Source organism: Schistocerca piceifrons, chromosome 3 (assembly GCF_021461385.2).
Source record: "Schistocerca piceifrons isolate TAMUIC-IGC-003096 chromosome 3, iqSchPice1.1, whole genome shotgun sequence".
In the NCBI taxonomy this organism is placed as follows: Eukaryota; Metazoa; Arthropoda; class Insecta; order Orthoptera; family Acrididae; genus Schistocerca; species Schistocerca piceifrons.
Genome location: NC_060140.1, coordinates 81178250 through 81250338, shown reverse-complemented (window position 1 = coordinate 81250338; position 72089 = coordinate 81178250). Strand labels below are relative to the sequence as shown.

Here is a 72089-nt window from a genome sequence, read left to right as displayed (position 1 = left end):
CAATAGATGACATGTTTATAATCATATTGAAAAATAAATAGTTACCTGAAACTTATACCCCACAAGTAGGAGTCCCATAAGGTTCAATAATTTAAACCTTAGTCATGTATGGCAGACATGACTGAACAGGCACAGTTTAATGAAGAGTTAGATGTCTCTCTTTCAAATTCTAAAGGGGGCAGCAGTAAAACACAGGGAGTGAAAGGCTAATTACAATTTGTACAGAAACCAGATGGCTGTTAGAAGAGCTGAGGGGCACAAAAGGGAAGCAGTGGTTGGGAAGGGATTGAGACAGGGTTGTAACCTCTCCCTGATGATGTTATTCAATCTGTATATTGAGCAAGCAGTAAAGGAAACAAAAGAAAGTTTTTATTTCTTCTCCATGGATTTTAATACCTACTCTGAATTTTTGAGGTTCACCGATGACATTGTAATTCTGTCGGACAGCAAAGGACTTGGAAGAGCAGTTGAACAGAATGGACAGTGTCTTGAAAGGAGGATACAAGATGAACATAAAAAAAAGCAAAACGAGGATAATGGAATGTTGTCGAATTAAATCGGGCGATGCTGAGGGAATTAGATTAGGAAATGAGACACTTACAGCAGTAAAGGAGTTTTGCTATTTGGGGAGCAAAATAACTGATGATGGTCGAAGTAGAGAGGATATAAAATGTAGGCTGGCAATGGCAAGGAAAGCATTTCTGAAGAAGAGAAATTTGTTAACATCCAGTATTGATTTAAGTGTCAGGAAGTCATTTCTGAAAGTATTTGTATGGAGTGTAGCTATTTATGGAAGTGAAACATGGATGATAGTTTGGACAAGAAGAGAATAAAAGCTTTTGAAATGTGGTGCTACAGAAGAATGCTGAAGATTAGATGGGTATATCACATAACTGATGAGGAGGTATTGAATAGAATTGGGGAGAAGAGGAGTTTGTGGCACAACTTGACAAGGAGGGACCAGTTGGTAGGACATGTTCTGAGGCATCAAGGGATCACAAATTTAGCATCTCATCTCAGCATTTCTTCACACTAATTACTACTTTCTTCACACTAATTACTACTTTCTTCACTCCGTTTTAGTTTTCTACAGTTTTCTACATTTTCACTTTCTGACCTGTATATTTTCGACTGTCCCCATCCTTGTCCCATCTGTTATCATTATATACAATGGACTCAGTTTTTTGCTCTTATTAACTCATGCACAATGTTTTAGCACTAATCTCTTTCTTGCAGATTACTCTGTCTTCCACCTCAAAGTTCTCAGGGTTTTGAATCTTGTCTGGTACAGTCCCAAACAGTCAGTCTTCCCTTCTCATCCGGTCTGGTAAGTCTTCCCTAACCCAAGGCTATAGGTGACTTTTCCAAACTCTATCCCTTTTTCTAAACTTCTCCAGTTCCTTTCCCTTCATCCCTCTTCCTTCTCTCTCAACCCTTCTCTGAGGACAGAACCAGTGGCTCCAAAAGTGTGTGTTTGTGTGCGTCCCCTCTTGCCCTGCTGAGTAGATTTTTTTTTATCTATCTAATGGAAACATAAAGTGTCAGACTATCCAAACTGCGTTGCAGGCTGCCATACATGCTGTGGTGGGAGGCATACTTAAGATAGTGACAGTAGACACAGGTGACGCAGCAAGTGTTATTTCCCAAGGCCTGTTTGAAACATAGTGTCATCAGATTAACGTGCCTAATTTATGGCAGGATTTTAGTAGCTATAGCATAGCACACAATCTCAGATAATTAAATGGCAGACCTGTGTTCTGCTGGTGATGGGAATGTAGCAATGATAGGCATGTTGCTCATAGTAAAAGCATTAATCACGGACATCCTAATAGATGTTCATTTGTCTTGTGAGAAGAAGGCTATAGTAGATGCCTACATGGAGTAAAGCACAGTCTCATCTCTTTGGGATGAAAATTGCCAGGTGATCAAATTGCAGTTCGTCGACATAGAAAATAACAAATCTTGACACCAGCATACCGAAATACTCACTTGACTGAGTACTGAACAGAAAATTAAATTGAAGTTATGAGAATCTCACTGTTTAACTAAAATTCAGAGAAAAGGTTTAGTTAATATTTCAGGGAAATGAGCTGAGATACTTGAAGAAAAAGCTAGTGTTACCTGAATATTCTAGCACATTAACCATTCTACCTTTCTGCCCATTCCTTGTTTGAAACGGACAGCTGTAGTGAGAGGTACACATGATGGTATATTGGGAAGCAATTGGGCCATAAAACAGCCCAATCTCTAACCTCTTGTTAGCTGCAGCTAAGGCTGGGAGAAGTCTTAGGCTGGTATTGCCCGTGAGGGAAATCAATAAAATGGTAATCCTGTATATCTGACCAGAAAATCTTAAATCAACAACCCAGTGGATCCAAGGATCAAGTACTTCATTTCCATTAATTTGAGTGTGTCATACTCGCATACTTCTAGAAAGACCATGCTTTTATCTTTACAGGTCATACCTACCAGTTTAGAATGTCATTTACTCTCAATCTGAGTGGTGGTTTGATTATAGCACCAATGGATTATTTATTAGGCCTGGAATTACTAAAAAGAATTACTTTATTTGTGGATGATTTGTTGACTGCCACACTAACTTGTGAAGAGCAGGAGGAGATGGTAGAGTGTTTTATATTAATTTCAGCAACATGATGTAATAGGCAATTTCAAAAAATGAAATTTGGTGGTGAGAAAATGAATTTTTTGGGGCACATTATTATGCCTCAGTGTCCTAACTGACAACAAAATACAACCAGTTCATTACTTCCCAGTATCCCAGACAGAGGCAATCAAAAGTACCTTTAGATTTATCCAACTTCCAGAGTAACTTCATTCCAGATCAATTATTTAATGCAGAACTATTACTGAAATTTCTACACAAACAGATATCATAGATTTGGTCAGAAGTATGCGAATCTGCTTTCAGTAAAATAAAAAATGCACTAGCTAATTCACAATTGTTGTACCATCTGGATATGTATCAGGTTGGGAGCTTCTCCCTTCCAAATCAGAGGCATTTACAGTACATGAACTGTCTGTACAATACTCTTTGCTAGTGAGCCTACACGACCATTGAGTTAGTTTTCACTATTATATGCACTTTTAGGAAATTCCGTCACTGTTTTGTTGGTAATCACACCAAAGTATACTCTGATAACCAGCCTTTAAGCTTCCTTCTCAATTGCAAATTACTGCATGCAACACTGGTTCAGTTCTAGAATACGGTTTTGAAACAGTTTACATAATGGGAGAGAATGATGTAGTAACTTGGGATCTGAGGGATAAAGTACTAAATATAAAGTCTTACTGATGCAAGATAACATTTATCATCTGCATTAAATATCTTTAGTTACGTGTCTCATCTCCGTGACAGAGACCCCAGGTGGAGAGAAATCTGAATACAATTTACCCTTAACCCACCTGAGGCACTAGTTAGATACATTATTGTGAAACACACAGTATTACGTTATTGCGGTCTCATGAGGTATGATAACTGGTGCAATTGAATTCCACAGGACAGTCTGGAGAAGCTAATCTTGTGCACCCATAGAGCACTGGGGATCCTGGAGTGGCTAAATGTGCTGAGAAAATCAATGACTATTGCTGTTTTTCTTTCCTCCAAAGCAGTATGTAATGAATTATCCAGAAATTCCTAGTCTGTCAAAATGTTAAACCTTCGAACCATGGCTCCAAAGGTGAGCTACACCTAATCATTACCAAGAAACCCCTGAAAATCCTTGTCATTCACTTAAGCTGGTCCCCTTCCCTGGGGCTGTGCAAGTGTTATACACATTGTTGGAATATGAAAGCTATTTTCCAAATATATCAGCTTACATATATTGAAAAGTGCCACTGGTGCAGTGACAATATGACAGGTGATTAAAAATTACACTCCACATGTTGGCAATCCAGAAGTAATCATTTCTGATAATGCACAAAAATTTACTAGTGTAAAATGTAAAAAGTTCCTGCATGTTTATTGTTGTTGTTGTTGTTGTTGTGGTCTTCAGTCCTGAGACTGGTTTGATGCAGCTCTCCATGCTACTCTATCCTGTGCAAGCTTTTTCATCTCCCAGTACCTACTGCAACCTACATCCTTCTGAATCTGCTTAGTGTATTCATCTCTTGGTCTCCCTCTACGATTTTTACCCTCCACGCTGCCCTCCAATACTAAATTGGTGATACCTTGATGCCTCAGAACATGTCCTACCAACCGATCCCTTCTTCTGGTCAAGTTGTGCCACAAACTTCTCTTCTCCCCAATCCTATTCAATACTTCCTCATTAGTTATGTGATCTACCCATCTAATCTTCAGCATTCTTCTGTAGCACCACATTTCGAAAGCTTCTATTCTCTTCTTGTCCAAACTATTTATCGTCCATGTTTCACTTCCATACATGGCTACACTCCATACGAATACTTTCAGAAATGACTTCCTGACACTTAAATCAATACTGGATGTTAACAAATTTCTCTTCTTCAGAAACGCTTTCCTTGCCATTGCCAGCCTGCATTTTATATCCTCTCTACTTCGACCATCATCAGTTATTTTGCTCCCCAAATAGCAAAACTCCTTTACTACTTTAAGTGCCTCATTTCCTAATCTAATTCCCTCAGCATCACCCGACTTAATTAGACTACATTCCATTATCCTTGTTTTGCTTTTGTTGATGTTCATCTTATATCCTCCTTTCAAGACACTGTCCATTCCATTCAACTGCTCTTCCAAGTCCTTTGCTGTCTCTGACAGAATTACAATGTCATCGGCGAACCTCAAAGTTTTTATTTCTTCTCCATGAATTTTAATACCTACTCCGAATTTTTCTTTTGTTTCCTTTACTGCTTGCTCAATATACAGATTGAACAACATCGGGGAGAGGCTACAACCCTGTCTTACTCCCTTCCCAACCACAGCTTCCCTTTCATGTCCCTCGACTCTTATAACTGCCATTTGGTTTCTGTACAAATTGTAAATAGCCTTTCGCTCCCTATATTTTACCCCTGCCACCTTTAGAATTTGAAAGAGAGTATTCCAGTCAACATTGTCAAAAGCTTTCTCTAAGTCTACAAATGCTAGAAACGTAGGTTTGCCTTTCCTTAATCTTTCTTCTAAGATAAGTCGTAAGGTCAGTATTGCCTCACGTGTTCCAGTGTTTCTACGGAATCCAAACTGATCTTCCCCGAGGTTGGCTTCTACTAGTTTTTCCATTCGTCTGTAAAAAATTCGTGTTAGTATTTTGCAGCTGTGACTTATTAAGCTGATAGTTCGGTAATTTTCACATCTGTCAACACCTGCTTTCTTTGGGATTGGAATTATTATATTCTTCTTGAAGTCTGAGGGTATTTCGCCTGTTTCATACATCTTGCTCACCAGATGGTAGAGTTTTGTCAGGACTGGCTCTCCCACGGCCGTCAGTAGTTCCAATGGAATATTGTCTACTCCGGGGGCCTTGTTTCGACTCAGGTCTTTCAGTGCTCTGTCAAACTCTTCACGCAGTATCATATCTCCCATTTCATCTTCATCTACATCCTCTTCCATTTCCATAATATTGTCCTCAAGTACATCGCCCTTGTATAGACCCTCTATATACTCCTTCCACCTTTCTGCTTTCCCTTCTTTGCTTAGAACTGGGTTTCCATCTGAGCTCTTGATATTTATACAAGTCGTTCTCTTATCTCCAAAGGTCTCTTTAATTTTCCTGTAGGCGGTATCTATCTTACCCCTAGTGAGATAGGCCTCTACATCCTTACATTTGTCCTCTAGCCATCCCTGCTTAGCCATTTTGCACTTCCTGTCGATCTCATTTTTGAGACGTTTGTATTCCTTTTTGCCTGTTTCACTTACTGAATTTTTAGATTTTCTCCTTTCATCAATTAAATTCAATATTTCTTCTGTTACCCAAGGATTTCTACTAGCCCTCGTCTTTTTACCTACTTGATCCTCTGCTGCCTTCACTACTTCATCCCTCAAAGCTACCCATTCTTCTTCTACTGTATTTATTTCCCCCATTCCTGTCAATTGCTCCCTTATGCTCTCCCTGAATCTCTGTACAACCTCTGGTTCTTTTAGTTTATCCAGGTCCCATCTCCTTAAATTCCCACCTTTTTGCAGTTTCTTCAGTTTTAATCTACAGGTCATAACCAATAGATTGTGGTCAGAGTCCACATCTGCCCCTGGAAATGTCTTACAATTTAAAACCTGGTTCCTAAATCTCTGTCTTACCATTATATAATCTATCTGATACCTTTTAGTATCTCCAGGATTCTTCCATGTATACAACCTTCTTTCATGATTCTTAAACCAAGTGTTAGTTATGATTATGTTGTGCTCTGTGCAAAATTCGACCAGGCGGCTTCCTCTTTCATTTCTGTCCCCCAATCCATATTCACCTACTATGTTTCCTTCTCTCCCTTTTCCTACACTCGAATTCCAGTCACCCATGACTATTAAATTTTCGTCTCCCTTCACAATCTGAATAATTTCTTTTATTTCATCATACATTTCTTCAATTTCTTCGTCATCTGCAGAGCTAGTTGGCATATAAACTTGTACTACTGTAGTAGGCGTGGGCTTCGTATCTATCTTGGCCACGATAATGCGTTCACTATGCTGTTTGTAGTAGCTTACCCGCATTCCTATTTTCCTATTCATTATTAAACCTACTCCTGCATTACCCCTATTTGATTTTGTGTTTATAACCCTGTAGTCACCTGACCAGAAGTCTTGTTCCTCCTGCCACCGAACTTCACTAATTCCCACTATATCTAACTTCAACCTATCTATTTCCCTTTTTAAATTTTCTAACCTACCTGCCCGATTAAGGGATCTGACATTCCACGCTCCGATCCGTAGAACGCCAGTTTTCTTTCTCCTGATAACGACATCCTCTTGAGTAGTCCCCGCCCGGAGATCCGAATGGGGGACTATTTTACCTCCGGAATATTTTACCCAAGAGGACGTCATCATCATGTAATCATACAGTAAAGCTGCATGCCCTCGGGAAAAATTACGGCTGTAGTTTCCCCTTGCTTTCAGCCGTTCGCAGTACCAGCACAGCAAGGCCGTTCTGGTTATTGTTACAAGACCAGATCAGTCAATCATCCAGACTGTTGCCCTTGCAACTACTGAAAAGGCTGCTGCCCCTCTTCAGGAACCACACGTTTGTCTGGCCTCTCAACATATACCCCTCCGTTGTGGTTGCACCTACGGTACGGCTATCTGTATCGCTGAGGCACGCAAGCCTCCCCACCAACGGCAAGGTCCATGGTTCATGGGGGGGGGCATGTTTATTATATTGAACATATCCTAAAATCAAGTTACCATCCTGAAAGTAAACCCAGAGAAAGATAGCTTGGAGAGTTGGACAGATTAATGAGAACTTCTGCTTTAAACAACAAATTTTGTGGCCAAATTACTTTTCATTATTTTAAGGATATTTTAATAATCTACTTCATACCTCTGTAGTATGTTCTCTTCCTCTTCTCGTCTTCTCCTCTTCACCCTCTGCTCAATGTATGTGGCACTATCCTCACCTGCACAAAGAACATTATGTATAAGAACAGATGTAGATAGAATAGCTAAAATGTGAACAGAAACAGATGAAAACGTTTCTGAAAGAAATTTATTGGCAGAAATGACTTTTACTTGGGTAGCTCAGTCAGCAGAACACATGCAAGTGAAAGGCAAAGGTTCACAGTGCAAGTTGGAGACCTCCACACAGCTGTAATCTGCCAGCAATTTTCATATCACAGCACACACTACTGGGAGTGAAACATTCACTATGAGGACATTTATCACAGCTTCCGAAGCCACAGGTATTGAACACTTAAAAGTAAAAAAAAATTTAATCTGAGGAGTAATTTTTGTAAAAATTATGACATAATTCTGAGTATCTATCAGTTGTTTACAATCAACAGCGAGGTGTAAATTAGTATAATGTTACTACCTAGCCAGTGTTTCATGCACTGGATCTGCAGACGGCCACATTTGCTTGTTCCAATGCCAGCAGCTTGCAGTGTCACCTGGTCCAAAACACTGCTGCCATTTGCTATAAGACAAAGGCACATTCTGCATAATGGTACTTTTTAGTGGTGTACTGTTACTTAGTTATGGGTTTATTTATGATAAAAATAAAAAATGTAAATTTCAGATGTATAACAATTCTGAAAAATAAAAGTAGTGCACCTGTAACACAGCTGATGGGTAAAAAAAAACCAAATAGGTAACTGAAATGTAATTCAAATGTAATTACATTTTAAATAATAAAACCTTAAAAGTACACTATAGATAAAGAACATGTTATGTGACACTATTTGCTAGTATTCACTGTTTTAATTTTATAAAGTTGCATGTATTAATAATTACTACGACATTCTGTTCTAGTGTGTGCTTGTGTTTGGCTAATGGGGTGGTGAAGGGGATGAGGATGGTATGGAGGTGAGGGGGGGGGGGGGGTGGAAAGGCAACTATCAGGTTTGTCACAACAGACATGCCAACTGAACTTTAAACTGTCATCCCTCCTTAGTTGCTCAAGAAGAGACCAAAAGCACCAGCTTCAAATATTTTCTGATTATGTAGCCTGCAATCAAACAAAACTAAAGAGAGAAAAAAATGCTGAGTAGTCCACTATGCCTCACTAATGAATGTATTAGTGTATATACCATGTAAAATGTGCCCTGCAGGAATTTCACCCCAGAAGAGTGTCTTGTCAATATACAGAAAAGGACAGAGTCATCAGAAAAAAGATATAATTATTTGTTCCCCACTTGGGAACAACATAGAATTAGAAGAGACTTTGCCCAACATGAAACACATGTGATAAAGTGGCAGAGGGGATGCAGGGGGGTTGAAGGATGTCACGGAGTGGGAATCTCATGGAAGTGGAGGAAACCAAGAAGAGATTTAGGTGACAAATCTCATGCTGCAGAGAAAGTTGTTTTACTATTGTGGTTTAGATGTTGTACACATTCAAATCAAACAATAGATGCACCAGACTCTCATTATAATGTGAAGTTTAGCTTTCTGTGGGTGCATAATGACCACTAAGCATTGGTTGTAAGCCAGCTGGAGTGAGATACGGGCTACCAGATCTATTTGAAGGACACAAACTGACATTGGGTCTGGCAGATGAATTGAAGAATTGAGTAAAAAAAAGTTATTCCTGATGTCCAGACATTAATAGACAGGACGAGTCTACCTTCCGAAAGTATCGGACTCAGCAGTGAAATTCTTATCGCAAATAATTTTCTTTGACAAGTCGTACATTCCTCAGGTGTCTTCCATACAAAATGACCTTCTTTCATGGTCCATTTGATTCTCTCCTTGTGTACAATATAAAATGAATTATGGTTCAGGTGTCTAGCAGATACAGTCAACATTAAGTTCAAGACATCAGACAAACTGCATGAAACAAAAAAAATAAAATAAAAACGGCTCCATTTGCAAAGTGAAGGTAGGTGAAAGTAACAAGGATTGGTGACATTCATGTGAATGTTCCATTTTCCAAATCAGACTAATTAAACACTAGGTTAATTATACAGAAATGAGGAAAAGATGTGTGTACTTTTAACACACAGAAGCATATACTGCAAAATGTTGGCCAGACTTACATCAGCTTCAGAATATGATACAAGTACTACATGTGGAGTACTGGAGTGAATCCAGTTTAAGGTGCTCATCTCTAAGGCCTTGACCACAATAATGGAGGCATGCAAAATATTTTACAGAGCTACAGGTGGGTGGGAGGGAGAGGTCCAATTTTAAATGGATATATTTACTAACAAATAAACATGACCCACTACTCAGAGAATAGGACAAATGGACATACTGCAGTGAAGAACGACGAGTAGGCCTTCAGTTTTAATGCCCAAAAATTAGCCACATACAGAATGTCACATACAAACACACAAATGGGGCATTTGAACTCCACAAAACACATGGAGTGGAAGATTCTATACATCCATCTTCTCAAAGATGGTTGTGGGCCTTGGCTTTTTAGTGCGGACTCTCCAATCTGTACAATTGAACAGCCAGGGGGTGATGTTTCAAGTGATCACTGGCACCTGTAGATATTTGATACAGTCATTGAATATTGGCCTTTGTTCTGACTGGATCAGACGTGGAATCTTCCAACACATTGTGCACGGTGGCTGAAGATGGCACAATATATCACCAAAACAGCATTCTCGGTAAAATAACAATTCGGAAATTTAGATGGCTAACAGGTGTTCAATTTGACACTCTGTACCTGGAGAAAAATGTTATTTCAAAATTGTACAGATGCCACACTGCAGACACAAGTTTAGATTAGATTAGATTAGATTTACTTCCATTCCAATTGATCCGTAGTGAGGAGATCCTCCAGGATGTGGAACATGTCAGAAAAACAACAATACATGACAAATATTTACAACTAAAACAAGTAAGCTAATGTACCATTCCACAGGTCCCAAGTGGAATGATCGTCTTTTTTTAATGAACACTAAGTAATTTTACAAATACTAATGCACTGAATTTAAAATAGTTTTTTATTTATAAGGTAATAAACATGTAATACAACTACTGTAATACTTACTTACAATGAACACATTACTGCACTGAAATTGTGCAGAAGTTATGTTGTACTTATATACAAATCAGTTGATTTTACTAAGAAATTCATCAATGGAGTAGGAAGAGTTGGCCACTAATAAATCCTTTAGGCTTCTCTTAAATTGAATTTCATTGGTTGTTAAGCTTTTTATGGCTGCTGGCAAGTTATTGAAGATGCGTGTTCCTGAATAATGCACACCATTTTGTACAAGACTAAGTGACTTTAAATCCTTGTGAAGATTATTCTTATTGCTAGTATTGATTCCATGAATTGAGATGTTGGTTTGAAAAAGTGATATATTTTTAATGACAAATTTAATTAAGGAATAAATATATTGGGAAGCAGTAGTTAGTATCCCTAGTTCCCTAAAGAGGCTTCTGCAGGATGTTCTTGAGTTCACACCACATATAACTCTTACTGCACGTTTTTGTGCCTGGAAAACTTTAGCTTGGCTTGATGAATTACCCCAAAAAATAATCCCATATGGCATTATGGAATGAAAGTAAGCATAGTATGCCAGCTTTTTCATTTTTATATTCCCTATGTCTGACACAATTCGCATTGCAAATAGAGATTTGTTAAGACGCTTCAGCTGTTCTGTGGTGTGCTCCTCCCAGTTGAATTTATTATCAAGCTGTAATCCCAAGAATTTAACACTGTCCACTTCTATCTGCTTGTCATTGTATGTTAGCCATATACTCTTGGGACACCCCTTACAAGTTCTGAACTGCATGTAGTGTGTTTTTTCAAAGTTTAGTGACAAAGAATTGGCTAGGAACCAGTGATTAATGTCCACAAATATTTTATTGGGTGATCTTTCTAAGACTACACTTGATTTGCTATTTATTGCAATGTTTGTATCATCGGCAAACAAAACAAACTTGGCATCTGGTAATGTTACTGATGAAAGGTCATTGATATACACAAGAAAAAGTAAGGGCCCCAAAATGTAATTATTTCCCAGTTGGATGATGCCTGATAGCTTGATACATGTCTCTTTCCTAATAACACCCTTTGTTTCCTGCCAGAGATAGAATATTATAGTGTAACAGGAAATGCTGCAAAATGGTTCAAATCTTATAATTTACTTAAAAGGATATTGTGATTTACACAGTCAAATGCCTTTGACAGATCACAAAATATACCAGTTGCCTGCAATTTTTGTCTAATGAATTCAGCACATTTTCACTGTAAGTGTAGATAGCCTTCTCAATATCAGAACCTTTTAGAAATCCAAACTGTGACTTTGACAGTATGTTATTTGAGATAAGATGGTTATAAAGACGACTGTACATTACTTTTTCTAAAATTTTTGAGAATGCTGGCAACAGTGAAATTGGATGGAAATTTGATGCTATTTCTTTATCTCCCTTCTTAAACAGTGGCTTAACTTCAGCATATTTCAGCCACTCAGGAAATATTCCACTGATAAACGACTGGTTACACAGATAGCTTAATATGTTACTTAGCTCAGAATCACATTCTTTAATTAACTTTGTTGATATTTCATCATACCCACTAGATGTTTTTGATTTTAAAGATTTTATGATGGATATTATTTCTGCTGGGGTAGTGAGGGTCAAATTCATATTATGGAAGTTACTTGAAATGTATGGTCTAAGGTAATCCATAGCAGCATCTACCGAACCTGACAACCCCATATTTTCAGTAACAGATATAAAATGTTTGTTAAAAAGTTCTGCAACACTACACACATGTCGCCAATGTATCATTTACTCTTAATGCTATTTGTTCCTCTTTATGTCTGGTTCTACTGGTCTCTTCCTTCACTATATCCCATATTGTCTTTATTTTGTCATCTGATATGACTATCTTTTCCTTGTAATATATTTGCTTTGACATCCGTATTACAGTCTTTAATATTTTGCAGTATTTCTTATAATGTGCTATGGCATCAACATTGGAAAGGTTTCGGATTGACAGATACAACTTTCTTTCTGTTTTACAAGATACCCCTATTCCTCGAGTAATCCATGGCTTCTTTGTAGACTTTGCTCTAACCTTGGCAAGTTTTGGGGCAAAGCAGTGTTCGAATAAGGTAAGCACTTTATTAGCAAAAATGTTATATTTTTCATTCATGCCATGAGCACTGTAAACATCAGTCCAGTGAATGTCTCTGAGGAGTGTCCTAAAATAATCAATTTTTGGCTTACTGATTACCCTCTTGAGCTCAGATTTAACAGATTTTATATCCTGTTCAGTATTAACATTTAACAGAAGGAACTGCATGTCATGGTCTGAGAGGCCATTGACTATTGGTTTTGTAATATAATTTTGTTCATTGGACTTTTCTATAAAGATATTATCAATGGCTGTTTGTGAGCAAATGGCTATCCTAGTGGGGAACTTTACAGTGGGAATTAAGTTGAATGATAGTGTTACTAACTCAAATAAGTTCTTATTGGGAGAGTCTTTAAGGAAATCTACATTGAAATCACCAGCAACCACTATTTCTTTGTTTTTTGTTGTTAAATGGGCCAGTACAGCTTCTAGGTGGTTTACAAACAGATTAAAGTTACCTGCAGGTGCTCGGTATACACTTAATATTATGACGGATTTTTTGTGAAATTCTACTTCTGTTGCACATGCTTCCATATGCTGTTCTAGGCAAAATTTATGAATGTTATGTTCTTAAATTTGACAGTTCCTGATGAATGTGGCAACTCCTCCTTTCTCCATTTCTGATCTACAAAAGTGAGATGCTAACCTAAACCCTGTAACACTTAAAAGTTCTATACCAGTGGTAACATCATGATCAGAGAGGCAGATTGTCAGCTGGGTTTGAAGACTAATTCATCTATGCAGATAGTTAATTCATTAATTTTATTTCTCAGTCCTCAAATATTTTGATGCAATAAAGATAGATGACATTTCACATTGACTGAGTTAAAATTGGGTGAAGTTAAAATATCTGCTGACAGTTGAAAATTCTTAACCAATGGGTGTTTATGCTGATGTAATAAGCTGGAATTATGTTTTTTGATTTCTTTCTCAGACTGAAGGTTTGTCTCAGTTCTAACCTCTCTTAAAATTTGCTTTCTTTCTGTCCTCCCTACCCTAAAAAAGGGTCTTTTCTGAATCCTAGAACCACTGGTATTTTACCACTCATGACAGTGCCTCCCCCCCTTTAAATTGGCTGGGGAAATAGCAGGAAAGTTACCCTTCCCCCTTCCTGTTGAGGTGAAGGCCATGCCTAGTATAATCCCACCTACTGAGAGAATCGACATGAACCACACCAATGTGTGACCCTGCACCCGACATGAGCAGCCGTTCCAGCTCCAAATTAACTCTCTTGACAAAAGAGTTCAAATGATGTCGGTCATGGTGCCCAAGAACAGATACAAACTCAACACTAGTATGCTTCGATGCTGATGCAATCTTCGCCAGGTCACACTCTATACTGTACCCAGGATCTCTGTCAATACTGTTACCTGCCCCACCCACTATAACCACAGTGTCTTCCTTAGTGAAATCTTTGCAAAGTGATCCTAAATCCTCTGTCACCTGCTCCAGACCAGCACTAGGTTTAAAAAAATTGGTGACCTGGTATTATGATCCTAGTTCATCCTGCAAAAGTTGGCCAACACCTGTTCCATGGGAACTACCTAACAACAACACTTTCTTTCACTTTACTGATTTCCCTACATTCTTACTTTTCAATCTGCTGCTGAAAGTTTGTTGTGCCCTGTCTACACCTGCAACTGCTCGAGGCTCATCAGCTTCTAACTGAAGCAACAGATCAAATCTATTTTCCACATTCACCATAAAGCTGTCAGACAAATTTCTAGGCCTGTTCCTCCTGTTGCCTGTTGCCACTTCCCACCTCTCCTTACCCTTCTCCCTCCTTAACCTGTCAAGATCTCCCCTGGCCTTGTCTAACTCAGCCTGAAGGGCGGCAATTTTCCCCTCCTGTTCTAGTATCTTCCTATCTCTACTACAAATCCTATAAAACCACTGATGAGTCTCTTTTACTTCACCTATTCCCACGCCACTACAGTCACCCACATGGAAAAAACTACAGCACCCATCACACCAAAGCCCCGACCTGACAATTCTAAGGCAAGTCAAGCACTTTTCACTCATGATAAACGTAATAGTTTATTAAGAATAAGTCAGTGAAATTACAGATAAACACGAAAATATGGTTACACAAATTTGGCCTATATGCAACTCTGTGTAAACAAAAACAAAAGTGCAAAGTTTCTGAAACAACAACTTAAACTTTACGCTACTTTCCGGAAATGCTAGTTAAATAATGAAGAGGTACGCTAAGTTAAATTGCTGGAAAGAGCAAGGAACAACTAAATGAAATTCAATAGATTTGCTGCAGCAGAACGTAAAAAGAAAATATGAGTGTACGGTCTTTTCGCGTTTTCTGCTATATTACGTAAAGAAAAATGAAACCTTTAATGGTACACTTAAACAGCACACTAATACATCTATTTACCATGTAATCAGTACCAATATATGTTTTATAATCTAAAATGACTTATCTTTATGAGAACACCAAAACTCGCGCTAGTTGCCTGGCTGCAGGCTGAAAAGAACAGAAGGGGAACAGTGTTTGAGAAGAGAGAGAGCCACAATTCTATTCAGTCTGTACATTGAACAAGAAGTTTAAAAAAGATGAAAGGAAAACATTGAGGTTTTTGAATGAATTTTAATTCTGTGAGAGATGGAACATCACTTGGGAGAGCAGTTAAATAAACCTCTTTAAAGAGATTATAAGATGAACAACAAAAGCGAAACAAATGTAATGGAAAGTAGTGTAATTAAATCAAGTGATTCTGAGTGAGTGAATTAGATTGTGGAATTACACATGAAGCAAGACATTATTGTATAACAGGATGCCATAAAAATATGTGGTATTCTCCCTTGGTTTAAACTGACTAAGGGGTTAGGTATTTTATCTAAAGATTTACAGTACAAGTTTTCTCTTATCAAATTTGTTGTACATGATCCAGAAGAGTTCATCAGTCTTCTGACTGGTTTGTTGTGGCCCATCCTGAACTACTCTCCTATCCCAACTACTTCACCTCGCAGTGTAACGCACTCAATTATTTTCTGGACTACTCTAATCTCATCCTTCTCCTAAAGTTATTTTCTCTGTAGCTCCCCCAGGTATGATGGAAGATACTCATTGCTCTCTTAACATGTGGCCTGTCATTTTGTCCCTTCTTGTCACTGTCACTGTCACTGTTTCTGTGGCAAAACTCTTCGTTTCTAATAATTTGGGCCACTGAATTTTCAACATTTCTATGTAGAACCATATCTCTAACACTTTGATTCTGTCCTTTTCTGATTTTCCCACACTACTTAATCGACTTCTATACAATTCTGTGGTCCTTCCAAATTTACAATGCTCCCCCACCCTGACCCCCACGCCTCGCAGTCTTTTATGACTTATGAAGAAATGTTAACTGTGCCTCCAGCAGTATTGGATTGCACGTCTCCCAATACTTTAACTCTTAATCTTCATTGGATAACCAATGCCTTCTAACTCCTATCATGTCATCAGACAAATTGTACGCCACATAGATGTCATAATGCACACTTTCCATCTATCAGCTCAATACTCTGACTTCAACAGTGGAACTACTTTTGCACTCTTAATGTTTGTTCCTTTGGTTTTATTTTCACCAAAGGTTGCCTTGACTTTTTTATATGCTCAATAGTCCTACCAATGACTATTTCACTATTGATTTCTTCACATTTTTTCTGCAGTCATTTCACTTTGGTTCCTCTGCTTTCCTATTTATTTTACACTTAAATGTCTTATAATGATGTATTCCTATCTCTTACTGCACATTTTTGTATTTCCTTACTTAACAAATCAATTTCAGTATTTCCTCTGTAACACAATGTTTCTTTAGTCACCTTTGCATACTTACACTTGTCTGTTCAACTTCCGTGATTATCCTTTTCAGATAAATCCCTTCCTCTTCAACTGACCTGCCTATTCCAGTATTCATTACAACAGTATTTACTGCTTCAGAGAACTTCAAACACACACATTCTTCCAAGTACCCCACTTCCTTCACCACCAATAGTTCTGGATAATTCTCATAAGCTTCAGTCTATTCTTCATCATTACTAACATCATTACTAAATTGTGATAGGACTCTGTATCTGCTCTTGGGTACACCTTGCAATCCAATATCAGATTTTGAAAAAGGTCTCAAAATGATGTAATCCAGCTAGAATCTTCTCACAACTCTACAACTTTTCGAAATGTACCACCTCCTCTATTAATTTTTGAATAGTATATTCATAATTAATAATAAACTTATAGAACTATTGAATCTGTGTTTTTTACTTTGTCACTCCCATTGCCAAGTTCATACTGCTCTACAATTCTGCCTTCTATTACATCGCCTTACATTCCAATCACTCACTCACGGTTATTAGATTTCCATACTCCTTTCGTAAACATTTTGTCATATACTTTCACTCTCTCTTTATCAGATTGTGACATTGGCAGATATACCTGAACCAATAGTGGTTTTTTTCCCCCTGTCAATTCTGATGAGCATAATCTTATTACTGAACTGCCCTCTGTATTTACCCGCACAGATCCACACCCAAAATCTGGGTAAGCAGTTGTAATGTGCATCACACAAGTCAGCAGATACAGCTAGAAATTCAACAACAGCCAGAGGCTGACACTCATGGATGCTCACAGAGCCTCTCATCTGTGCACTCTATTGGTCGGCTGACAGCTTTTGGAGACAGGTTGGTTGATTGGTTGGTTTGGGGGATTAAAGGGACCAGACTGCTATGGTCATCGGTCCCTTTTTCCAAAGACAAAGAACACCCACAGAGAATAAAAACGAGGAACAGAAGAGATCACAGACGATACAGAACAAGAGAAACTGAGACAAAGACAAGACAAAACAAACTAAAACCACACAGAGTGTGACGGTGGTTGGCCGACCATAGAAATAAAAAAGGAAAAGCCAACCACTTAGGAACACATTAAAAAAAAATCAGTTGAAAATCATAGGCCAAAGGCCAGAATCAACACAAAACAATAAAATAAAACAGAAACACTCAGATTAAATGATAAAATCCCCCTGCCCGAATAAAACATAAAACTAAGTCAGCCATAGTGGAGTCGTCTGTTAAAAGGAGACAGGACTGGTCAGCTCTAACTCAGTCATGTTTGCCTTGATGTGTGTGTTACCTCACTGTTATTGTGCACCTCTCCATTGCTAGTGTATCTATTATAACAAGCTGTGTCTAGGTGTAATAAAGTTCATTGTGCCTGTCACCACATAGTGTTCTCTTGTGGGATTAGAACATACACAGTGACTCATTTGATTTTAGCCAAGGAATCTTTGGAATTATCTGATGGCTTCTGCTTCTTGGCTTTAGATTTCTGCCATGAATTATTACAACTTATTCCATGAAAATGGACACTGAAACTATTTGGCAACATATTAGTTGGAAAGATATTTGCTATGACTACAAGGAATGACAGCATCTGAACAGAAGTTTTGCATAATGGCTTACCACACAGATCAGTCCTCGCTTCTCTCTTGTTTGATTTAAGTGAATGTGATATTTCTCCAATACAGCCCATATAATTTGGCTATGCAGGTGACTGGTCAACATCTTCTGATCTAGCCATATTCAACCAATACTTCAAAAAAAGGTTACAACCTAATGTAAGCAAAACTTAAGTTGCACGTTTTCACCTGTCAGACTGGCACACAAAGCCCTTGATGCCCATTTTGAGAGAGACAGAGTATCATAACATGCACCCAAAATACCTTGGGACAGACACTTCCTTGTAAGTAGCACTTAACACCAACACCTGGAAAGCTCAAAAGCACATACAACATTCTGAACAAGCTCTGTGGTCTAGTCGGGCAGTGTCAGAAAAACACTCTTCAGTCAATAGCACAGTACATCAACTGTGTGCCCATTTAGTGGAATAGTGCATATGTGAAAAAGATATATGTACATCTTAACTGATCTGCATCCACTGTCAGTAGGTCTGTACAATATATTTCCACACATTGGTTACGTATCTCAGGTCATATTCCACATCATTACATAAGGTGAAAAAGTGCTCTACTACACACACACATCAGAATTCTTATCATGGCCGGGTTTCTTCCTGAAAATGAATTCAATGCCACCAATAAACAGAAATACTGTCAGCAACAAAAGTGTTCTGACATGTCTGAAACTGTCTTGCACCCACAAGAAAATACATGGACTTGACAAGCCCTGAGAAATTTGTGGATTTGAATGGTGCATGGAAGATGTGTAAACATGTTCCACAAGTGAGGTAAATCTTCATTACCATCTTGGGACTGTGGTCTGTGATGGCAGATAGTAGCTCATGTGTTATAAACATGTCCCACAAGCGCCTACAAGGGTCGTTTTGAAGAATTTCTGACAGTGATGATTAATGTGATGAGCTACATAACAGAGCTACAGGTGTGAGTAATCTGTAAAGCATAAATAAAGAAGTAATAAGTCATCTCATGTCAAATCTTTTCATTTAAAAAGTAACCCTCTGAAATTGCACCTACTGTCATTTGTGTCATATTACATTTGAAAGCTGTGTTGAAATTTAGTAGTTTAGTAGTTTGTATATGTATCATTTGATTGAAAATCTGTTAACATGTCCCTTAAATAAATTGGTTATTCCATCTTTGTCTCATAGTTACCTTCCCTTGGGTAGATTGAAATGAGGGACTAATCCAGAATGTTTTGCAATGGTAAGTTCATTGTGAACTGTAAACAAACTAGCTTCAGCAAGAACAACAAATGGAATTAAGTACCTTCATTCTTTGTCCACTCCGAACAGTAATGTCTCAAACGTCGAGGTACTCCCTTAAAAAAATCTCCTTTTTATCTCATCAGGCACTCCTGAAATTATAAATAAAGATGTATCAATAATTATCATAGACATTCAGATCTTATCTAGACTGTAAAAAGAAGTTCTGCTTTACAGCACACAGAGACAAAAATGAACAAAAGAAGACAAATGCTTTAGATACAGAGTTCGCTTCATTTAACAAAAGAAAATGAGGCGTTGCAGAAAATATTACACACAAATTACGTCAACCAGAATAGTGCTTGGCCACATGCAGCAATGTCTTCCCATTTATGTGTAAATAACTTTGCAGCATGAGATAGCCAATGCAGTGAGGAGTAAGACTGGAATCAGTGCGTCAACTGCTACATTCTCTTTCCTAAAACTTTCTTGAAAACTTCGTTCCTCTGGAAGCCAGGACATGTTGGTATCTACATCTACATCTACATTTATACTCCGCAAGCCACCCAATGGTGTGTGGCGGAGGACACTTTACGTGCCACTGTCATTACCTCCCTTTCCTGTTCCAGTCGCGTATGGTTCGCGGGAAGAACGACTGTCTGAAAGCCTCCGTGCGCGCTCTAATCTCTCTAATTTTACATTCGTGATCTCCTCGGGAGGTATAAGTAGGGGGAAGCAATATATTCGATACCTCATCCAGAAACGCACCCTCTCGAAACCTGGCGAGCAAGCTACACCGCGATGCAGAGCGCCTCTTGCAGAGTCTGCCACTTGAGTTTATTAAACATCTCCGTAACGCTATCACGGTTACCAAATAACCCTGTGACGAAACGCGCCGCTCTTCTTTGGATCTTCTCTATCTCCTCCGTCAAGCCGATCTGGTACGGATCCCACACTGGTGAGCAATACTCAAGTATAGGTCGAACGAGTGTTTTGTAAGCCACCTCCTTTGTTGATGGACTACATTTTCTAAGCACTCTCCCAATGAATCTCATCCTGGTACCCGCCTTACCAACAATTAATTTTATATGATCATTCCACTTCAAATCGTTCCGCACGCATACTCCCAGATATTTTACAGAAGTAACTGCTACCAGTGTTTGTTCCACTATCATATAATCATACAACAAAGGATCCTTCTTTCTATGTATTCGCAATACATTACATTTGTCTATGTTAAGGGTCAGTTGCCACTCCCTGCACCAAGTGCCTATCCGCTGCAGATCTTCCTGCATTTCGCTACAATTTTCTAATGCTGCAACTTCTCTGTATACTACATCATCATCCGCGAAAAGCCGCATGGAACTTCCGACACTATCTACTAGGTCATTTATATATATTGTGAAAAGCAATGGTCCCATAACACTCCCCTGTGGCACGCCAGAGGTTACTTTAACGTCTGTAGACGTCTCTCCATTGATAACAACATGCTGTGTTCTGTTTGCTAAAAACTCTTCAATCCAGCCACACAGCTGGTCTGATATTCCGTATGCTCTTACTTTGTTTATCAGGCGACAGTGAGGAACTGTATCGAACGCCTTCTGGAAGTCAAGGAAAATAGCATCTACCTGGGAGCCTGTATCTAATATTTTCTGGGTCTCATGAACAAATAAAGCGAGTTGGGTCTCACACGATCGCTGTTTCCGGAATCCATGTTGATTCCTACATAGTAGATTCTGGGTTTCCAAAAACGACATGATACTCGAGCAAAAAACATGTTCTAAAATTCTACAACAGATCGACGTCAGAGATATAGGTCTATAGTTTTGCGCATCTGCTCGACGACCCTTCTTGAATACTGGGACTACCTGTGCTCTTTTCCAATCATTTGGAACCCTCCGTTCCTCTAGAGACTTGCGGTACACGGCTGTTAGAAGGGGGGCAAGTTCTTTCGCGTACTCTGTGTAGAATCGAATTGGTATCCCGTCAGGTCCAGTGGACTTTCCTCTGTTGAGTGATTCCAGTTGCTTTTATATTCCTTGGACACTTATTTCAATGTCAGCCATTTTTTCGTTTGTGCGAGGATTTAGAGAAGGAACTGCAGTGCGGTCTTCCTCTGTGAAACAGCTTTGGAAAAAGGTGTTTAGTATTTCAGCTTTACGCGTGTCATCCTCTGTTTCAATGCCATCATCATCCCGTAGTGTCTGGATATGCTGTTCCGAGCCACTTACTGATTTAACGTAAGACCAGAACTTCCTAGGATTTTGTGTCAAGTCGGTACATAGAATTTTACTTTCGAATTCACTGAACGCTTCACGCATAGCCCTCCTTACGCTAACTTTGACATCGTTTGGCTTCTGTTTGTCTGAGAGGTTTTGGCTGCGTTTAAACTTGGAGTGGAGCTCTCTTTGCTTTCGCAGTAGTTTCCTAACTTTGTTGTTGTACCACGGTGGGTTTTTCCCGTTCCTCACAGTTTTACTCGGCACGTACCTGTCTAAAACGCATTTTACGATTACCTTGAACTTTTTCCATAAACACTCAACATTGTCAGTGGAAATGAGGCGGCGGATATAGGTTAAAGGCTGCAGTCTCTCTTCTTCAGCCTGGTATTCGCATGATTCCCTTCACCGATCTACGGAGTGTTTTATTCGTCGTGTTGCTGTTCCCAATAATAAATTGCGGGACGTGAAAGCTCTTCCCTGTGCTTGGACCTCTTCCTCCCGAGCGTGTCGTCGGGAGGAGATAATTTTAACTAGACTCCAGATAGGGCACTGTCTTTTTAGCCATCGACATCTTTTAAGTGGCGATCCTCCCCCACTCTGTCCCCACTGCTCTCAGCTGTGGACGGTAAGACACCTTTTACTAGAGTGCCCCTATTTGACTCAGTTAGCTGTCGCCTGATGTGTCGTCAATTTTAGCAGATGACACGCGCTCAGCCTATCGCGTTCTCGAGTTTATTAGTGCCAGTGAGATGACGTCTGTCATTTGAAGCTCTTTTTGGGGACAAACAACCCCCTTCTATAGTGGTTTTTAAGCTTTCCTTCTGTTTTTGGTTTCCCCTACTTTTTGAGTTTTGCTCCCGTTGCTGCTGGTTTCCAGCAGCAGAAAACCCGAGAACGGCACAAACGGATCTGGTTCCGGTGTCGCTTGACAGTGCCGGAGGGACCAGAAATGACAAATAAGGCATGGCCACGCTGGCGAAGAACGCGCCAGCGCGGTCTGCCAGAGAAAACGCGATAGAACACCAAATCGTGTGATGCCAAGCCAGAACGGGGCGGAGCAGGGGGAGCGCGTGGCGGCAGGTGCAGTAGCGGCAGGAGCGACCGATGGCCGTGGCCATGTACCAATTCCGCTGGGGAACGGGTGCCGCGTGGCTGAGAGAGATAGGAAGCAAGGAAAGTCCAGAGCGTGCGTGCGCTCGCGAGAGTGCGTTGCACGCAACTTGCTCATCTGCGACTTAAACGTACGCACAAAGCGTTCAGCCTCGCCGTTCCACTGGGGGTAGAACGGGGCTGAGGTCAGATGGCGAATACCATTAGCAGCACAGAAAGCTTCGAACTCTGAGGACACGAGTTGGGGGCCATTGTCGGAGACGATAACTTCAAGAAGGCCCCCAATAGATGTCAAAGCCCCAATAGTACTGGCGGATGTAGAAGCAGACATAGGTACAGCAAAAGGAAAGGTGCTGTACGCATCAATAAAAAGGACCCGCAAAATAAATATGAACGCGCTGCCAAGGTGCAGTAGGAGTACGCCACGCAAAGAAGCGCTGTCGGGGAGTAGATTGATGCTCGGCGCAAGAGTTACAATTAGCAAGCAAATTCTCAATGTGAAACTTCCTGGCAGATTAAAACTGTGTGCCCGACCGAGACTCGAACTCGGGACCTTTGCCTTTCGCGGGCAAGTGCTCTACCATCTGAGCTACCGAAGCACGATTCACGCCCGGTCCTCACAGCTTACTTCTGCCAGTATCTCGTCTCCTACCTTCCAAACTTTACAGAAGCTCTCCTGCTCTCCTGGCAGAAGTAAAGCTGTGAGGACCGGGCGTGAGTCGTGCTTCGGTAGCTCGGATGGTAGAGCACTTGCCCGCGGAAGGCAAAGGTCCCGAGTTCGAGTCTCGGTCGGGCACACAGTTTTAATCCGCCAGGAAGTTTCATATCAGCGCACACTCCGCTGCAGCGTGAAAATCTCATTCTGGAAATTCTCAATGTGTTTATTAATGCCGACCCAAGTGCAGTGACGACGCGCTAATTGCTTAGTCTGCACTGTACCCCAATGACCAGAGTGCAGCAATCGGAGGATTTCAGACTGTAACGAACCAGGTACAGCCACACGCGACTGATCTTGTTACGAACTGAATGATAACACCGTGGTGTACAGAGAAGTTGTCACGTTGCGCAAAGTAACGCCGTACAAGGGGATCTCGAATCTGCGTAACAGGGTGAGGCCATTGAGTACGAATATACTGCAAAAGAATCAGCAAAGAAGCATCGGCAGCTGTCACGGTAGCAATGCGACGAAAATCTACCAATTCACAAGATAAGGAATTAGCTGATGGTTTTCCGGTAAACATGCAGCACAATTCGGAAGAATCAAACACTTCGTCAGGACCTATAGGCAGGCCGAAACAAAATTTCGTAATTGTAGTTAGACAAAAGCAAGGACCAACGTTGCAACTTTTGGGCAGTGTAGTCCTGAACTGGCTTTGGCGGGTGAAACGTCAGAGGCTTATGGTCTGTGACCAAATAGAACTTACGACCATACAAAAAAAATCATGAAACTTAGTTACTCCATAGACAATAGCTAAAGCTTCTTTCTCGATTTGAGAATTTTTGCTGGGCAGAATTGAGCAACTTATACGAAAAAGCGATCGGGCAATCGACAGAATTAATGCGATACAAGAGAACCGCTCCGATGCCGTGCGAAGATGCATCGACAGCCTAAACAACTGGTTTGGAGGGATCGAAAGGAATCAAACAGCGATCACTCAAAAAAGCAGATTTGAGCTTGTGGAAAGCAGCGCCACATCCCGAAGACCAAACAAAAGGGACGTTCTTACGCCGAAGGCGAGGCAAAGGCGCTGTAATCTGCACTGCATTTAGTATAAACCGAATATAACGTGTAATTTTGCCCAACTCAGACTGAAGTTCTTTCAAGTTCCTGGGTGTTGGCAAGTCTCTAATCGCACTGAGATGTGACGGCGAGGGGTGGATACCCTGTACATTGATCATATATCCTAAATACTGAATCTCAGTGTGAAAAAAATTTGGACTTGTCTCTGTTGCACTTCAACCCTGCCTGTAGAAGTACAGTAAATAAGGCACGCAAATTCTGCAAATGTTCGTCAGGGATGCGATCTGATACAACTACATCGTCCAGATAATTGGCACAACCAGGGACAGTGGCACACAACAGCTGCAAATAAGACTGAAAAATAGCAGGAGGCGGAGCACAACCGAGCGGAAGTCGGCGAAACTTGAACAATCCAAGGTGGGTGTTGATCACAAAATAGCGCTGCGACTGTTCGCCGAGCGGAATCTGAAAGTATGCGTCCCGCAAATCAATCGTGGAAAAGAATTTTCCCGCACCAAGCTTATAAAAAATGTCTTCAGGACGCGGTAAGGGAAACGTAGCTACCACTGTATGGGGATTTACTGTAGACTTAATCAGCACAGATACGGAGACGACCTTTGGTTTCTTCACACACAATATAGGCGAAGCCCATGGCGAAGCAGAAACGGGTTCGATGACTCCACTGTCTTGCAAGTGCGTAAGTTCAGCAGCTACGGCGTCGCGCAGTGCGTGCGGTACCGGGCGTGCGCGCCGGAAAACAGGCACGGCATTGCCCGTAACTACAACATGGGCTGCAAAGTCCGTGGCACAACCAAGGCCATCAGAAAAGAGTTCAGCAAAGTCATCGCATAGGGCGCAACACTGCATCAACGCTAGAGACCATGCAGACAAAGTACATTGTCCCGAATTGCGAGGCCAAAAAGTTCAAATGCGTCCATGCCAAATATGTTCATAGCATCACTAGAGCGGAGTACATGGAAAGACACTGCATTTACTGGACAAGAAATCTCAGTGCTCGGCGTGTGTAGTTTGACTGCACGGGTTGTTGCACCATACGTGGCTTGCAGTGTGGAATGTGAACGACGAAGGGGGGGGGGGGGGGGGGGGGGGGGGCGGGGGCGCGAAGCAAGCAAGCAAGCAAGTCATACGTCGATCTGTTCAGTAAAGCAACAGACGCACCAGTGTCCAGCTGCAGGCGAACAGAAGATCCACAAATGTGCAAAGTAACAGTGTTTCCTCGCATCGCGCTGAATGCGAGAGGAAGTGTCTGGCAAAACTTGATCCTCACGACGAGCCGTTGACGCACCGTGAAGCAGAAGGCTTTGAATAAGAGGCATTGACGTCCATAGGCTGATGTGAATCATGAATCGTGGCGGTTTCCGTTGCGGTGACGCCCACGCGAACGGGAGACAAGTTGTGAATTCGTGTTTCTCTTACTGCACACACCTTGCACACGGCCTTCCTACTACAAAAATAACACTGTGCTTGACAGGATGGGCAACTGTCCCCTGGGTGGGCACGAAAGCAGTTCAGACATGATTTCAGTTTCTGAGCAGGTGCCAGGCGTGAAACCTGTTTAGGTGCGCGCGAGCAGCGCGGCGTGGCTGGCAGTGCTGGCGCTGACAGTACACACACCCGGCACCCGGGGTCACGTCGAAAGCGGAGGTAGCCATGTCTAATGTATCTGGTCAGCAAGTCCACTGCTTCCTGCAAAGACGGCTTTTTAAAACTGAGGACTTGTTCGCGGATGCGGTGATCAGCCAGATTCTGCGCATTAGCGTCTCTAATTGCTCATGTGGACGCTCATATGCGGATATAATGATTAAAATCACAATCAGAGGTTAGTCCCTGAAGGTCCGCTAATCAAAATTTACTGGACTGAGTAGAGCCACCTAGAGGCGAAGGAATTTGTAGTGTGCAGCTACCACATTAAAACTTACACTGTCACGGAAGTGGGAGTTCAGAGCTTCAATCACTTCACCGTAAGTTTCTGGGCGGGTGGTGGGAAACAGCTTCACGAGCACACGGTACAACACAACACCCGCGTTGGCAATGAGAAAAAGCAAGCCGCTCTGTACCTGGTATGTTGTATGGTGCGAAGTGTGCCTCGAGCTGGGCGATGTATTCTGGCCAGCGTTCAACGTCACGACCGAAGGCACGAAATGGCGGCGCCGTCGGTACAGGCGGTGGCGTCGGAGGCGCCGAAGTAGCTGCCGTTTGTAGTGTGGCCAGTCCATTTATGGCAGCAAGCAGCAGCGTCATTTGCTGAGCCTAAAAACGTATAAGATCGGACAGCGAAGCCTGTTCCTGTGACGAAGCCTTGGTTTTCACAAATGAAAGTTCTGTACTGAGGCTAGCACGATAAGAAAGCAGTACCGAGCAAAAATAGGAAATGCTAGGAGATGGAAAAAAGTAGCCTCGTCGCCACTTTTGTATCCCACCTGGAAGGCGGTGCGTGGGTAGGAGCGTGAAAAGGTAATACCCGTCGGTACTGCAGTATGAATTTAAATCACCTTCACTTCAGCAAGAAGAATACATATATTTTCAATGAGGTGCGAAGTGTCCCGGCCGTCTCCTCTTGATCAAATGGGCGGAATGTGGAGCGGAGCTCGTAATCTCTCCCGCTCCGGCTAGAGTGCGCTGTCGTCGGTGTCTGTCGTAGTGCCAACCTAGCAGAGCGCACCTACGCTGTGGCATCGTAGCTGACGACACCATAGAGTGTACTTAATGACGTAGGTACAATGCGTTCTTGTGGACAATGTCGTGTCTCTCCCGCAAGCCTGAAGAGGCGACCTTTATGTGCTCGACTTCCATTTCTTAGCCCAATTGGATAACAGTCCATCTAGTAACAGCGACATTTAGACTGAATAGGAAGGCGAAGCAAGAACATGCGATTCTTCTTCTTCTGTGAGGTTGGTCTTTAAGAGTGACACCTCTCAGTCTCAGAATCTACGCAAAATAATTAAAACGTTTTGCTATTTCAGTACTTTAAATCCTAAACACTAAACCAAGCTGTGATGTCTTGTCATGAGAGTTACGCTACACCACTTTTAAATTTCCTGCTGGTCGTCGCTTTATCTTTGTCCTAAAAATGTGTGAAATAATATTCCAATATAAAGTGATAATGCTGCCCAAAGCTGCTGCTAACAATGAAACGTGTACCCGTACCTTGAACTAACGAAAAGAACAGCTTGTCATCAGAAAACCAATTGTCATAAATGCATTACAATTGACAATCTAACGTACCAAGACCAAAGGAACTCCAATCTTATTCTCACATATCTCTCATACTTGACAAAGTGTCTACCATATTCCTGTCCATAGCCATGAAGATAAATGAACAATCTTATTAGACTGAAACTTGACTAAAGACTAATGCAGACTGACTAATCGGAGGTCTGTACACTCGTTATAATACCTCGCACGTCCAGGTATCACTGCGTGAGTGTGGTCCGCAAGGAGAAAAGGTTCTACGTTTGCAGCACTCTCATTGGCTGCGTTACATATTAATACGCGGATCGACGGAAGCAGAATTTGGTCCGTCTCTAAGGCAGCGCCATCTCGTAGTGCGGAGACGGACGAGCGCTGCGCCTGCGCTGTTGTGCTTAGCGGGGCGCGCTCTAGTGGGGGAGGGGGAGGGGGAGGCGGCACAGGAGTGGAGCCCGTGGGGTGCCAGAGAAAAAGTGCAGATTATTCTGGCTGAAATGTAAGTTACGTTCCACATGTTTAGTTACAATTAAAAGTACACCAAATTCCTGTTAATGGGATCGCATTATCTGTGTGGACGTCGGCGCTTTGTGAAACTGAAGCCTGCAATATTCTTTCGCAATTACAATGAATACTTTCGTTTAGAATACGAATACCAGATTTGTAGATGACTGAAACATCCGCGAGAGTGTAAACAGTGATTTCTGTCAGCCAAGGTTTGAGCAGCTAGGTGACGCCGATATACAGTACAGCCCAGTCAAGGACGACCGAATAAGGTCGATCGGGCAAAATTCTTGTAGTAGCGAAATTTGCTACATTGGCAGCAGGGTGTGTCACGAACAACACACCGAAAGTCGTCACAGGTGGGGTTTGAGCATGGGGGTGGGCCGGGCCGGGCCGGGCCGGGCCGGGCCGGGCCGGGCTGTTGAATGTCACTTTGTTTTTCTCGAATAACACACACCGCAACTTCTAGCGAAAATGTTTCCCGATGCAAAACTAAATTGCATCGCATTTCCCACTAAAATGTCCTATCCACTTTCCGTCTGTCACTAATAGCTTTCACATTGCAAGGCATGGAAAAATTGTGATTATTAAAGAGTTTTCATCCTAAAATTAAATGTTAATGGTTAAACGAAGTGGTTCGCTTCACATTGAGCACATCTGACTCGTTTGCATGCGGCGGCGTCGCACACACTCCTGACTGCTTCCGCGTCCATTTGCGAGAGTTACAATAAGGCCGCACTATAATACTGCGACAGTTACACCTGGCAGATCTGGTCCTACGACTATGTTTGTTCGGTAACATTTTCCCCGACTTAACGGTATGGTTCACGTCTAATGGGGGGTATGTCTCTTTAATCAGCAGGACTGGTGCAACAAAGTGTGGTGGTTAGAGATGCTCTTGGCCCTTAAATTGTTAGACAGCTATATGCTCAGCAGATAACCAATGCTGAGTTACGACAGTTGTCTTGGATGTCCAGAGAGAGAGAGAGAGAGAGAGAGAGAGAGAGGGGAGTGGACTGCTTAGTGCTCACACTGTCAGCAACGTTTCTCTGCAAAGACGTCCGCGAGTTGCGACAGGTTCTTCTGTAGCGCGATGACCTCCGTTGAATGACTGAGCATCGTTTGTGACAGCTACCATACTGGAGGTGATTACACATATGTTGTGCAAATATCTTTGCCACTACTGGGTTGAAATGGCACTAAGCACTAAGGGATTTAACATCTGAGATCATCAGTCCACTAGACTTAGGTTTACGTAGTTCTAAGGACAGCACACACATCCATGCCCGAGGCAGGATTCGAACCTGCGACCATAGCAGCAGCGTGCTTTCGGACCGAAGTGCCTAGAACCGATCCGCCACAGCGGCCGACCACTACTGGGCAGATGGTCGGCCGCAATGTGGAGAACTCTCGTTCGCGACCTGGTGGCCACAATCGTACGAGAAGTTCCGTACCGTACCAACTTCGTCCCCTCCATCGGCGTCCCCGCCTACGTACGCCCACGTCAGTCTGAGGCGGGCGGTCTACCCTGCAGGCCACATGATTTTCGATGCGGTTGTTGCGAATACTGAACGACTCTCTAGAGAAGTATTTTTGTTGTGCTGCGCTGCGAATACAGTGTCTTCGGCTGGAGGGATCAGAATTTTATTATGACGTTACCACACAACATTACTATATTGTGTATTTCTTACACAGCATCTTTGGTTAAAAATCGGTAGTGGCTTCTGCTGGTCCCTCGAAATATTAATTTGTTATCAACAAATAGTTCTCATGTGACGTAATTCGTTATTAAAAACAATTTTCTATGCCTGTTGTGCCCATTTATGTGCCCAGTTATAAAAGATGGCGTTGGAAGGCGTGTTTCAGTATCAGTGAAATCTAATTCCGCCACATACTGCATTGGATCATAACGTCGACGCGATGTCGGGAACAGTCCTGCATAATTGTACAAAATATTTAAAACTGTGAAAAATCCGGTAAAGATACATGAAACGGGTGACGGATGAGTGCTTACGTATCAGCCTGGGTGTAGTCTTGTCAGAGTTTAGTATTACGTGGCACCAGCCATCGTGTGACGTAATTTGAAGCTTAGTGAGAGGTGGTAGGCTGTTATAAACAAACAGTTCCTCCAGTTATAAAATGGGGAAAGTGAGATATTTTTTCCGCATTCTCCTGAACTGTACACACATTTCACACAATCAGTGTGGTGTCTGCTGGTGTCTCTTAATATTTGTATTAAGAAATAGGGAGAAAATGTGTATGTCGCCCAGCTCCAAACTGACACCCCCTCCCACAAGAGGTCGTTATAAAAGACGACTGGGGAGGCGGAGGAGGGGGGTAGCAGAGAGCTGCATGATCCCCATCGGTCCAGAAAGAGGGCTTGGGGTGAGGGGGATGACGACGGAGGGGATCAGGAGGAGCAGCAGCTTGATCCTAGAATATGAGTAGCACAATTGACTGGGTGATCCCCCTGTGGGACCTCGACCGATTCCCGGTGGTTTCCTGTGGGAGAGGGAGTGGGGGCTCCAAGGAGGGCAGGTAGGTGACTGACGCCAGGTGTGTAACACGTCACCACATGTGATGATAGTTACATGTGCTAGAACTGGCATTGCTGTCTTACTTCTGATAAGTTATTAATAAACACAAAGGGAGCTACATCTTCTAATTTCTCGGTAACCTGTCTATTTCTGCACCTGAAGAACGTTCAGTCTTCTCTAGATCGTCAGTAACATCCTGCAGTTCAATGTGCTCCGTAATTTGCTTCGTTAACTGTATCCTCTGGTGAGCATAAAGTGCAGGTTAACCAGATGACAGGCACAGAAACCACCTCGTCTCTATCATGTGTAGCATCGTGTAATTTGCTTCGTTACCAGAGGATACAGTTGAGCATAAAGTGCAGGTTAACCAGATGACAGGCACAGAAACCACCTCGTCTCTATCATGTGTAGCATCGTGCATTTCAGTATGCTCTTTAATCTGGATTGCGACTTCTTGAGCAGCTGTTCTTTCGTTCATCTTGTCTCTTTTACAGTAATTCCAGTTACCGAGCGTTAGCCTTGACTAATCTGGACTGTTAACTTTCCCCAAGAACAGCTTTCTGGTCTTTTACTAAAACAGGTCAAACTATAGCAGTTCTATTAGAACGATTATTTCTCTCACCGACCGTGCTGTCGCACCTTACTTCTTTTCGCAATTACTGATTTGATCTTCAATAATGAATTTCGTTATCTCTTCCGACTTCTTAAAAATACAGACAATAGTTTCAAAAAGACAGACTATGGTGTCATTGAACAAGACGAGAAAGAAATTGAGTCTTACCGTAGCGCTCCTCTGCCTCCAAATAGTCGAAAAGGCAGATGAACATTGAGAAAGTTGGACGAATATCCTCTTGAGATTTTCATTCACCTTCCGGTGACAATAAGCAGAAGTGCCTGAATGCTAATAAATAGCAGTGAAGATGAATGTGGGACGTTTCCGCTGCCTGAGACGACGTCACGATCTATTTACTCAGCGCAGCAACGAACTCCACCACTCTTCAAAAAAGTAAAATAAACTCTTCTCCTCACAAATGCTGCATGAAATTCAATGTAAAGGATGTTGTGTACATTGTGCAATAACTGACATCCTTCTGCCTTCCCCGTAACATAAATGACAATCATACATTTGCGTAATAAAACAACTGATTGTGTCCGAAAATCTTCACAAAAACGTAATCACACCCAGATCTTAAGCACGTCACAAACCATAAGCGTTGGAAAGCTCCTATCAGTTCCGTTTCACTAAGGCGAGGCCAAATTTTTTGACTATTTTCAGACAACGAATAAGACAAAATCTTCCTCACTTACAGGTCAGGAGGCACAATAAAACTATGCCCAAAGACACACAAATATTTCACCCAAAATATGATGAGCACTCAGGACAACGATGCACAATTACTCACCAGCTTTTCCTGAAGAGTAGTGAAATGTCCAAACATAGGAGATTTACTAATAGACATCGAATGCTACTTCGATACTACAGAATAACAGGTACAAGCTTCTTCGACTGGCATGGACTTCAGGCTTAACAATTACAGATCAGATTGTCGTTGCAGACCAATAAGATTAAAACCCACCTGAACTCTAAACATCAGAACGTGGAAACATCAAAAGCTAATCTAACACTGCTCAAAACTTACTACAGATAAAGACTTAACCCTTAACTGGTCTAGTGGACTTTTTTCTACACGTACCTCTATATCTAGGCAACAGATGGCGATGGCGGTTTTGGTATTCTCTATGATTGTAATCAAAGCAGTTTTAGGTCTGTTATACTTGGCAGGTGTATTGAAATTAGGAAACGAAAGATGTTTCTAGTCTTTTTGCTTCAGATAGTACAGGTAGAGAGATCTTCTGGGCCACTATGAGTGTCAAGAGATTTTTTGTTCATTCTTGCAGCCTTGCCGTTTCACTGTACCCAGACACGAGTAGAGCGAAGGGAGAGAAATAAACTTGCTCCTATTCGTGAAATTTGGGATGCATTCATCCATAATTGTATTCAGTATTTTGTTGTTGGAAGCTTTGTGACCGTTGACGAAATGCTGGTACCATTTCGGCGACGATGCCCTTTTAAAATGCACATGCCTAAAACACCTAACAAATGAGGAATAAAAGTTCTATGCCTCGCAGATTCCAGGGACTTTTATATCAATAACACTTTCATTTATATTGGTTCAGAAAGTGCGTTGGCACTGACATATTTCTGCGAACTTGAAACAGTGCTGTGAATAATTGAACCCATCCAAGGGACAAATCGTAATGTGACTGTCGACAATTAGTTCACCTCCATTGAACTTTCTGAGAAATAGAAAACACAGCTCACTATCCTGGGAACATTGACAGCCAACAACCCTGAAATTCAAAACTAGAGGGCCTAGACAAATTGGATCTACTCTCTTTGGACATAACGCAGACCTCTGCTTTGTTGTTCTTCGGAACATGTGAACAAAGTGTGTTATTTTATTGTCCAGCATGCATCACTACCATAAGATAACAGACTCTGTAGTTGATTATCATTGTAGTTTTTCCAAAGAGACAAAGGGTGGGCCAGATAGCCTTGACCAGCTGTGTGGTACATACACCACTTCGACATGAACAAGATGTCCAATATTACGAAGAAAATAGCCATAGGTCATTGCTGGTGTAAACAGTTCTATTGTGTCATACTGCAAGCCTAATTCAACAGCACAGTAGGTGCCAAGAAGGAAATTTTAGACTGCATTAGGCATGCCACTTATCAAAGGGCATATGAATAGACATGAAACATGCTATCATCCAAGGGAGTTGCAGCAAGTTGTTGCAAAAAAAATAGAGGTGGAGACGAAAACGTAGAGAGTCCAGAGCCGTGTGTCAGAAAGTGGCGTTGTCAGTTGTGCCCTCGAGAAAACGACAAGGGAGTGTCACCGGGAGTGTCACCGGGAGTGTCACCGGGAGTGTCACCGGGAGTGTCACCGGGAGTGTCACCGGGAGTGTCACCGGGAGTGTCACCGGGAGTGTCACCGGGAGTGTCACCGGGAGTGTCACCGGGAGTGTCACCGGGAGTGTCACCGGGAGTGTCACCGGGAGTGTCACCGGGAGTGTCACCGGGAGTGTCACCGGGAGTGTCACCGGGAGTGTCACCGGGAGTGTCACCGGGAGTGTCACCGGGAGTGTCACCGGGAGTGTCACCGGGAGTGTCACCGGGAGTGTCACCGGGAGTGTCACCGGGAGTGTCACCGGGAGTGTCACCGGGAGTGTCACCGGGAGTGTCACCGGGAGTGTCACCGGGAGTGTCACCGGGAGTGTCACCGGGAGTGTCACCGGGAGTGTCACCGGGAGTGTCACCGGGAGTGTCACCGGGAGTGTCACCGGGAGTGTCACCGGGAGTGTCACCGGGAGTGTCACCGGGAGTGTCACCGGGAGTGTCACCGGGAGTGTCACCGGGAGTGTCACCGGGAGTGTCACCGGGAGTGTCACCGGGAGTGTCACCGGGAGTGTCACCGGGAGTGTCACCGGGAGTGTCACCGGGAGTGTCACCGGGAGTGTCACCGGGAGTGTCACCGGGAGTGTCACCGGGAGTGTCACCGGGAGTGTCACCGGGAGTGTCACCGGGAGTGTCACCGGGAGTGTCACCGGGAGTGTCACCGGGAGTGTCACCGGGAGTGTCACCGGGAGTGTCACCGGGAGTGTCACCGGGAGTGTCACCGGGAGTGTCACCGGGAGTGTCACCGGGAGTGTCACCGGGAGTGTCACCGGGAGTGTCACCGGGAGTGTCACCGGGAGTGTCACCGGGAGTGTCACCGGGAGTGTCACCGGGAGTGTCACCGGGAGTGTCACCGGGAGTGTCACCGGGAGTGTCACCGGGAGTGTCACCGGGAGTGTCACCGGGAGTGTCACCGGGAGTGTCACCGGGAGTGTCACCGGGAGTGTCACCGGGAGTGTCACCGGGAGTGTCACCGGGAGTGTCACCGGGAGTGTCACCGGGAGTGTCACCGGGAGTGTCACCGGGAGTGTCACCGGGAGTGTCACCGGGAGTGTCACCGGGAGTGTCACCGGGAGTGTCACCGGGAGTGTCACCGGCAGTGTCACCGGGAGTGTCACCGGGAGTGTCACCGGCAGTGTCACCGGCAGTGTCACCGGCAGTGTCACCGGCAGTGTCACCGGCAGTGTCACCGGCAGTGTCACCGGCAGTGTCACCGGGAGTGTCACCGGGAGTGTCACCGGGAGTGTCACCGGGAGTGTCACCGGGAGTGTCACCGGGAGTGTCACCGGGAGTGTCACCGGGAGTGTCACCGGCAGTGTCACCGGCAGTGTCACCGGCAGTGTCACCGGGAGTGTCACCGGCAGTGTCACCGGGAGTGTCACCGGGAGTGTCACCGGGAGTGTCACCGGGAGTGTCACCGGGAGTGTCACCGGGAGTGTCACCGGGAGTGTCACCGGGAGTGTCACCGGGAGTGTCACCGGGAGTGTCACCGGGAGTGTCACCGGGAGTGTCACCGGGAGTGTCACCGGGAGTGTCACCGGGAGTGTCACCGGGAGTGTCACCGGGAGTGTCACCGGGAGTGTCACCGGGAGTGTCACCGGGAGTGTCACCGGGAGTGTCACCGGGAGTGTCACCGGGAGTGTCACCGGGAGTGTCACCGGGAGTGTCACCGGGAGTGTCACCGGGAGTGTCACCGGGAGTGTCACCGGGAGTGTCACCGGGAGTGTCACCGGGAGTGTCACCGGGAGTGTCACCGGGAGTGTCACCGGGAGTGTCACCGGGAGTGTCACCGGGAGTGTCACCGGGAGTGTCACCGGGAGTGTCACCGGGAGTGTCACCGGGAGTGTCACCGGGAGTGTCACCGGGAGTGTCACCGGGAGTGTCACCGGGAGTGTCACCGGGAGTGTCACCGGGAGTGTCACCGGGAGTGTCACCGGGAGTGTCACCGGGAGTGTCACCGGGAGTGTCACCGGGAGTGTCACCGGGAGTGTCACCGGGAGTGTCACCGGGAGTGTCACCGGGAGTGTCACCGGGAGTGTCACCGGGAGTGTCACCGGGAGTGTCACCGGGAGTGTCACCGGGAGTGTCACCGGGAGTGTCACCGGGAGTGTCACCGGGAGTGTCACCGGGAGTGTCACCGGGAGTGTCACCGGGAGTGTCACCGGGAGTGTCACCGGGAGTGTCACCGGGAGTGTCACCGGGAGTGTCACCGGGAGTGTCACCGGGAGTGTCACCGGGAGTGTCACCGGGAGTGTCACCGGGAGTGTCACCGGGAGTGTCACCGGGAGTGTCACCGGGAGTGTCACCGGGAGTGTCACCGGGAGTGTCACCGGGAGTGTCACCGGGAGTGTCACCGGGAGTGTCACCGGGAGTGTCACCGGGAGTGTCACCGGGAGTGTCACCGGGAGTGTCACCGGGAGTGTCACCGGGAGTGTCACCGGGAGTGTCACCGGGAGTGTCACCGGGAGTGTCACCGGGAGTGTCACCGGGAGTGTCACCGGGAGTGTCACCGGGAGTGTCACCGGGAGTGTCACCGGGAGTGTCACCGGGAGTGTCACCGGGAGTGTCACCGGGAGTGTCACCGGGAGTGTCACCGGGAGTGTCACCGGGAGTGTCACCGGGAGTGTCACCGGGAGTGTCACCGGGAGTGTCACCGGGAGTGTCACCGGGAGTGTCACCGGGAGTGTCACCGGGAGTGTCACCGGGAGTGTCACCGGGAGTGTCACCGGGAGTGTCACCGGGAGTGTCACCGGGAGTGTCACCGGGAGTGTCACCGGGAGTGTCACCGGGAGTGTCACCGGGAGTGTCACCGGGAGTGTCACCGGGAGTGTCACCGGGAGTGTCACCGGGAGTGTCACCGGGAGTGTCACCGGGAGTGTCACCGGGAGTGTCACCGGGAGTGTCACCGGGAGTGTCACCGGGAGTGTCACCGGGAGTGTCACCGGGAGTGTCACCGGGAGTGTCACCGGGAGTGTCACCGGGAGTGTCACCGGGAGTGTCACCGGGAGTGTCACCGGGAGTGTCACCGGGAGTGTCACCGGGAGTGTCACCGGGAGTGTCACCGGGAGTGTCACCGGGAGTGTCACCGGGAGTGTCACCGGGAGTGTCACCGGGAGTGTCACCGGGAGTGTCACCGGGAGTGTCACCGGGAGTGTCACCGGGAGTGTCACCGGGAGTGTCACCGGGAGTGTCACCGGGAGTGTCACCGGGAGTGTCACCGGGAGTGTCACCGGGAGTGTCACCGGGAGTGTCACCGGGAGTGTCACCGGGAGTGTCACCGGGAGTGTCACCGGGAGTGTCACCGGGAGTGTCACCGGGAGTGTCACCGGGAGTGTCACCGGGAGTGTCACCGGGAGTGTCACCGGGAGTGTCACCGGGAGTGTCACCGGGAGTGTCACCGGGAGTGTCACCGGGAGTGTCACCGGGAGTGTCACCGGGAGTGTCACCGGGAGTGTCACCGGGAGTGTCACCGGGAGTGTCACCGGGAGTGTCACCGGGAGTGTCACCGGGAGTGTCACCGGGAGTGTCACCGGGAGTGTCACCGGGAGTGTCACCGGGAGTGTCACCGGGAGTGTCACCGGGAGTGTCACCGGGAGTGTCACCGGGAGTGTCACCGGGAGTGTCACCGGGAGTGTCACCGGGAGTGTCACCGGGAGTGTCACCGGGAGTGTCACCGGGAGTGTCACCGGGAGTGTCACCGGGAGTGTCACCGGGAGTGTCACCGGGAGTGTCACCGGGAGTGTCACCGGGAGTGTCACCGGGAGTGTCACCGGGAGTGTCACCGGGAGTGTCACCGGGAGTGTCACCGGGAGTGTCACCGGGAGTGTCACCGGGAGTGTCACCGGGAGTGTCACCGGGAGTGTCACCGGGAGTGTCACCGGGAGTGTCACCGGGAGTGTCACCGGGAGTGTCACCGGGAGTGTCACCGGGAGTGTCACCGGGAGTGTCACCGGGAGTGTCACCGGGAGTGTCACCGGGAGTGTCACCGGGAGTGTCACCGGGAGTGTCACCGGGAGTGTCACCGGGAGTGTCACCGGGAGTGTCACCGGGAGTGTCACCGGGAGTGTCACCGGGAGTGTCACCGGGAGTGTCACCGGGAGTGTCACCGGGAGTGTCACCGGGAGTGTCACCGGGAGTGTCACCGGGAGTGTCACCGGGAGTGTCACCGGGAGTGTCACCGGGAGTGTCACCGGGAGTGTCACCGGGAGTGTCACCGGGAGTGTCACCGGGAGTGTCACCGGGAGTGTCACCGGGAGTGTCACCGGGAGTGTCACCGGGAGTGTCACCGGGAGTGTCACCGGGAGTGTCACCGGGAGTGTCACCGGGAGTGTCACCGGGAGTGTCACCGGGAGTGTCACCGGGAGTGTCACCGGGAGTGTCACCGGGAGTGTCACCGGGAGTGTCACCGGGAGTGTCACCGGGAGTGTCACCGGGAGTGTCACCGGGAGTGTCACCGGGAGTGTCACCGGGAGTGTCACCGGGAGTGTCACCGGGAGTGTCACCGGGAGTGTCACCGGGAGTGTCACCGGGAGTGTCACCGGGAGTGTCACCGGGAGTGTCACCGGGAGTGTCACCGGGAGTGTCACCGGGAGTGTCACCGGGAGTGTCACCGGGAGTGTCACCGGGAGTGTCACCGGGAGTGTCACCGGGAGTGTCACCGGGAGTGTCACCGGGAGTGTCACCGGGAGTGTCACCGGGAGTGTCACCGGGAGTGTCACCGGGAGTGTCACCGGGAGTGTCACCGGGAGTGTCACCGGGAGTGTCACCGGGAGTGTCACCGGGAGTGTCACCGGGAGTGTCACCGGGAGTGTCACCGGGAGTGTCACCGGGAGTGTCACCGGGAGTGTCACCGGGAGTGTCACCGGGAGTGTCACCGGGAGTGTCACCGGGAGTGTCACCGGGAGTGTCACCGGGAGTGTCACCGGGAGTGTCACCGGGAGTGTCACCGGGAGTGTCACCGGGAGTGTCACCGGGAGTGTCACCGGGAGTGTCACCGGGAGTGTCACCGGGAGTGTCACCGGGAGTGTCACCGGGAGTGTCACCGGGAGTGTCACCGGGAGTGTCACCGGGAGTGTCACCGGGAGTGTCACCGGGAGTGTCACCGGGAGTGTCACCGGGAGTGTCACCGGGAGTGTCACCGGGAGTGTCACCGGGAGTGTCACCGGGAGTGTCACCGGGAGTGTCACCGGGAGTGTCACCGGGAGTGTCACCGGGAGTGTCACCGGGAGTGTCACCGGGAGTGTCACCGGGAGTGTCACCGGGAGTGTCACCGGGAGTGTCACCGGGAGTGTCACCGGGAGTGTCACCGGGAGTGTCACCGGGAGTGTCACCGGGAGTGTCACCGGGAGTGTCACCGGGAGTGTCACCGGGAGTGTCACCGGGAGTGTCACCGGGAGTGTCACCGGGAGTGTCACCGGGAGTGTCACCGGGAGTGTCACCGGGAGTGTCACCGGGAGTGTCACCGGGAGTGTCACCGGGAGTGTCACCGGGAGTGTCACCGGGAGTGTCACCGGGAGTGTCACCGGGAGTGTCACCGGGAGTGTCACCGGGAGTGTCACCGGGAGTGTCACCGGGAGTGTCACCGGGAGTGTCACCGGGAGTGTCACCGGGAGTGTCACCGGGAGTGTCACCGGGAGTGTCACCGGGAGTGTCACCGGGAGTGTCACCGGGAGTGTCACCGGGAGTGTCACCGGGAGTGTCACCGGGAGTGTCACCGGGAGTGTCACCGGGAGTGTCACCGGGAGTGTCACCGGGAGTGTCACCGGGAGTGTCACCGGGAGTGTCACCGGGAGTGTCACCGGGAGTGTCACCGGGAGTGTCACCGGGAGTGTCACCGGGAGTGTCACCGGGATCGTGTCACCGGGAGTGTCACCGGGAGTGTCACCGGGAGTGTCACCGGGAGTGTCACCGGGAGTGTCACCGGGAGTGTCACCGGGAGTGTCACCGGGAGTGTCACCGGGAGTGTCACCGGGAGTGTCACCGGGAGTGTCACCGGGAGTGTCACCGGGAGTGTCACCGGGAGTGTCACCGGGAGTGTCACCGGGAGTGTCACCGGGAGTGTCACCGGGAGTGTCACCGGGAGTGTCACCGGGAGTGTCACCGGAGTGTCACCGGGAGTGTCACCGGGAGTGTCACCGGGAGTGTCACCGGGAGTGTCACCGGGAGTGTCACCGGGAGTGTCACCGGGAGTGTCACCGGGAGTGTCACCGGGAGTGTCACCGGGAGTGTCACCGGGAGTGTCACCGGGAGTGTCACCGGGAGTGTCACCGGGAGTGTCACCGGGAGTGTCACCGGGAGTGTCACCGGGAGTGTCACCGGGAGTGTCACCGGGAGTGTCACCGGGAGTGTCACCGGGAGTGTCACCGGGAGTGTCACCGGGAGTGTCACCGGGAGTGTCACCGGGAGTGTCACCGGGAGTGTCACCGGGAGTGTCACCGGGAGTGTCACCGGGAGTGTCACCGGGAGTGTCACCGGGAGTGTCACCGGGAGTGTCACCGGGAGTGTCACCGGGAGTGTCACCGGGAGTGTCACCGGGAGTGTCACCGGGAGTGTCACCGGGAGTGTCACCGGGAGTGTCACCGGGAGTGTCACCGGGAGTGTCACCGGGAGTGTCACCGGGAGTGTCACCGGGAGTGTCACCGGGAGTGTCACCGGGAGTGTCACCGGGAGTGTCACCGGGAGTGTCACCGGGAGTGTCACCGGGAGTGTCACCGGGAGTGTCACCGGGAGTGTCACCGGGAGTGTCACCGGGAGTGTCACCGGGAGTGTCACCGGGAGTGTCACCGGGAGTGTCACCGGGAGTGTCACCGGGAGTGTCACCGGGAGTGTCACCGGGAGTGTCACCGGGAGTGTCACCGGGAGTGTCACCGGGAGTGTCACCGGGAGTGTCACCGGGAGTGTCACCGGGAGTGTCACCGGGAGTGTCACCGGGAGTGTCACCGGGAGTGTCACCGGGAGTGTCACCGGGAGTGTCACCGGGAGTGTCACCGGGAGTGTCACCGGGAGTGTCACCGGGAGTGTCACCGGGAGTGTCACCGGGAGTGTCACCGGGAGTGTCACCGGGAGTGTCACCGGGAGTGTCACCGGGAGTGTCACCGGGAGTGTCACCGGGAGTGTCACCGGGAGTGTCACCGGGAGTGTCACCGGGAGTGTCACCGGGAGTGTCACCGGGAGTGTCACCGGGAGTGTCACCGGGAGTGTCACCGGGAGTGTCACCGGGAGTGTCACCGGGAGTGTCACCGGGAGTGTGTGTCACCGGGAGTGTCACCGGGAGTGTCACCGGGAGTGTCACCGGGAGTGTCACCGGGAGTGTCACCGGGAGTGTCACCGGAGTGTCACCGGGAGTGTCCCGGGAGTGTCACCGGGAGTGTCACCGGGAGTGTCACCGGGAGTGTCACCGGGAGTGTCACCGGGAGTGTCACCGGGAGTGTCACCGGGAGTGTCACCGGGAGTGTCACGGGAGTGTCACCGGGAGTGTCACCGGGAGTGTCACCGGGAGTGTCACCGGGAGTGTCACCGGGAGTGTCACGGAGTGTCACGGGAGTGTCACCGGGAGTGTCACCGGGAGTGTCACCGGGAGTGGTCACCGGGAGTGTCACCGGGAGTGTCACCGGGAGTGTCACCGGAGTGTCACCGGGAGTGTCCACCGGGAGTGTCACCGGGAGTGTCACCGGGAGTGTCACCGGGGAGTGTCACCGGGAGTGTCACCGGGAGTGTCCACCGGGAGTGTCACCGGGAGTGTCACCGGGAGTGTCACCGGGAGTGGTCACCGGGAGTGTCACCGGGAGTGTCACCGGGAGTGTCACCGGGAGTGTCACCGGGAGTGTCACCGGGAGTGTCACCGGGAGTGTCACCGGGAGTGTCACCCGGGAGTGTCACCGGGAGTGTCACCGGGGAGTGTCACCGGGAGTGTCACCGGGAGTGTCACCGGGAGTGTCACCGGGAGTGTCACCGGGAGTGTCACCGGGAGTGTCACCGGGAGTGTCACCGGGAGTGTCACCGGGAGTGTCACCGGAGTGTCACCGGGAGTGTCACCGGGAGTGTCACCGGGAGTGTCACCGGGAGTGTCACCGGGAGTGTCACCGGGAGTGTCACCGGGAGTGTCACCGGGAGTGTCACCGGGAGTGTCACCGGGAGTGTCACCGGGAGTGTCACCGGGAGTGTCACCGGGAGTGTCACCGGGAGTGTCACCGGGAGTGTCACCGGGAGTGTCACCGGGAGTGTCACCGGGAGTGTCACCGGGAGTGTCACCGGGAGTGTCACCGGGAGTGTCACCGGGAGTGTCACCGGGAGTGTCACCGGGAGTGTCACCGGGAGTGTCACCGGGAGTGTCACCGGGAGTGTCACCGGGAGTGTCACCGGGAGTGTCACCGGGAGTGTCCACCGGGAGTGTCACCGGGAGTGTCACCGGGAGTGTCACCGGGAGTGTCACCGGGAGTGTCACCGGGAGTGTCACCGGGAGTGTCACCGGGAGTGTCACCGGGAGTGTCACCGGGAGTGTCACCGGGAGTGTCACCGGGAGTGTCACCGGGAGTGTCACCGGGAGTGTCACCGGGAGTGTCACCGGGAGTGTCACCGGGAGTGTCACCGGGAGTGTCACCGGGAGTGTCACCGGGAGTGTCACCGGGAGTGTCACCGGGAGTGTCACCGGGAGTGTCACCGGGAGTGTCACCGGGAGTGTCACCGGGAGTGTCACCGGGAGTGTCACCGGGAGTGTCACCGGGAGTGTCACCGGGAGTGTCACCGGGAGTGTCACCGGGAGTGTCACCGGGAGTGTCACCGGGAGTGTCACCGGGAGTGTCACCGGGAGTGTCACCGGGAGTGTCACCGGGAGTGTCACCGGGAGTGTCACCGGGAGTGTCACCGGGAGTGTCACCGGGAGTGTCACCGGGAGTGTCACCGGGAGTGTCACCGGGAGTGTCACCGGGAGTGTCACCGGGAGTGTCACCGGGAGTGTCACCGGGAGTGTCACCGGGAGTGTCACCGGGAGTGTCACCGGGAGTGTCACCGGGAGTGTCACCGGGAGTGTCACCGGGAGTGTCACCGGGAGTGTCACCGGGAGTGTCACCGGGAGTGTCACCGGGAGTGTCACCGGGAGTGTCACCGGGAGTGTCACCGGGAGTGTCACCGGGAGTGTCACCGGGAGTGTCACCGGGAGTGTCACCGGGAGTGTCACCGGGAGTGTCACCGGGAGTGTCACCGGGAGTGTCACCGGGAGTGTCACCGGGAGTGTCACCGGGAGTGTCACCGGGAGTGTCACCGGGAGTGTCACCGGGAGTGTCACCGGGAGTGTCACCGGGAGTGTCACCGGGAGTGTCACCGGGAGTGTCACCGGGAGTGTCACCGGGAGTGTCACCGGGAGTGTCACCGGGAGTGTCACCGGGAGTGTCACCGGGAGTGTCACCGGGAGTGTCACCGGGAGTGTCACCGGGAGTGTCACCGGGAGTGTCACCGGGAGTGTCACCGGGAGTGTCACCGGGAGTGTCACCGGGAGTGTCACCGGGAGTGTCACCGGGAGTGTCACCGGGAGTGTCACCGGGAGTGTCACCGGGAGTGTCACCGGGAGTGTCACCGGGAGTGTCACCGGGAGTGTCACCGGGAGTGTCACCGGGAGTGTCACCGGGAGTGTCACCGGGAGTGTCACCGGGAGTGTCACCGGGAGTGTCACCGGGAGTGTCACCGGGAGTGTCACCGGGAGTGTCACCGGGAGTGTCACCGGGAGTGTCACCGGGAGTGTCACCGGGAGTGTCACCGGGAGTGTCACCGGGAGTGTCACCGGGAGTGTCACCGGGAGTGTCACCGGGAGTGTCACCGGGAGTGTCACCGGGAGTGTCACCGGGAGTGTCACCGGGAGTGTCACCGGGAGTGTCACCGGGAGTGTCACCGGGAGTGTCACCGGGAGTGTCACCGGGAGTGTCACCGGGAGTGTCACCGGGAGTGTCACCGGGAGTGTCACCGGGAGTGTCACCGGGAGTGTCACCGGGAGTGTCACCGGGAGTGTCACCGGGAGTGTCACCGGGAGTGTCACCGGGAGTGTCACCGGGAGTGTCACCGGGAGTGTCACCGGGAGTGTCACCGGGAGTGTCACCGGGAGTGTCACCGGGAGTGTCACCGGGAGTGTCACCGGGAGTGTCACCGGGAGTGTCACCGGGAGTGTCACCGGGAGTGTCACCGGGAGTGTCACCGGGAGTGTCACCGGGAGTGTCACCGGGAGTGTCACCGGGAGTGTCACCGGGAGTGTCACCGGGAGTGTCACCGGGAGTGTCACCGGGAGTGTCACCGGGAGTGTCACCGGGAGTGTCACCGGGAGTGTCACCGGGAGTGTCACCGGGAGTGTCACCGGGAGTGTCACCGGGAGTGTCACCGGGAGTGTCACCGGGAGTGTCACCGGGAGTGTCACCGGGAGTGTCACCGGGAGTGTCACCGGGAGTGTCACCGGGAGTGTCACCGGGAGTGTCACCGGGAGTGTCACCGGGAGTGTCACCGGGAGTGTCACCGGGAGTGTCACCGGGAGTGTCACCGGGAGTGTCACCGGGAGTGTCACCGGGAGTGTCACCGGGAGTGTCACCGGGAGTGTCACCGGGAGTGTCACCGGGAGTGTCACCGGGAGTGTCACCGGGAGTGTCACCGGGAGTGTCACCGGGAGTGTCACCGGGAGTGTCACCGGGAGTGTCACCGGGAGTGTCACCGGGAGTGTCACCGGGAGTGTCACCGGGAGTGTCACCGGGAGTGTCACCGGGAGTGTCACCGGGAGTGTCACCGGGAGTGTCACCGGGAGTGTCACCGGGAGTGTCACCGGGAGTGTCACCGGGAGTGTCACCGGGAGTGTCACCGGGAGTGTCACCGGGAGTGTCACCGGGAGTGTCACCGGGAGTGTCACCGGGAGTGTCACCGGGAGTGTCACCGGGAGTGTCACCGGGAGTGTCACCGGGAGTGTCACCGGGAGTGTCACCGGGAGTGTCACCGGGAGTGTCACCGGGAGTGTCACCGGGAGTGTCACCGGGAGTGTCACCGGGAGTGTCACCGGGAGTGTCACCGGGAGTGTCACCGGGAGTGTCACCGGGAGTGTCACCGGGAGTGTCACCGGGAGTGTCACCGGGAGTGTCACCGGGAGTGTCACCGGGAGTGTCACCGGGAGTGTCACCGGGAGTGTCACCGGGAGTGTCACCGGGAGTGTCACCGGGAGTGTCACCGGGAGTGTCACCGGGAGTGTCACCGGGAGTGTCACCGGGAGTGTCACCGGGAGTGTCACCGGGAGTGTCACCGGGAGTGTCACCGGGAGTGTCACCGGGAGTGTCACCGGGAGTGTCACCGGGAGTGTCACCGGGAGTGTCACCGGGAGTGTCACCGGGAGTGTCACCGGGAGTGTCACCGGGAGTGTCACCGGGAGTGTCACCGGGAGTGTCACCGGGAGTGTCACCGGGAGTGTCACCGGGAGTGTCACCGGGAGTGTCACCGGGAGTGTCACCGGGAGTGTCACCGGGAGTGTCACCGGGAGTGTCACCGGGAGTGTCACCGGGAGTGTCACCGGGAGTGTCACCGGGAGTGTCACCGGGAGTGTCACCGGGAGTGTCACCGGGAGTGTCACCGGGAGTGTCACCGGGAGTGTCACCGGGAGTGTCACCGGGAGTGTCACCGGGAGTGTCACCGGGAGTGTCACCGGGAGTGTCACCGGGAGTGTCACCGGGAGTGTCACCGGGAGTGTCACCGGGAGTGTCACCGGGAGTGTCACCGGGAGTGTCACCGGGAGTGTCACCGGGAGTGTCACCGGGAGTGTCACCGGGAGTGTCACCGGGAGTGTCACCGGGAGTGTCACCGGGAGTGTCACCGGGAGTGTCACCGGGAGTGTCACCGGGAGTGTCACCGGGAGTGTCACCGGGAGTGTCACCGGGAGTGTCACCGGGAGTGTCACCGGGAGTGTCACCGGGAGTGTCACCGGGAGTGTCACCGGGAGTGTCACCGGGAGTGTCACCGGGAGTGTCACCGGGAGTGTCACCGGGAGTGTCACCGGGAGTGTCACCGGGAGTGTCACCGGGAGTGTCACCGGGAGTGTCACCGGGAGTGTCACCGGGAGTGTCACCGGGAGTGTCACCGGGAGTGTCACCGGGAGTGTCACCGGGAGTGTCACCGGGAGTGTCACCGGGAGTGTCACCGGGAGTGTCACCGGGAGTGTCACCGGGAGTGTCACCGGGAGTGTCACCGGGAGTGTCACCGGGAGTGTCACCGGGAGTGTCACCGGGAGTGTCACCGGGAGTGTCACCGGGAGTGTCACCGGGAGTGTCACCGGGAGTGTCACCGGGAGTGTCACCGGGAGTGTCACCGGGAGTGTCACCGGGAGTGTCACCGGGAGTGTCACCGGGAGTGTCACCGGGAGTGTCACCGGGAGTGTCACCGGGAGTGTCACCGGGAGTGTCACCGGGAGTGTCACCGGGAGTGTCACCGGGAGTGTCACCGGGAGTGTCACCGGGAGTGTCACCGGGAGTGTCACCGGGAGTGTCACCGGGAGTGTCACCGGGAGTGTCACCGGGAGTGTCACCGGGAGTGTCACCGGGAGTGTCACCGGGAGTGTCACCGGGAGTGTCACCGGGAGTGTCACCGGGAGTGTCACCGGGAGTGTCACCGGGAGTGTCACCGGGAGTGTCACCGGGAGTGTCACCGGGAGTGTCACCGGGAGTGTCACCGGGAGTGTCACCGGGAGTGTCACCGGGAGTGTCACCGGGAGTGTCACCGGGAGTGTCACCGGGAGTGTCACCGGGAGTGTCACCGGGAGTGTCACCGGGAGTGTCACCGGGAGTGTCACCGGGAGTGTCACCGGGAGTGTCACCGGGAGTGTCACCGGGAGTGTCACCGGGAGTGTCACCGGGAGTGTCACCGGGAGTGTCACCGGGAGTGTCACCGGGAGTGTCACCGGGAGTGTCACCGGGAGTGTCACCGGGAGTGTCACCGGGAGTGTCACCGGGAGTGTCACCGGGAGTGTCACCGGGAGTGTCACCGGGAGTGTCACCGGGAGTGTCACCGGGAGTGTCACCGGGAGTGTCACCGGGAGTGTCACCGGGAGTGTCACCGGGAGTGTCACCGGGAGTGTCACCGGGAGTGTCACCGGGAGTGTCACCGGGAGTGTCACCGGGAGTGTCACCGGGAGTGTCACCGGGAGTGTCACCGGGAGTGTCACCGGGAGTGTCACCGGGAGTGTCACCGGGAGTGTCACCGGGAGTGTCACCGGGAGTGTCACCGGGAGTGTCACCGGGAGTGTCACCGGGAGTGTCACCGGGAGTGTCACCGGGAGTGTCACCGGGAGTGTCACCGGGAGTGTCACCGGGAGTGTCACCGGGAGTGTCACCGGGAGTGTCACCGGGAGTGTCACCGGGAGTGTCACCGGGAGTGTCACCGGGAGTGTCACCGGGAGTGTCACCGGGAGTGTCACCGGGAGTGTCACCGGGAGTGTCACCGGGAGTGTCACCGGGAGTGTCACCGGGAGTGTCACCGGGAGTGTCACCGGGAGTGTCACCGGGAGTGTCACCGGGAGTGTCACCGGGAGTGTCACCGGGAGTGTCACCGGGAGTGTCACCGGGAGTGTCACCGGGAGTGTCACCGGGAGTGTCACCGGGAGTGTCACCGGGAGTGTCACCGGGAGTGTCACCGGGAGTGTCACCGGGAGTGTCACCGGGAGTGTCACCGGGAGTGTCACCGGGAGTGTCACCGGGAGTGTCACCGGGAGTGTCACCGGGAGTGTCACCGGGAGTGTCACCGGGAGTGTCACCGGGAGTGTCACCGGGAGTGTCACCGGGAGTGTCACCGGGAGTGTCACCGGGAGTGTCACCGGGAGTGTCACCGGGAGTGTCACCGGGAGTGTCACCGGGAGTGTCACCGGGAGTGTCACCGGGAGTGTCACCGGGAGTGTCACCGGGAGTGTCACCGGGAGTGTCACCGGGAGTGTCACCGGGAGTGTCACCGGGAGTGTCACCGGGAGTGTCACCGGGAGTGTCACCGGGAGTGTCACCGGGAGTGTCACCGGGAGTGTCACCGGGAGTGTCACCGGGAGTGTCACCGGGAGTGTCACCGGGAGTGTCACCGGGAGTGTCACCGGGAGTGTCACCGGGAGTGTCACCGGGAGTGTCACCGGGAGTGTCACCGGGAGTGTCACCGGGAGTGTCACCGGGAGTGTCACCGGGAGTGTCACCGGGAGTGTCACCGGGAGTGTCACCGGGAGTGTCACCGGGAGTGTCACCGGGAGTGTCACCGGGAGTGTCACCGGGAGTGTCACCGGGAGTGTCACCGGGAGTGTCACCGGGAGTGTCACCGGGAGTGTCACCGGGAGTGTCACCGGGAGTGTCACCGGGAGTGTCACCGGGAGTGTCACCGGGAGTGTCACCGGGAGTGTCACCGGGAGTGTCACCGGGAGTGTCACCGGGAGTGTCACCGGGAGTGTCACCGGGAGTGTCACCGGGAGTGTCACCGGGAGTGTCACCGGGAGTGTCACCGGGAGTGTCACCGGGAGTGTCACCGGGAGTGTCACCGGGAGTGTCACCGGGAGTGTCACCGGGAGTGTCACCGGGAGTGTCACCGGGAGTGTCACCGGGAGTGTCACCGGGAGTGTCACCGGGAGTGTCACCGGGAGTGTCACCGGGAGTGTCACCGGGAGTGTCACCGGGAGTGTCACCGGGAGTGTCACCGGGAGTGTCACCGGGAGTGTCACCGGGAGTGTCACCGGGAGTGTCACCGGGAGTGTCACCGGGAGTGTCACCGGGAGTGTCACCGGGAGTGTCACCGGGAGTGTCACCGGGAGTGTCACCGGGAGTGTCACCGGGAGTGTCACCGGGAGTGTCACCGGGAGTGTCACCGGTCGGAGTGTCACCGGGAGTGTCACCGGGAGTGTCACCGGGAGTGTCACCGGGAGTGTCACCGGGAGTGTCACCGGGAGTGTCACCGGGAGTGTCACCGGGAGTGTCACCGGGAGTGTCACCGGGAGTGTCACCGGGAGTGTCACCGGGAGTGTCACCGGGAGTGTCACCGGGAGTGTCACCGGGAGTGTCACCGGGAGTGTCACCGGGAGTGTCACCGGGAGTGTCACCGGGAGTGTCACCGGGAGTGTCACCGGGAGTGTCACCGGGAGTGTCACCGGGAGTGTCACCGGGAGTGTCACCGGGAGTGTCACCGGGAGTGTCACCGGGAGTGTCACCGGGAGTGTCACCGGGAGTGTCACCGGGAGTGTCACCGGGAGTGTCACCGGGAGTGTCACCGGGAGTGTCACCGGGAGTGTCACCGGGAGTGTCACCGGGAGTGTCACCGGGAGTGTCACCGGGAGTGTCACCGGGAGTGTCACCGGGAGTGTCACCGGGAGTGTCACCGGGAGTGTCACCGGGAGTGTCACCGGGAGTGTCACCGGTCGAGTGTCACCGGGAGTGTCACCGGGAGTGTCACCGGGAGTGTCACCGGGAGTGTCACCGGGAGTGTCACCGGGAGTGTCACCGGGAGTGTCACCGGGAGTGTCACCGGGAGTGTCACCGGGAGTGTCACCGGGAGTGTCACCGGGAGTGTCACCGGGAGTGTCACCGGGAGTGTCACCGGGAGTGTCACCGGGAGTGTCACCGGGAGTGTCACCGGGAGTGTCACCGGGAGTGTCACCGGGAGTGTCACCGGGAGTGTCACCGGGAGTGTCACCGGGAGTGTCACCGGGAGTGTCACCGGGAGTGTCACCGGGAGTGTCACCGGGAGTGTCACCGGGAGTGTCACCGGGAGTGTCACCGGGAGTGTCACCGGGAGTGTCACCGGGAGTGTCACCGGGAGTGTCACCGGGAGTGTCACCGGGAGTGTCACCGGGAGTGTCACCGGGAGTGTCACCGGGAGTGTCACCGGGAGTGTCACCGGGAGTGTCACCGGGAGTGTCACCGGGAGTGTCACCGGGAGTGTCACCGGGAGTGTCACCGGGAGTGTCACCGGGAGTGTCACCGGGAGTGTCACCGGGAGTGTCACCGGGAGTGTCACCGGGAGTGTCACCGGGAGTGTCACCGGGAGTGTCACCGGGAGTGTCACCGGGAGTGTCACCGGGAGTGTCACCGGGAGTGTCACCGGGAGTGTCACCGGGAGTGTCACCGGGAGTGTCACCGGGAGTGTCACCGGGAGTGTCACCGGGAGTGTCACCGGGAGTGTCACCGGGAGTGTCACCGGGAGTGTCACCGGGAGTGTCACCGGGAGTGTCACCGGGAGTGTCACCGGGAGTGTCACCGGGAGTGTCACCGGGAGTGTCACCGGGAGTGTCACCGGGAGTGTCACCGGGAGTGTCACCGGGAGTGTCACCGGGAGTGTCACCGGGAGTGTCACCGGGAGTGTCACCGGGAGTGTCACCGGGAGTGTCACCGGGAGTGTCACCGGGAGTGTCACCGGGAGTGTCACCGGGAGTGTCACCGGGAGTGTCACCGGGAGTGTCACCGGGAGTGTCACCGGGAGTGTCACCGGGAGTGTCACCGGGAGTGTCACCGGGAGTGTCACCGGGAGTGTCACCGGGAGTGTCACCGGGAGTGTCACCGGGAGTGTCACCGGGAGTGTCACCGGGAGTGTCACCGGGAGTGTCACCGGGAGTGTCACCGGGAGTGTCACCGGGAGTGTCACCGGGAGTGTCACCGGGAGTGTCACCGGGAGTGTCACCGGGAGTGTCACCGGGAGTGTCACCGGGAGTGTCACCGGGAGTGTCACCGGGAGTGTCACCGGGAGTGTCACCGGGAGTGTCACCGGGAGTGTCACCGGGAGTGTCACCGGGAGTGTCACCGGGAGTGTCACCGGGAGTGTCACCGGGAGTGTCACCGGGAGTGTCACCGGGAGTGTCACCGGGAGTGTCACCGGGAGTGTCACCGGGAGTGTCACCGGGAGTGTCACCGGGAGTGTCACCGGGAGTGTCACCGGGAGTGTCACCGGGAGTGTCACCGGGAGTGTCACCGGGAGTGTCACCGGGAGTGTCACCGGGAGTGTCACCGGGAGTGTCACCGGGAGTGTCACCGGGAGTGTCACCGGGAGTGTCACCGGGAGTGTCACCGGGAGTGTCACCGGGAGTGTCACCGGGAGTGTCACCGGGAGTGTCACCGGGAGTGTCACCGGGAGTGTCACCGGGAGTGTCACCGGGAGTGTCACCGGGAGTGTCACCGGGAGTGTCACCGGGAGTGTCACCGGGAGTGTCACCGGGAGTGTCACCGGGAGTGTCACCGGGAGTGTCACCGGGAGTGTCACCGGGAGTGTCACCGGGAGTGTCACCGGGAGTGTCACCGGGAGTGTCACCGGGAGTGTCACCGGGAGTGTCACCGGGAGTGTCACCGGGAGTGTCACCGGGAGTGTCACCGGGAGTGTCACCGGGAGTGTCACCGGGAGTGTCACCGGGAGTGTCACCGGGAGTGTCACCGGGAGTGTCACCGGGAGTGTCACCGGGAGTGTCACCGGGAGTGTCACCGGGAGTGTCACCGGGAGTGTCACCGGGAGTGTCACCGGGAGTGTCACCGGGAGTGTCACCGGGAGTGTCACCGGGAGTGTCACCGGGAGTGTCACCGGGAGTGTCACCGGGAGTGTCACCGGGAGTGTCACCGGGAGTGTCACCGGGAGTGTCACCGGGAGTGTCACCGGGAGTGTCACCGGGAGTGTCACCGGGAGTGTCACCGGGAGTGTCACCGGGAGTGTCACCGGGAGTGTCACCGGGAGTGTCACCGGGAGTGTCACCGGGAGTGTCACCGGGAGTGTCACCGGGAGTGTCACCGGGAGTGTCACCGGGAGTGTCACCGGGAGTGTCACCGGGAGTGTCACCGGGAGTGTCACCGGGAGTGTCACCGGGAGTGTCACCGGGAGTGTCACCGGGAGTGTCACCGGGAGTGTCACCGGGAGTGTCACCGGGAGTGTCACCGGGAGTGTCACCGGGAGTGTCACCGGGAGTGTCACCGGGAGTGTCACCGGGAGTGTCACCGGGAGTGTCACCGGGAGTGTCACCGGGAGTGTCACCGGGAGTGTCACCGGGAGTGTCACCGGGAGTGTCACCGGGAGTGTCACCGGGAGTGTCACCGGGAGTGTCACCGGGAGTGTCACCGGGAGTGTCACCGGGAGTGTCACCGGGAGTGTCACCGGGAGTGTCACCGGGAGTGTCACCGGGAGTGTCACCGGGAGTGTCACCGGGAGTGTCACCGGGAGTGTCACCGGGAGTGTCACCGGGAGTGTCACCGGGAGTGTCACCGGGAGTGTCACCGGGAGTGTCACCGGGAGTGTCACCGGGAGTGTCACCGGGAGTGTCACCGGGAGTGTCACCGGGAGTGTCACCGGGAGTGTCACCGGGAGTGTCACCGGGAGTGTCACCGGGAGTGTCACCGGGAGTGTCACCGGGAGTGTCACCGGGAGTGTCACCGGGAGTGTCACCGGGAGTGTCACCGGGAGTGTCACCGGGAGTGTCACCGGGAGTGTCACCGGGAGTGTCACCGGGAGTGTCACCGGGAGTGTCACCGGGAGTGTCACCGGGAGTGTCACCGGGAGTGTCACCGGGAGTGTCACCGGGAGTGTCACCGGGAGTGTCACCGGGAGTGTCACCGGGAGTGTCACCGGGAGTGTCACCGGGAGTGTCACCGGGAGTGTCACCGGGAGTGTCACCGGGAGTGTCACCGGGAGTGTCACCGGGAGTGTCACCGGGAGTGTCACCGGGAGTGTCACCGGGAGTGTCACCGGGAGTGTCACCGGGAGTGTCACCGGGAGTGTCACCGGGAGTGTCACCGGGAGTGTCACCGGGAGTGTCACCGGGAGTGTCACCGGGAGTGTCACCGGGAGTGTCACCGGGAGTGTCACCGGGAGTGTCACCGGGAGTGTCACCGGGAGTGTCACCGGGAGTGTCACCGGGAGTGTCACCGGGAGTGTCACCGGGAGTGTCACCGGGAGTGTCACCGGGAGTGTCACCGGGAGTGTCACCGGGAGTGTCACCGGGAGTGTCACCGGGAGTGTCACCGGGAGTGTCACCGGGAGTGTCACCGGGAGTGTCACCGGGAGTGTCACCGGGAGTGTCACCGGGAGTGTCACCGGGAGTGTCACCGGGAGTGTCACCGGGAGTGTCACCGGGAGTGTCACCGGGAGTGTCACCGGGAGTGTCACCGGGAGTGTCACCGGGAGTGTCACCGGGAGTGTCACCGGGAGTGTCACCGGGAGTGTCACCGGGAGTGTCACCGGGAGTGTCACCGGGAGTGTCACCGGGAGTGTCACCGGGAGTGTCACCGGGAGTGTCACCGGGAGTGTCACCGGGAGTGTCACCGGGAGTGTCACCGGGAGTGTCACCGGGAGTGTCACCGGGAGTGTCACCGGGAGTGTCACCGGGAGTGTCACCGGGAGTGTCACCGGGAGTGTCACCGGGAGTGTCACCGGGAGTGTCACCGGGAGTGTCACCGGGAGTGTCACCGGGAGTGTCACCGGGAGTGTCACCGGGAGTGTCACCGGGAGTGTCACCGGGAGTGTCACCGGGAGTGTCACCGGGAGTGTCACCGGGAGTGTCACCGGGAGTGTCACCGGGAGTGTCACCGGGAGTGTCACCGGGAGTGTCACCGGGAGTGTCACCGGGAGTGTCACCGGGAGTGTCACCGGGAGTGTCACCGGGAGTGTCACCGGGAGTGTCACCGGGAGTGTCACCGGGAGTGTCACCGGGAGTGTCACCGGGAGTGTCACCGGGAGTGTCACCGGGAGTGTCACCGGGAGTGTCACCGGGAGTGTCACCGGGAGTGTCACCGGGAGTGTCACCGGGAGTGTCACCGGGAGTGTCACCGGGAGTGTCACCGGGAGTGTCACCGGGAGTGTCACCGGGAGTGTCACCGGGAGTGTCACCGGGAGTGTCACCGGGAGTGTCACCGGGAGTGTCACCGGGAGTGTCACCGGGAGTGTCACCGGGAGTGTCACCGGGAGTGTCACCGGGAGTGTCACCGGGAGTGTCACCGGGAGTGTCACCGGGAGTGTCACCGGGAGTGTCACCGGGAGTGTCACCGGGAGTGTCACCGGGAGTGTCACCGGGAGTGTCACCGGGAGTGTCACCGGGAGTGTCACCGGGAGTGTCACCGGGAGTGTCACCGGGAGTGTCACCGGGAGTGTCACCGGGAGTGTCACCGGGAGTGTCACCGGGAGTGTCACCGGGAGTGTCACCGGGAGTGTCACCGGGAGTGTCACCGGGAGTGTCACCGGGAGTGTCACCGGGAGTGTCACCGGGAGTGTCACCGGGAGTGTCACCGGGAGTGTCACCGGGAGTGTCACCGGGAGTGTCACCGGGAGTGTCACCGGGAGTGTCACCGGGAGTGTCACCGGGAGTGTCACCGGGAGTGTCACCGGGAGTGTCACCGGGAGTGTCACCGGGAGTGTCACCGGGAGTGTCACCGGGAGTGTCACCGGGAGTGTCACCGGGAGTGTCACCGGGAGTGTCACCGGGAGTGTCACCGGGAGTGTCACCGGGAGTGTCACCGGGAGTGTCACCGGGAGTGTCACCGGGAGTGTCACCGGGAGTGTCACCGGGAGTGTCACCGGGAGTGTCACCGGGAGTGTCACCGGGAGTGTCACCGGGAGTGTCACCGGGAGTGTCACCGGGAGTGTCACCGGGAGTGTCACCGGGAGTGTCACCGGGAGTGTCACCGGGAGTGTCACCGGGAGTGTCACCGGGAGTGTCACCGGGAGTGTCACCGGGAGTGTCACCGGGAGTGTCACCGGGAGTGTCACCGGGAGTGTCACCGGGAGTGTCACCGGGAGTGTCACCGGGAGTGTCACCGGGAGTGTCACCGGGAGTGTCACCGGGAGTGTCACCGGGAGTGTCACCGGGAGTGTCACCGGGAGTGTCACCGGGAGTGTCACCGGGAGTGTCACCGGGAGTGTCACCGGGAGTGTCACCGGGAGTGTCACCGGGAGTGTCACCGGGAGTGTCACCGGGAGTGTCACCGGGAGTGTCACCGGGAGTGTCACCGGGAGTGTCACCGGGAGTGTCACCGGGAGTGTCACCGGGAGTGTCACCGGGAGTGTCACCGGGAGTGTCACCGGGAGTGTCACCGGGAGTGTCACCGGGAGTGTCACCGGGAGTGTCACCGGGAGTGTCACCGGGAGTGTCACCGGGAGTGTCACCGGGAGTGTCACCGGGAGTGTCACCGGGAGTGTCACCGGGAGTGTCACCGGGAGTGTCACCGGGAGTGTCACCGGGAGTGTCACCGGGAGTGTCACCGGGAGTGTCACCGGGAGTGTCACCGGGAGTGTCACCGGGAGTGTCACCGGGAGTGTCACCGGGAGTGTCACCGGGAGTGTCACCGGGAGTGTCACCGGGAGTGTCACCGGGAGTGTCACCGGGAGTGTCACCGGGAGTGTCACCGGGAGTGTCACCGGGAGTGTCACCGGGAGTGTCACCGGGAGTGTCACCGGGAGTGTCACCGGGAGTGTCACCGGGAGTGTCACCGGGAGTGTCACCGGGAGTGTCACCGGGAGTGTCACCGGGAGTGTCACCGGGAGTGTCACCGGGAGTGTCACCGGGAGTGTCACCGGGAGTGTCACCGGGAGTGTCACCGGGAGTGTCACCGGGAGTGTCACCGGGAGTGTCACCGGGAGTGTCACCGGGAGTGTCACCGGGAGTGTCACCGGGAGTGTCACCGGGAGTGTCACCGGGAGTGTCACCGGGAGTGTCACCGGGAGTGTCACCGGGAGTGTCACCGGGAGTGTCACCGGGAGTGTCACCGGGAGTGTCACCGGGAGTGTCACCGGGAGTGTCACCGGGAGTGTCACCGGGAGTGTCACCGGGAGTGTCACCGGGAGTGTCACCGGGAGTGTCACCGGGAGTGTCACCGGGAGTGTCACCGGGAGTGTCACCGGGAGTGTCACCGGGAGTGTCACCGGGAGTGTCACCGGGAGTGTCACCGGGAGTGTCACCGGGAGTGTCACCGGGAGTGTCACCGGGAGTGTCACCGGGAGTGTCACCGGGAGTGTCACCGGGAGTGTCACCGGGAGTGTCACCGGGAGTGTCACCGGGAGTGTCACCGGGAGTGTCACCGGGAGTGTCACCGGGAGTGTCACCGGGAGTGTCACCGGGAGTGTCACCGGGAGTGTCACCGGGAGTGTCACCGGGAGTGTCACCGGGAGTGTCACCGGGAGTGTCACCGGGAGTGTCACCGGGAGTGTCACCGGGAGTGTCACCGGGAGTGTCACCGGGAGTGTCACCGGGAGTGTCACCGGGAGTGTCACCGGGAGTGTCACCGGGAGTGTCACCGGGAGTGTCACCGGGAGTGTCACCGGGAGTGTCACCGGGAGTGTCACCGGGAGTGTCACCGGGAGTGTCACCGGGAGTGTCACCGGGAGTGTCACCGGGAGTGTCACCGGGAGTGTCACCGGGAGTGTCACCGGGAGTGTCACCGGGAGTGTCACCGGGAGTGTCACCGGGAGTGTCACCGGGAGTGTCACCGGGAGTGTCACCGGGAGTGTCACCGGGAGTGTCACCGGGAGTGTCACCGGGAGTGTCACCGGGAGTGTCACCGGGAGTGTCACCGGGAGTGTCACCGGGAGTGTCACCGGGAGTGTCACCGGGAGTGTCACCGGGAGTGTCACCGGGAGTGTCACCGGGAGTGTCACCGGGAGTGTCACCGGGAGTGTCACCGGGAGTGTCACCGGGAGTGTCACCGGGAGTGTCACCGGGAGTGTCACCGGGAGTGTCACCGGGAGTGTCACCGGGAGTGTCACCGGGAGTGTCACCGGGAGTGTCACCGGGAGTGTCACCGGGAGTGTCACCGGGAGTGTCACCGGGAGTGTCACCGGGAGTGTCACCGGGAGTGTCACCGGGAGTGTCACCGGGAGTGTCACCGGGAGTGTCACCGGGAGTGTCACCGGGAGTGTCACCGGGAGTGTCACCGGGAGTGTCACCGGGAGTGTCACCGGGAGTGTCACCGGGAGTGTCACCGGGAGTGTCACCGGGAGTGTCACCGGGAGTGTCACCGGGAGTGTCACCGGGAGTGTCACCGGGAGTGTCACCGGGAGTGTCACCGGGAGTGTCACCGGGAGTGTCACCGGGAGTGTCACCGGGAGTGTCACCGGGAGTGTCACCGGGAGTGTCACCGGGAGTGTCACCGGGAGTGTCACCGGGAGTGTCACCGGGAGTGTCACCGGGAGTGTCACCGGGAGTGTCACCGGGAGTGTCACCGGGAGTGTCACCGGGAGTGTCACCGGGAGTGTCACCGGGAGTGTCACCGGGAGTGTCACCGGGAGTGTCACCGGGAGTGTCACCGGGAGTGTCACCGGGAGTGTCACCGGGAGTGTCACCGGGAGTGTCACCGGGAGTGTCACCGGGAGTGTCACCGGGAGTGTCACCGGGAGTGTCACCGGGAGTGTCACCGGGAGTGTCACCGGGAGTGTCACCGGGAGTGTCACCGGGAGTGTCACCGGGAGTGTCACCGGGAGTGTCACCGGGAGTGTCACCGGGAGTGTCACCGGGAGTGTCACCGGGAGTGTCACCGGGAGTGTCACCGGGAGTGTCACCGGGAGTGTCACCGGGAGTGTCACCGGGAGTGTCACCGGGAGTGTCACCGGGAGTGTCACCGGGAGTGTCACCGGGAGTGTCACCGGGAGTGTCACCGGGAGTGTCACCGGGAGTGTCACCGGGAGTGTCACCGGGAGTGTCACCGGGAGTGTCACCGGGAGTGTCACCGGGAGTGTCACCGGGAGTGTCACCGGGAGTGTCACCGGGAGTGTCACCGGGAGTGTCACCGGGAGTGTCACCGGGAGTGTCACCGGGAGTGTCACCGGGAGTGTCACCGGGAGTGTCACCGGGAGTGTCACCGGGAGTGTCACCGGGAGTGTCACCGGGAGTGTCACCGGGAGTGTCACCGGGAGTGTCACCGGGAGTGTCACCGGGAGTGTCACCGGGAGTGTCACCGGGAGTGTCACCGGGAGTGTCACCGGGAGTGTCACCGGGAGTGTCACCGGGAGTGTCACCGGGAGTGTCACCGGGAGTGTCACCGGGAGTGTCACCGGGAGTGTCACCGGGAGTGTCACCGGGAGTGTCACCGGGAGTGTCACCGGGAGTGTCACCGGGAGTGTCACCGGGAGTGTCACCGGGAGTGTCACCGGGAGTGTCACCGGGAGTGTCACCGGGAGTGTCACCGGGAGTGTCACCGGGAGTGTCACCGGGAGTGTCACCGGGAGTGTCACCGGGAGTGTCACCGGGAGTGTCACCGGGAGTGTCACCGGGAGTGTCACCGGGAGTGTCACCGGGAGTGTCACCGGGAGTGTCACCGGGAGTGTCACCGGGAGTGTCACCGGGAGTGTCACCGGGAGTGTCACCGGGAGTGTCACCGGGAGTGTCACCGGGAGTGTCACCGGGAGTGTCACCGGGAGTGTCACCGGGAGTGTCACCGGGAGTGTCACCGGGAGTGTCACCGGGAGTGTCACCGGGAGTGTCACCGGGAGTGTCACCGGGAGTGTCACCGGGAGTGTCACCGGGAGTGTCACCGGGAGTGTCACCGGGAGTGTCACCGGGAGTGTCACCGGGAGTGTCACCGGGAGTGTCACCGGGAGTGTCACCGGGAGTGTCACCGGGAGTGTCACCGGGAGTGTCACCGGGAGTGTCACCGGGAGTGTCACCGGGAGTGTCACCGGGAGTGTCACCGGGAGTGTCACCGGGAGTGTCACCGGGAGTGTCACCGGGAGTGTCACCGGGAGTGTCACCGGGAGTGTCACCGGGAGTGTCACCGGGAGTGTCACCGGGAGTGTCACCGGGAGTGTCACCGGGAGTGTCACCGGGAGTGTCACCGGGAGTGTCACCGGGAGTGTCACCGGGAGTGTCACCGGGAGTGTCACCGGGAGTGTCACCGGGAGTGTCACCGGGAGTGTCACCGGGAGTGTCACCGGGAGTGTCACCGGGAGTGTCACCGGGAGTGTCACCGGGAGTGTCACCGGGAGTGTCACCGGGAGTGTCACCGGGAGTGTCACCGGGAGTGTCACCGGGAGTGTCACCGGGAGTGTCACCGGGAGTGTCACCGGGAGTGTCACCGGGAGTGTCACCGGGAGTGTCACCGGGAGTGTCACCGGGAGTGTCACCGGGAGTGTCACCGGGAGTGTCACCGGGAGTGTCACCGGGAGTGTCACCGGGAGTGTCACCGGGAGTGTCACCGGGAGTGTCACCGGGAGTGTCACCGGGAGTGTCACCGGGAGTGTCACCGGGAGTGTCACCGGGAGTGTCACCGGGAGTGTCACCGGGAGTGTCACCGGGAGTGTCACCGGGAGTGTCACCGGGAGTGTCACCGGGAGTGTCACCGGGAGTGTCACCGGGAGTGTCACCGGGAGTGTCACCGGGAGTGTCACCGGGAGTGTCACCGGGAGTGTCACCGGGAGTGTCACCGGGAGTGTCACCGGGAGTGTCACCGGGAGTGTCACCGGGAGTGTCACCGGGAGTGTCACCGGGAGTGTCACCGGGAGTGTCACCGGGAGTGTCACCGGGAGTGTCACCGGGAGTGTCACCGGGAGTGTCACCGGGAGTGTCACCGGGAGTGTCACCGGGAGTGTCACCGGGAGTGTCACCGGGAGTGTCACCGGGAGTGTCACCGGGAGTGTCACCGGGAGTGTCACCGGGAGTGTCACCGGGAGTGTCACCGGGAGTGTCACCGGGAGTGTCACCGGGAGTGTCACCGGGAGTGTCACCGGGAGTGTCACCGGGAGTGTCACCGGGAGTGTCACCGGGAGTGTCACCGGGAGTGTCACCGGGAGTGTCACCGGGAGTGTCACCGGGAGTGTCACCGGGAGTGTCACCGGGAGTGTCACCGGGAGTGTCACCGGGAGTGTCACCGGGAGTGTCACCGGGAGTGTCACCGGGAGTGTCACCGGGAGTGTCACCGGGAGTGTCACCGGGAGTGTCACCGGGAGTGTCACCGGGAGTGTCACCGGGAGTGTCACCGGGAGTGTCACCGGGAGTGTCACCGGGAGTGTCACCGGGAGTGTCACCGGGAGTGTCACCGGGAGTGTCACCGGGAGTGTCACCGGGAGTGTCACCGGGAGTGTCACCGGGAGTGTCACCGGGAGTGTCACCGGGAGTGTCACCGGGAGTGTCACCGGGAGTGTCACCGGGAGTGTCACCGGGAGTGTCACCGGGAGTGTCACCGGGAGTGTCACCGGGAGTGTCACCGGGAGTGTCACCGGGAGTGTCACCGGGAGTGTCACCGGGAGTGTCACCGGGAGTGTCACCGGGAGTGTCACCGGGAGTGTCACCGGGAGTGTCACCGGGAGTGTCACCGGGAGTGTCACCGGGAGTGTCACCGGGAGTGTCACCGGGAGTGTCACCGGGAGTGTCACCGGGAGTGTCACCGGGAGTGTCACCGGGAGTGTCACCGGGAGTGTCACCGGGAGTGTCACCGGGAGTGTCACCGGGAGTGTCACCGGGAGTGTCACCGGGAGTGTCACCGGGAGTGTCACCGGGAGTGTCACCGGGAGTGTCACCGGGAGTGTCACCGGGAGTGTCACCGGGAGTGTCACCGGGAGTGTCACCGGGAGTGTCACCGGGAGTGTCACCGGGAGTGTCACCGGGAGTGTCACCGGGAGTGTCACCGGGAGTGTCACCGGGAGTGTCACCGGGAGTGTCACCGGGAGTGTCACCGGGAGTGTCACCGGGAGTGTCACCGGGAGTGTCACCGGGAGTGTCACCGGGAGTGTCACCGGGAGTGTCACCGGGAGTGTCACCGGGAGTGTCACCGGGAGTGTCACCGGGAGTGTCACCGGGAGTGTCACCGGGAGTGTCACCGGGAGTGTCACCGGGAGTGTCACCGGGAGTGTCACCGGGAGTGTCACCGGGAGTGTCACCGGGAGTGTCACCGGGAGTGTCACCGGGAGTGTCACCGGGAGTGTCACCGGGAGTGTCACCGGGAGTGTCACCGGGAGTGTCACCGGGAGTGTCACCGGGAGTGTCACCGGGAGTGTCACCGGGAGTGTCACCGGGAGTGTCACCGGGAGTGTCACCGGGAGTGTCACCGGGAGTGTCACCGGGAGTGTCACCGGGAGTGTCACCGGGAGTGTCACCGGGAGTGTCACCGGGAGTGTCACCGGGAGTGTCACCGGGAGTGTCACCGGGAGTGTCACCGGGAGTGTCACCGGGAGTGTCACCGGGAGTGTCACCGGGAGTGTCAACGGGAGTGTCAACGGGAGTGTCAACGGGAGTGTCAACGGGAGTGTCAACGGGAGTGTCAACGGGAGTGTCAACGGGAGTGTCAACGGGAGTGTCACCGGGAGTGTCACCGGGAGTGTCACCGGGAGTGTCAACGGGAGTGTCAACGGGAGTGTCAACGGGAGTGTCAACGGGAGTGTCAACGGGAGTGTCAACGGGAGTGTCAACGGGAGTGTCAACGGGAGTGTCAACGGGAGTGTCACCGGGAGTGTCACCGGGAGTGTCACCGGGAGTGTCACCGGGAGTGTCAACGGGAGTGTCAACGGGAGTGTCAACGGGAGTGTCAACGGGAGTGTCAACGGGAGTGTCAACGGGAGTGTCAACGGGAGTGTCGGCTTGAAGTTCACGCTATATCTCGATCTTCCGTAAAACTTTGCCAGTCTTGGGGATTTTGCGTTCTAATTTGTTGCAGACAGACTAAGTGTCTCTAGATATCGCCCAACAATCAAAGTTTGTCTTCACAAAGCACTGAGGAGCACTTGGGAAACTGTCCCAAATGGCTACTACGCTTTTGGTTTGCACTAACGACACTGTTGTGTGTTTTCAAAGCCCTACACACAGTTTGTCACTTAGATTTGCGTGAAGGAGTAGCAGGAGGGGATGTGCTAGGTTTTTGTAAGCACACTGACAGTACAGGAGTCCGATTGCCGCAGAAGAAGCAAGTCGCTTCATGCGAGGGGCAAGATCGGCGAGCATATGAGGCATTACAGCGACGGCGGGACTCGACACTTCTCTCCGAAAGAGACACTTGTTGACGTACGTGCTGCGGCTGTTGCCGGTTGTGCCACTGTTTACGAGCCGAATGCGACGTCTGTTTGTCGCGGTTATCTGCAGACAGACAGGCTCTACCTCAAAACTGTCTGCTGGGCTGTCAAAGGAATCTCGATAGTCAAGAATCTGCAGAAAGTGTTGCAAGGAAGGGTCCGGGTATTTAAGGATCTGTTCCCGAGTTCGGGAGTTACCCTCATTGTGCGTGATGGCATCACGAACCATTGTATCACTGTAAATATTTCTCACAGTCACATTCGAATCTACAATTTCTAGTAAGGGTCTACAAATTAGTCACCCACTGAGCGTGTGTATGTCCTTGTTGCTTATTCAACCGAAAGAATTTATTACGAGGACAGGGTACAAGTAGCGGCTTCCCATTACACTCCGTGCTCTGTTTGTAGATGATGCCTACTACGCTGAAATCGGCGGCTGCGCGAACTTCACTGGATATAACTCAGTTTATTCAGTTTCAGAGTAGGTCAAGTGGCGCACCTGCCTGAGGTGGCTGTGCACCGAGCCCTTTCCCATGCCCCGCCCTGGACCAGCACGTTGTGAGGATCTGTTGCAGGCACAAACAGCCAGAAGCAAAACCAGTACAGATAAAGCAAAAAGAGGTTCAAAAGCGGCAGTTGTCGCAGTGATAACATAAAGAGCAAACAAGCAAGGCAAACACCAAGTACCCAGAAGATAATAGAGTGAAAAAAAAAGCAAAAAGACGACGGAACAGGAAAAACTCAGCAAGATGACTCCCACATGTACGTGCTACCCCTCTTCGCCATGTTTGTTTTGAACGGCTTCGTACAAAATCGTAAGGAGAAGCAGGCTATAGAGTTGTTCGCTATTCATTTCCGTTTCTGTCCAGCTTTCCTGCGGCAGCAGTTACTGCACAAGTTAACACGACAAACAGAAGATTTACGTAACTCGTATTTCTCCAAACGTGCGAAGACTGACTGCAAATACTGCTGCAGGAAACGCAGTTGAGCTATTCTAATGCCAACAAGGAAGAGACCCGCCATACTACAGAACGAACATTGGTGCCAGAGCCGCGTACCTTCACGTAGCGAAGTGCCTCTGAGCGAAAGTGGAGGCGAGTGGCTGACGCCGGCCGTCTTATATCGCAGCAGCAGAGGGCGCTCGTGGTACAGAGCCGCTGGAATCGTGGCTCAGCAGGTACGCACCATCGGATCTGCCACATCTCGAACAACCAGTCAGTATCTAAGGGAAATTTGTAGTTTCGTTGCCAGCTGTGAAACGCTGGTAGTGTGGTATCATACGTGTTACCGGAGTGGCGGAATCAGCGCAATTTTGATATCAAACTGAAATGCAAATAAACAAAATTGATCAATTAGTCCCTCACCCCCGACCACGCTCACCCCCCCCCCCCCCCGACCACGTCCACCCGCGAGATGACGACATGTGTTTTCTCTGGGCCTGCACGTGGGTCCCAGCCCCCTCCCCCCCCTTTCCGCCCTCCCCCTCTCCCCCTCCTCCACCTACTCTACTAGTGGAAATTTTGAGAGTTTCGGTGGAAATTTTGAGAGTTTCGGTGGAAATTTTGAGAGTTTCGGTGGAAATTTCTTTGTAAAAGGGCTGTGCTGACATCCTACCCAACCCCCTACCTAGGAACTGGGGGAAAATAAAAATGGTGGAACCATGGTCCTCACAGACAGAAAGCCCAAGTGCACCCCCCTAACATCATTATGCCACCAGAGGCACTTGGAATTGATGGGAAATTAAGCCCATTCCAGGACTTCAACCCTGGTTCTAATGGATGGAAAGCCCAGGTGCGCCCCTCAACATATGGAAACTGTCCAGATGCAGGAGACGAAGTTTGGGTTAGTTTACTTTACTTCATTTTCCCGACCAAAATAAATAGAGAAAGGTACTAATTTTTTAATTAATCATAAGGATCAGGCCTAATTACACAACTATATTCCTAGCACAAAATTGTTTATTCTTTCGTGGTCACTTGTTGACAAACTGCCTATTGGCTTCTGTATCGGGTTCATTAGATCATCATTAGATGAACGTCGGCCGAAGAACCCGATACAGAAGCCAGCAGTATATTCGTAGCGCTACATGAGGACAGCCTAAAATCGCAATACAGCTGAAAAACTGACTGTATCATACAACTGGTGTCTTCCCACTGGGAAAAAAATTTCGTAATACATTCGAAACTAGTGACAGACACACTCAGTTTACCCTTCACCTACAAGCTGGCGGGGAAAAGACAGGAGTGTAAGGTACTATATTTATTCTTTCGGGCTGGAAATATATACAACTGACGAGATGCTGGTGTTGGCAGAGAGGAGTTTTAAAAGTATATTACCTGTAAGCAAACAGCTAAGAACAGTATCTATTGTTGTCTGATATCAGAGTTCGCTACAGACGCTTGCTCAAAAACTACACTGCAGCCCAGGTAATCAAAGCCAATACATGCTACCACAACTGATGGAACAAATGCATCAGAGTTCTAATTACACGTTAAAATTGTCATGAAAAAACCAGCACTCGTGATGAATGGGTCATAATGCAAGACATGTACTGGGCAAAACTGTCGCCCCAAAAGACTGCAGAGGGGGTGGTAGTTGAACGAGCATTCTCCTCGAGAGGCGCCCACCAACTACGTAAAATCGAGGCCCTCTTATCTTCATCCTCCCTTCCTCCCACCTTCCCACCCACCCTTCCACCGTCCACCCATCCACCTAGCGGGAGGACACAGGCTTCTTCACGCTGCCAGCTGCTCCTCCGAGCTTTGTGCTCTACCGCCTTTCTGCCTTCGCCATGCTCGCTAACCACCTTGAAGCGACACTCCTTCACCAACACAATAGCATGTACAGTCAACTAAACAAGATGGGATAAAAGGACGGCTGCCCCAAGTGCAACTTGTTCGCCTAGAATGTAGTAACAAAGCCCCCGGACGCCAGCCCTTTGTCAGAGCACGGCTGTGTCCGGTGACCACCCACAGCAGACAGGCTCGTTCTCGCCCCTAGCTACCCGCCATTCTGCAATGCAGAACAAACGTGTTTATCGTCAATGCGACTCTTTCTTGAAATCTGTTAAACGTACTTCTCAGAAAGACTGCACCCCTCTGGAACAACAATGAAATTCCGCAGAATGCTCCAGATAGCTCTTTCAAATTAGCTCGGTCGAGCACTTCTGCGGCCCACTAATACCCCTCTGCGGTCACTGGTTCACCGGGCCAACTGACTGCCGTCCCGGCCTGCTTTGAGTCGGCGACCCTTCGCCAGCACACAAGGCAAGTTCAGCGGCACTGCCCTGCGCCACTCTTAGAAGCGCGGCTGCATCCAGCGACCACTCACAGCAGACTCGCCCCCTGCCCCCGTGCCTGCCGTTCTGCGATGGAGAACGATTTTGATGTATGGGCAAAACTGGTATAGATTTTACGTTCAACTGCAGCTGTCTCTACAGCTCAAGTACGTGGTTGAATGGACAGAGTTGATTCCAAATTGTCAACAGCATTCCTACCGGAAATCGTAATCCTATCTCATCTCATTATTTTGCGATATCCAGTGAAGTGAAGTGTATCGTCGCCAATTGCAGATGATCAGCAGAGGTATGTCCATTGTGCGTAAAATCTGGAAAAAAATCAATGACCATTTTGCTGCGAAAACTACCGATCACCGCAGAATGTCCTAGTTATTTCGAAACCGTCATGGGAGTAAATAAAAGGCGAGAATTTAATATAGATGTTTTTCAGAGTTTAATCAAATTTCTTTCAGCTTGATGGACAAATGACATGACCCGAGGGTATTCTCACATTCAGAGACTGTAAATAAACTGTCAGGCACATGTGTATTACAAACACTTCAGAAACGTGAAATCATTTTACTTTCAACAACAACAAACTATAGTTTAGGAGGACATTGCTGTTTCGTCGCCTTTTACCAATGAGATACTATATCGTATTATGCTCTCACGATTTGTTTCGTAAACGCTGTCTCGCCCTGTGTGGGTGGCAGATTGTTCTTTTTTCGTTCCGGCGATATCTTTTAACAATATTTCAAACACCTGTCAAGAATCATTTTGTGGTGCCCTAGCCATCGCTTCCACCCACCAGGTCATTGTTACCAAATTGATAGGCTAATTACTTAAACTGATCATGGGAGTCACTCCGCTTGGAGGGTATGTTTTTTTTGAGCAGTCGGATAACCCTCACCAAGTAGGTCAAATGGGAGTCCATGAAGGAAATATGATGTTCTTTTCGAGGAACACTATTGAGAAACGACATTTGAAGCTAGCCACAGAGGGATTCTACGGCCCACAACATACATTTCGCGTACGGGCAGCGCTATTAAAAACACGAGCATAACGACTATGTTACTGTCACTCTGCATAAAAGTGGTCTTGAGTCTACAGGCACACATGGTTCGCTGATAGGACTAAGATTTCTGGTAGAAATGCTGTTCACCATTTGGAATCAACTCTATCCATTCAACCACGTACTTGAGCTGTAGAGACATCTTTTAATGATTACGGCACGGGTGAATCGTACTCGTGGCCTACTCATATCTCGAAACGAGTCACCTTTCTGGAACTTATATGCTAAGGATCCCAAACAGCAAAAACTCCAGCGCTGTTTTTTTAGACGATACTGTGCATCTTGTAACTGTTCCTCAATCTCTGCCCTCTCGCTGCAGCTTCGTCCATGTGATCGTTCCAGTTTAAGTCTGACCTGAACGGAAGTCAGACAGCGTTATATTCTGCATCCCGTGGAGAAACATAACTGCTAAGGTCATCAGTCCCTAAGATTTCACACACATTTTTTTCACAGTCAGTCAAGTCCCATAAGCTTACACACTACTTAACCTAAATTATCCTAAGGACGAACACCCCCCCCCCCCCCCATGCCCCAGGGAGGACTCGAACCTCCGCCGGGACCAGCCGCACAGAGGAGGGACTGAGTTAATGCGTTAGGACCACGTTTTGACCCCTCGGTGGAAATGGGAACATGTTGTCATAGCTCCACCAGTCGTGTACAATGTGTAAGGCCAGCATCAAATGAAGCTTTCCCCTGCACCAGGAGGTAGCAGAAAATATAATTATTACGAGCAGTTATGGTGGTGTTTCTTGTTGGGAAAATAAGGAAGACTACACATCACACGGCGTTGGAGGAGGACGAGAATTTTGCGAGTGCATTGCGATACAACTCTAAACTACATACAGGTACAGAAGTCTGAAGAGATCTGCGTCTCTCATGGAGCATTCACGTCTATACCCAAACATTCTCTCCCACCTCAGTATTTTGTACCATACAACAAAGAAAACCTAGAAACTATCGCTATTTTATATCATCTGTTAGAGAAATCGATAAGATATTACCAGGGCCCTGTCTCCTGATACATCTGAAACAAATACAGTCTGCTTTCCAGCATTGACCATATGTGGCAATCCTATTGAATATGCAAGTATTGGTTGATTGGAGCACGAGGTTCGTGATCGAAGTTGCTTCCAAAGACCAGTGTAAAATCTCATCACTTGCGCTGTAGAAGGATCACATCCAACAGACTATCACATGAGATGGCTCTTGTATTCTTCCTCCATAACCAGTTTAATACATTGTTTTTTTTCCAGTTGTAACACATCCAATCTGTGGACACCGCCATACAATTTGTTTTTTTTACCAAGACTTAATGTCAGCTTAGCAGCAGCTGAAACAGACCTCTAACATGTTTCGATTCTTTGGCTCTCAAAGAAGACAGAGGATCGCATGGGGTAAACCATACAGCTGCCACAACAGGCTGGAAGAAATAAAACACAGAGGTGATGTTTCTCATTGACAAAAATGTGGAAGACATCGCAACATATGGAAACTGGAAGAGTTTGCAGTATTTTAGAGCACTTCCAACAGCTATTCGAAGGTCATGCATGACCTGTACAGTCACTCTCATCTTCCCCATCGACAGGGTATTCCATTTCGAAGAGCATTGTTCCTTCATTTTGCAGTCATGTACATGATTACCTTTCCAGTGTTGACCATCGCCGGAAGGTGCTGTTCACAAACAACACGCGTGAGGTAGTAAAAATAAAAACATCGCAGCAGCGTATGGAAATTGGAAGCGTTCCGCAATGCTGCGGACTACTCCTAACAACTGGTTCAAGGTGATGACCTCTACATTTAATCGCATGCTCCACAGCGACAAGTAGCAGATATCCAGTGATGTCAGCCGATCATTATGCGGTGATCAAAGCATACCCAGTGGATGGTCATGATGGAAAAAGAGACCATTGATAAAGGGCGATGTACTGTAATACACGCTGCAGTTGATAGTGAGAGCAGTTCTAGCACAGCAATTTTACCTGTTGCGTAATTTCAGTTCCAGTCAATGACACGGTAGAGCACTTCCCAGTTTCTGCATCATCGCTACATCACCCCTCCACTACTGTGTTGCAAGTGCCATATACTAGGTAGCGAATGCAGCTAGATGACTGTACAGTGCATCCCGTCGACGACCTACACCAAAGAATACAAAGCAGCGTCCTATACCGATAAAAAGAGGTTATCTACATATTTCCAGCACATCAATCATAGTGCACAATTTACGGTTATAACCGGTGTTCTTTCCCTGTGTGTGTGGGCGCCACAGAGTATTGTCGCCTTCGTAGGATAAAGTCGGAGATTGGCAATTCCCTCCCACACTGTCCTTGACCAATCCTTCCTGCAACACTGGTCTTACCCACGGCACCCATGCAAAAGCACAAGATCTCCCCGTATGTGTGCGTGTTATGGAGGGTCGCACCTCTTACTCGTGTATAATAGGCTTGAAAGTGTTGCATTGCTATGCTGTCCAGACACATGGAGTTGGAAACATTTCATGTAAATCAACTGTGCAATCATTCCTGAAGAATTATTCCACCATCTGGGGTCAGTACCCGGGAGTTACCGGCATGAGAGAAATGATCAGAGAGCATAAACGCACACTTTAATGATTACGCGGTTCTGCACCTAAAACTGCTATACTGTTAAAGCCATGCATTATCAGAAGTATTAGTCACGTGGAATGCAATGCTCTTAATACTGTAACGGAGTATCATGGTTACATCGTGACTCATAGATCAGACCGCATACACAGACTGAGTTACTATTTACTGCTAGTCGTATTTAAATTAAGCTTCGCTAGGCTTCCGTTGTGATGAGTACAATTAACCATATATTTTCCTTCAGGTGAAATGATGCCGAGTACCCTCTATCATTTCTCAGAGAACTACTAATCAAACTAAAGAAATGGCTAGTGAACAAGTAGTAACGTCTCACATGTCTTTACAAAGATGTCATAAGTTTTGTATGTGTTTCTTTCAATACATACTGGGATTTTGTTGGCTGCGCTCACTTCCTTAGCCTGACTACCTGGTGTCGGCGTTTCTTCAGGATGAACTCTTATGAATAAAATTAAGAATATTTAATTTATTTTATTTCAATTTTAAATCGTTTTTACACAAATTATTCATACAAGAAACTACGCATGTAGCTGCCATTCAAAACTGTTGTATAATTATGTTTACTTTAATTTGATTAACACACATGCATGATTATCTCACATAAACAACCAAAACTCGTTGATACTTGAGTTACTGTTACAATTTGGATTTTGCACATTCTTCATAGGCACTCTTTGAACTTGATTGAGCTATTTCCCTACAATCAGAATTCTGGAGAATGATAACTAACTCTCAAGTCCCAGCACACAGCTTCAGAACATAAATTTGGATAAGCCGAAACACCCCCCCCCCCCCTCCCCTCTCCAACCCTAGAGGTCACTGTGTGGGACGGTATTGACGGCATATTCACGAACTGAACTGCGCTACGCGGTAAGTTCCACGCTGAAGAATTCTGCACACATAGCACAACAGGCGAAACTCACCTGCTGGTCCTGGAATTGCGGCCTCGTGGCAGCCTAATGCAGAGGCAGGCCAGCAGCCGCCGCGGCTGGACTTGGCCTCCCTCACCTCCTCCTCCTCCTCCTCCTCCTCCTGACTCGGCCTCAACCACATCACGGTGCTGCTGCGGCGGCTGCTGCTGCTGCTGGGCTGTTTCGCCTCCACCTTGCCTCTCTTGCACCTTACCTGCTGCCACGTTTGGTTCTACATACGTGGGCGCGGGTCTCGGGGATGGCTCAGACTGCATGTCGGGGCGGTAGAAGTGGCCTGTAAAATAAATGTTCACCATTAGTATAAACAACATCTATCCGCCAAAGCTCACTGTCATCCACTGCTACAGACCAATAATGTGTCATCATTGCAGTATGTACATAGACAGCAATAATCCAGAATGAGATTTTCACTCTGCAGCGGAGTGTGCGCTGATACGAAACTTCCTGACAGATTAAAACTGTGTTCCGGTACACACTTTTCATCTGTCACGAGGTTTCGACAACGATAATACTTAATATTACTGCTCTTGCATGTCAGAAAAAGTGAATACATCTTCTGGTACTTACTGCTATCCAACGTTGTTGACACAGTAGGCGGACGAATAATAATGAAGTTAGTACCGTCTGTAAACAGAAATTTATTTGACATGATCAAATAATTATGAGGTAATCTAAAGAAGTATGAAACACCAGTGATGACCATCTCAGAGGACTGTGTACTGCCCATTAGCAGTACAGTGTTTAGTGGAAATATGACATACACTACTGTGGTTCTACTACGGTGGGTTATTAAGATCTCCTCATCGTTTTCTTTAACTCTGTCTAGCTACTCAGCTGTCAGTGAGTGCACTCCTTCCTGATGGAACTATCAGCTAGATCCATGTGGTAGTAACAAAGTCCACGAATTGCGTCTGTCAGCCTAATGAACAGAATACGGCCTGTAAAAAGTTGATACTCAAATACAAGTCGTCGGTACAGTGGCTCAAAATGGTTCAAATGGCTCTGAGCACTATGGGACTTAACATCTGAGGTCATCAGTCCCCTAGAACTTAGAACTACTTAAACCTAACTAACCTAAGGACATCACACACATCCATGCCCGAGGCAGGATTCGAACCTGCGACCGTAGCGGTCACGCGGTTCCAAACTGAAGCGCTTAGAACCGCACGGCCACACCGGCCGGTGCTCGGTACAGTGCTTTTTGCTGTAAGACTAGCACAACTGAATATCCTTCCCATAGCTAATATCACAGAATCCCCAGATCACGTTACGTATAAAGCAGACTACAATAAAGAAACAAAGAAGTTCCAACGCTACATTCATTCCGTGTTTACTTGAGCAGACGCAGATGGGATAGGGAAACAAGTTTTTGATATTAAACGTAAGTTGTGTAACAAAGCCACTTCATCAAAACCATTACACTACTTGAATCATTACTACTCGCATCCTCGGCACACCAAAAGGTACTCACGGTATTGGAACAAGACCTCCACGTCTTTCTCCCGTACAGGCCGTAGAGGTGGAACGGTCCTACACTCTACATCACTACTCGCCACCTGTAACAGAGATACAGAATGAAGTAATTGTTGTTACGCTAAATTAGAAGACACGGAATTTTATGAATAGCAGTAAATGTTCCTAAAACCCTCAGCAAAAACTTTTGACCGATATTCAATCCAGTACAGTGATATTAGGACAAACTGATATGTAATATTGTTAATGCGAAAAATAGAAAAAAAAACGCCTGCTTGCATCGATATAAAAGGAATTATTTTAGCCATTTGTAAATCATGACGATAGTTTCAGAGTAGGGCATGTCCGTGGAATGTACCTACATTCGGCAGCAGTACTTACGACCTGGAACAGACACACAGAATGCAATGGCTGTGGGGTATTATGCTGTATCAAAAGCGACGGTATTTTCTCACTAGTAGTCAACGTATTGTAAAACTCAAATCGAAATTTGTCAACATTCAGTTTAGTAATTATTATAAAAAAGTATTTCATCACGCACCATCATTAATAAGAACAAGATAAAGCGTCTTGCAGCGCCGTGCTAAGTGAAACTTTCAAGATTATTCTGTAAATTACGTATAAAGAACATCGAGTGAATGATTATTAGTCATATATCTAGTTATGTCCCTACCTCCTATTAAATTACTAAATAATATCACGGAAAGGTTTTCTGAAGTAACGTCATATATTTTTATTTCTGTACCAGCAAAGCTGCAGACTATTTATCGGAGGCCAAGGTGTATGAAGAAACGCAACAGGACCACGAAACTATAGGAAGAGTTAAGCCGTAATCGCGATCGATTATTTAAACACGGTTTGCAACACCAAACATCTACTAGGAGGCTATCCTTTATTCATATTACTTTGCGAGCTACAATTTTTCTTAATTCTGGTTCGTAAACACCAAAACTCAGGCGTATGAATTAATTTCTTTTGCTTTTCTAACTGTATCATTTTGTAACTTTACAATAATACGTAATTGAAGACGGAGAATTGTTTTACTGAAAGCGACCAGCAGATGAGGCCGACCCAAAGAGGAACCTCCGTCGACGGTCTGCTCTTCCACTGTGTTAGAGATTAAATGGCGAGAACACAAATATCAGATTACGTGTCATACGCTGCCA

At 51.6% G+C, this 72089-nt stretch overlaps 1 protein-coding gene across 1 annotated transcript; it reads left to right on the top strand.

Moving 5' to 3' along the window:
• Positions 1 to 33433: 33433 nt before the first annotated feature.
• Positions 33434 to 61127, top strand: LOC124788412 (mucin-19-like). Its single transcript, XM_047255677.1, has 4 exons — positions 33434 to 39483; positions 39569 to 41957; positions 42007 to 49021; positions 49069 to 61127. The coding sequence occupies exons 1-4, from the start codon at positions 33434 to 33436 to the stop codon at positions 61125 to 61127; spliced, it is 27513 nt and encodes a 9170-aa protein (XP_047111633.1).
• The last annotated feature ends 10962 nt before the right edge of the window (positions 61128 to 72089 follow it).

Excerpts from the sequence above, each read along its gene's own strand:
- LOC124788412 (XM_047255677.1), top strand. The coding sequence starts at position 33,434 with ATGCTATCATCCAAGGGAGTTGCAGCAAGTTGTTGCAAAAAAAATAGA. Across the intron at positions 39,484-39,568 it reads CCGGGAGTGTCACCGGGATC|TGTCACCGGGAGTGTCACCG; the intron begins GTGTCACCGGGA and ends TGTCACCGGGAG. Across the intron at positions 49,022-49,068 it reads GGGAGTGTCACCGGTCGAGT|TGTCACCGGGAGTGTCACCG; the intron begins GTCACCGGGAGT and ends TGTCACCGGGAG.